This window comes from Vicia villosa, linkage group LG2, assembly GCF_029867415.1.
Source record: "Vicia villosa cultivar HV-30 ecotype Madison, WI linkage group LG2, Vvil1.0, whole genome shotgun sequence".
In the NCBI taxonomy this organism is placed as follows: domain Eukaryota; kingdom Viridiplantae; phylum Streptophyta; class Magnoliopsida; order Fabales; family Fabaceae; genus Vicia; species Vicia villosa.
In genome coordinates this window covers 174,332,465-174,404,553 of record NC_081181.1, presented here as the reverse complement: position 1 = coordinate 174,404,553, position 72,089 = coordinate 174,332,465, and the positions used below count along the sequence as shown (strand labels likewise).

The window sequence follows — 72,089 nt, the reverse complement described above, 5'->3', positions numbered from 1 at the left end:
AATTTTTTTTTTAACATTATGATACAGGAAAGAAAATCAATGGCTGTAAATATTGTGAGAAACAAAAGTGTTAAGAAATTGTTTAATTTTAGATTTTTCATGTATTTTAGTAAAAAATTAATACAATAAATAATAAACTAAAATCCAATGGATTTATAAAGTGAGATGGATGGATTCCATCCATGTAGTTTAATGGATGGATTGGATTAATCCTTTAAATTTACTTTTTGTTAAATAGATGGATTGGATGGATAAATTATTGGATGGATTGGATGGATATTCTCTTAATGGATTTTATTGCCACCCCTAATAGATAGATGTTGACATAAGAACGTATGAAGTTATAATATTATTGATTTTTCAATATATATGGAAAAACTTATTTTGAAATTGAAGAAGCGTAAATCATTAGACAATCATACAATATATCAACTGCAAAATCCAGTAGATATTAAAGTTTCTCCACCTAACATTTTAAATCTAATGATCCAACCGTAACTAAATTGATGTGAACATGATAAATGAATGAGGCCTAGACATGGATTTTTTTCTTTTTCTGTTCGTACAACCTGGTTGTTGGTTGTTTTCATTTAATTGGCATGTCTCACATTCTTTATAAATATAAAGATATATCTATTTATTTTATTTGAGTTTTCCTGCCATCACCAATAATTTACACAAGGGAAATAAAAACCAATTCTTTTTCTTCGAAAATAAAATTATAAAAACAATATTAATTATCAATAGATTTAATACCACTATCAAAACTTTTCAGTAAAAACTTGAATACTATATTAGTAGAAAGATTGAAAAGGAAATTTGAATGTATGCATTATTCCATTATTGGAAATTAAAAACCTGAATACCAAATCAGTATGCAAGTTGTTCATATATAGTACTTGTATAACAGAGCATGCGTCAAACAAATATTTTAATTATTTCTTTAAGAGATTAAACATATAAAAAAAGAAATATTTTAATTGATACAAAAGAGAGGGGACTAGTTAAATATTTTAATTGTTGAATAAACTTTCTAAAATGCTTAACAAACTAACCATCAATAATAAAGCTTAAATTCACTTTTTATCTCCTATTTTGATAGTTTTAACTTTTTATTCCCCATATTTTAAAACTTAACTTTTAGATGGTTTTAACATTTTATTTCTCATGTCAATTTAATATGCGGCAGTTACATTACATTTAAGCTCCAACTAATCAATATTTGACATATTATTTGATTAAAATTAAAAAATAATATTAAAAGTTAAAATAATAAATTTAAGAATAAAACATTCAATAACCTAAATTTGAGTTTTAATTGCATTAATACAAAATCTACTTAACAGAGCCTGGAAACAAGAAGAAACCAAATGGTGGACAAAAGAAGATTGCAAAGGGTGGACAAGAACAAACCAAATGGTGGACAAAAGAAGATTGCAAAGGGTGGACAAAAGAAGAAAACAAAGCCAAATGAAGTTGAGATTGAAAACTCATCCCAAGCACCAATGGCTACACAACCATCTCAGCAGTAGTGTTTAGAAGTTCTTTTTGTTTAGGTTTTCATTTTGGTATTAGCTAATGAACAATTATTAAGTTGGTTTTTGGTTAAGTTGTAATGAACAACCTTAAGTTGGTATTTGGTTAATTATGTTATGCGATCTCAGCAGTAGTGTTTAGAAGTTCTTTTTGTTTAGGTTTTCATTTTGGTATTAGCTAATGAACAATTATTAAGGTGGTTTTTGGTTAAATTGTAATGAACAACCTTAAGTTGGTATTTGGTTAATTATGTTATGCAAATTAAGTTGTAATGAACAACCTTAATGTTGTTATATAAGTGAATTATGTATATATTGATCTGTTTCCAATTCTGCAAATTATGTTGAATGTTGTGATCTATATAAGTGAATTTTGTATAAGTGAATTATGTAAATTGTGTTTATGTTGAATTTTGTATAAGTGAATTCTGTATAAGTGAATTCTGCAAATTGTGTTTATATTGATATGCATTTATATTGGTCAAATTCTGTTATGCGCAACTTAGAATCAATATTTGGCAAATTGGAATCACATCAAGTCATGACCTGTAAATTTACACTATAGTAAATTGTACACAATTTGGCTGCACTAAAAATGACCTATAAATTGACCTATATTTTACACAATTCCAATTATGTCATTACACAGATTTTCCAAAACTACTTAACATTGAATTTGCAAAAACATTACAAGTCTAGTACCCATAAATTGGCACAATTCTATCATTACAAAGCATGCATTATCCATTAATCCCAAATTATAAAACGCCTTATGGAAATATCACCCCTGCAAATTAGAACAGATACACTAAGACTAGTACTACCATCAACACAACAACAATAGCGATTGAAATCTTCAAATGTCTGATCTTCATATTCAAAATCTTAATCTTTATCTTCAATTCATCTTCTAGTTTCTTCCTTTTGTCAATTCTGACCTTTGCATTATTCAGTCTCTAACTCAATGTAGAAATCATGTCCTTTGCTCTTGGTCCCATCTCTTCGTCATACCAAACAAAATGGTTGCATCGTTTATACCCTTGGATCTACATATGATAGGATATGAATTCTCAATGTTTAGAAGAAAAGAAGGAAAAGTTGTTTTTCAATCATAGCTGATGGAGTTTTTATAAACTAACCTTATACATCCCACACCCGTAAAAACGGCGTCCTGGGTTAGCATCAATCCATGAAGTCAACAAGGGTGCATCCAGACCACATCTACATTCGCCATGGACGGAGAAAGATTTGGTACGACTACTTGCTTCTGAACAACGAGACATGGTCGTAGGAAGATTAGAGGTTCTATGAAGAAGAAGGGGATTGAAGGTTCACTGAAGAAGATGGGGACAAGGAATGTATCGTATGAAATTAAGGTTCTTAGAGGGAGAACAAAAAAGATGGGGCCAATCTAATTTAACAAATATCAGTAATTAATAAAATGAGATTATGTAATTAAAAATATTGGGTTGACTGAATTAATGACGTGGCAGTGTGTTGACTGGTCCATGTCACCATTAAAACATGCCACATATGCAATTTTAACGGGGACTAAAAAATTGCCAGAAATTAGTAAGTCTGGGAACTAAAAAGCTGAGTTTTATAAAAAGGAGTTCAAAAATTCAAAATAATGTAAATAGCTGTGTCATATAAGCCTCAAAATTATTAATCAAATTTTCATTTGTTTTTCATAAATAAGTTAACAAATTAACTAATAATTTCTCTATTTATTATGTTAATTATATAAATTAAAGTCTCAAAACAACTTATGATAAAAAAATTGTGATAATACTATTTTTTAATTTAACTGTCATTTTAATAAATAATTTTATTTCAAAATAAGTATTGTTTATTTTCTCTGAATTTGTTCATTCTAATTTTACTCTTAAATTGATATTGTATCACCATTTTCTGATAAGTATATTTTGATCTCATTATAGATTTGTGACAATTACTTTATTTTTTACAAAAATTTACAAGAATTATTAATAGCTGTGTCATATATAGGGAAACATTTCTGAACATGAATGGTTAGGGACACGTATGTGAATCATTAGACAGTTTACAATGTGTCAACTGCAAAACCAGCCTGGTGATCGGTCGGTATATTTATTTATTTTATCTTATTTTTCTTTTTCTGCAATCACCAATAAATTTAATACTACTATCAATTTATTTAAATCCTGTTAATTTGTCAAGTGGGGGAATAAAAATTAATTCTCTTAAAAGATAAACATGTAAAAACAATTTTAATCATGAACAAATTTAATACTAACATAGAATTTTATAATTTTGCAAGAGTACCCCACACACACACCCATATATATATATATATATATATATATATATATATATATATATATATATATATATATATATATATATATATATATAAAAAGAACAAATAAAGTAGTATAAGATCAAGTTTACTCTATATCAGAGAAAGTTTTCAATAAGAAATACATGATTTTTGTTTCTCTTTTTGATAGACTTTGAGTAGCAAAGAGAAGGTAAAGATGAATGACTTTTGGAGCATGATTTGTGGGCACTGTGGTGATGGTGATAATGGAGGGAAATCCTTCTGTTATGATTTAAAACTTTTGAAAGATCCTTCCTCATGCATCAACCATGTCTTGGTAACTTGCTTTGATGTGTTCCTGCTAATCATGTTGTCATTCATCATAATCTTGAAGTCTTACTCAAGATCCTTTCCGAGTACAACAAGATATTCAAACTCACAGCTAGTTTCTGCCATAGCCAATGGCTCTCTTGGTTTGTTGCATTTATCCTTGGGAATTTGGGTTTTAGAGGAAAAGATAAGAAAAACCCACAATGCCTTTCCAATTATCGGGTGGTTCCGAGAACTCTTTCATGGACTCACATGGTTATCAGTAAGTTTAACTGTAAGCCTACAGATAAAACAGCTCTCAACAGCATGGTTGTGGATGTTTTCTGTTCTCACATTCTTTGTATCTGGTATATTGTGTGCGCTATTTGTGTCTGATTCAATTGACAGCGGCAAACTGTCTCGTGAGGCAGCTTTATATGTTCTATCTTTTCCAGGAGCAGCATTACTGTTGTTATGCACATACACATACAATGCTGACAGGGAAATAGGTGAAAGTCTTTATGCTCCTCTTAATGACCAACTCAATGAAGATGAGCCTGTAAGCACTGTAACCCCATTTTCAGAAGCTGGACTCTTTAGCAATATATCATTTTGGTGGTTGAATCCTTTGATGAAAAGGGGTAGAGAGAAAACACTTCTAGACGAGGATATCCCAAAGTTAAGAGAGTTGGACCGTTCAGAAAGTTGTTATTCATCGTTTGTAGAAAGGTTAAACGAACAAAAACAACATGAACCGTCAACAAATTCGTCGGTTTTATGGACAATAATTTTGTGCCACAAGAGCGAGATTTGGATCACAGGATTCTTGGCTTTTCTCAAGGTACTCACTCTATCTTCTGGTCCTCTGCTTCTGAATGAATTTATATTGGTTGCAGAAGGTAATGAAAGTTTCAAATATGAAGGCTATGTATTAGTCATATCAATCTTCTTCATAAAGATCATAGAATCCTTATCACAAAGACAATGGTATTTCCGCAGTAGACTAGTTGGAGTGAAAGTTAGATCACTACTTACTGCAGCCGTTTATAAGAAAATTTTAAGGCTATCCAATTCTGCTAGACAGATCCATTCCGGAGGTGAGATAATGAATTATATGACAGTGGATGCTTATAGAATTGGAGAATTTCCATTCTGGTTTCACCAGAGTTGGACAACAATCCTCCAGTTAGGTATTGGTTTAGTAATTCTTTTCCGCACAATTGGACTAGCAACACTAGCATCACTGGCAGTCATATTTCTCACTGTGATTTGCAACGGTCCAATAGCGAAGTTACAACACAAGTTTCAAAACAAACTTATGGTAGTACAAGATAAGAGATTAAAGGCTAGTTCTGAGGCTATGGTGAATATGAAAGTCCTGAAGCTATATGCATGGGAAACACATTTTAAAAATGTTGTAGATTCCTTAAGAAATGCGGAACTCAAATTGTTATCTGCAGTTCAATTAAGAAGAGCATACAATATATTTTTCCTTTGGACCTCATTAATATTGGCATCTGCTGCTACTTTTTTCGCATGTTACTTCTTGAATGTTCCTTTGAATGCAAGTAAAGTTTTCACTTTTGTGGCAACTTTGCGTCTTGTTCAAGAACCAATTCAAACTATCTCGGATATTATTGCAGCGATCATTCAGGCAAAAGTTGCATTTACTCGGATCATTAATTTCCTTGATGCACCAGAACTGCAGAGTGAAAACTTCAAGAAAAGGTGCTTCAATGAGAACCTCAGAAACACAATTTCAATAAAATGTGCAGATTTTTCATGGGAAGATGATGCGTTCAAGCCAACACTAAGGGACATAAATTTGGAGGTTATACATGGCCAAAAGGTGGCTATTTGTGGAGAAGTTGGTTCAGGAAAATCAACCCTCTTAGCAACAATTCTTGGAGAAGTTTCTAAAACAAAAGGAACAGTAAGTTTTTATTCCCTTTTTACTCCTACAAATTATACACTCCTAAATCGTAGGATACTCTAATTGCTTATAACTTGGGTGTCTGATTCTGTATTCTACATTACAGATTGATGTTCATGGGAGGTTTGCATATGTTTCTCAAGCAGCATGGATACAAACAGGCACGGTACAGGAAAATATTTTATTTGGATCTGAGTTGGATGATCAAAGGTACCAAGAAACACTTCAAAAGTCTTCGTTGGCAAAAGACCTTGAGTTGTTGCCCTATGGGGACCTCACTGAAATAGGCGAGAGAGGAGTAAATTTAAGTGGAGGACAAAAGCAGCGAATTCAACTTGCTCGTGCTCTTTATCAAAATGCTGATATATATCTATTGGATGATCCGTTTAGCGCTGTTGATGCACATACTGCCAAAAATTTGTTTAATGTAATGAGATATTTTCTTCTCATACTAGTAAATGTTTACCATTATTTTTTCTATACTAAAGTTGGCTTTGAAACTTGGCAGGAATACATCATGGAAGGACTCAAAGGGAAAACAGTCTTACTCGTGACACATCAAGTCGATTTCCTCCCGGCATTTGATTCTATTTTGGTAAACTCATTCATCTTAAGGCATTGGTTATGTCATTGTTCATGTTGTTTTTGCTTACATGTAACCATTAATTATAAAATTTTAATTAATTTAAAATTACTTCCCACCCTATCATTCTTGTTTATCATAATTCTACCTATTTATAGTAAATGTATATATAGATATTTCCTCCCGAAATGATAAGGAATTAATATGATATAGACATTTTTGTACACTACTAGTATTTTGAAACAACTTTGAAATAATTGGCGCATGTGAATGATGACCCTGTAAAATATATTATCATAAAAATTTGAACCTGATAGTGATGGAAGCTTCGAGCCTTCATATATGCAATGGCATGATCCTTCCTACTTCATGTTCCCTCTCTCCTACACATCCCTGATCCACGTACATAACAAGAAAAAGTGTCAAACATTTGTATCAAACATATACTTCTTAAGCCACCTTTTCTGATAACAAAGTATGATAGATCATCAAAGAATTTATCCTGCTAATGACAGATCATCAGAGAATTTATCCTACTAATGATTTGGAGCACAGAAATTAAGAAGAAAATAAAAATAAAATACAAGCTTGTTCTTACTGGATAGAGCCAACTATATAGCATAAAGGATCTCATAATTTCATCACATGTATTAAGTCCAAAGACAAACTATTTACCTTTAAATATTTCTTAATGGCTTTTTGCTTTTATCTTCCTCTTTTACTAGTGAACTCTTCATATCCTGATAACATTTAAATTTCACTCATATAAAAGCATTCAACGCGTTCAGGTTATTTATTTGACCTATTGTTGGACATTTATTTTATGTTATTTACAGTTGATGTCTAATGGGGCAATCCAACAAGCTGGTCCATATCACCAATTGTTGATCTCAAGCAAAGAATTCAATGACCTTGTCAATGCTCACAAAGAGACTGCTGGTTCTGACCAGCACGAGAGTGTTACTTTTTCCCAAAGACATTCAACTTCCATAAAGAGTGTGCAAGCTTCCCTGTTAAAGCAGTATAAAGCACCAAATGGAAATCAATTAATTCAGCAAGAAGAGAGAGGGGAAGGAGACATGGGATTGAAGCCTTACTTACAATATCTAAATCGGATGAAAGGCTATATAGTATTCTCTATGGCTTCCCTTTGCTTCCTTATTTTTATGGTTTGTCAGATATTGCAAAACTCATGGATGGCTGCCAAAGTTGAAAATCCTCTTGTCAGCACATTGCAATTGGTTCTAGTTTATTTCCTAATTGGTGCTTTTTCATCAGTTTTCATGTTAATCAGATGTCAACTTGTGGTTACTTTGGGTCTTCAATCATCAAAAGATTTATTTTCACAATTGATGAACTCCCTCTTCCGCGCACCCATGTCATTTTATGACTCTACACCGTTGGGAAGGGTACTTAGCAGGGTAAGTTTAATAAACGATAATTTTTCTTCCTATGGAACATACTAGAAGAAATAATTTTCTAATTGTTATTTCTGTGTTCAGGTTACATCTGATATGAGTATTGTGGATCTTGACATTCCATTTAGCCTCAGTTTTGCTGTTATTGGCACTATATCTCTTTATTCTAATCTTATAGTTTTGGCGGTTGTCACATGGCAAGTCTTGATAGTGGCAATACCAATGGTTTATCTTGCTATTCACCTCCAGGTAATAAACAAATTCCTTTTTAAACTGTATTGCACAATAGTGAAATAATATTAAGAAAGCAATCAAATTTAAGTAACCAATGGACATTCTTTTTTAAGTATACGCACAAGTTTTAAATTAAAATTTGAACCATTTGTTAGCATATTGGGAAATATTTTAATAGTTTTTTATATAATTTAAACCATTCTCGGTTGGAGAGAAAGTATTGTAAGGTGTACTTTTGTGTTTCGAGCAGAGATACTACTTTGCCTCAGCAAAAGAAGTAATGCGGTTGAATGGCACAACAAAATCCTCTTTAGCAAATCATGTAGCCGAAACTGTTGCTGGAGCTGTAACAATAAGGGCTTTTGAAGAGGAAGATCGTTCGTTTGAGAAGAACCTTGATCTAATTGATAATAATGCTAGTGCTTTTTTTCATAGTTTTTCCTCAAACGAGTGGTTGATCCAACGGTTAGAAACAATCAGTGCGGTTGTTCTTGCCGCTACAACACTTTGCCTGGTTATGCTGCCCCCTGGAACTTTCCCCTCAGGTGAGAATTTGGTCTTTATCATCTCTGAAATGTAATTATTACTATTATTGTAATTATCCTAAAAGTAACTTAACATCTTATTGCAAGTTTCTAAATTTCATCATCCTTCATTATAGGAATTATTGGAATGGCTCTATCTTATGGCCTATCACTAAACAGTGCTTTAGTATTTGCAATTCAAAGTCAATGCATTCTTGCTAATCACATAATATCAGTAGAGAGGCTAAACCAATATATGCATATACAAAGTGAGGCCGAAGAAATAGTAAAAGGAAATCGCCCTCCTTTGAATTGGCCAGCTTCGGGCACAATAGAAATAAATGACTTGAAGGTAATTGGTTCTAATTCTAAAATTGGATTCAATAATTTTGGTTTTTGAATGTGTGAATCATTATCACATTAGTCCTTTAATGTATTAGAATTAAAAATATATATATCTTTTGATAGTCAGTTTGATCCTTGAATGTGTCTTTTGTTAGTTAGTTTGGTCTTCTAATGTTTCTTCTATTGATCAGTTAGATCTCCGGAATTACTAACAGAAAACACACTCAATGATGTTTTTGTGATTTTGATATACTCAGAAACAACAGTGACATCGCCTCCCACATTTGGGGGTCAAAATGTTTGTTTATACTTTTTAAAAATTTTAAGCATCTTGTCCATACCAGATACGATACAGACATGGCGGACCACTTGTTCTTCATGGGATCACATGCACATTTAAAGCCGGTCACAAGATTGGTGTTGTTGGCAGAACAGGCAGTGGGAAGTCCACTCTTATTGGGGCGTTATTTCGTCTTGTGGAACCAGCGGAAGGAAAAATTGTAGTTGATGGCATAGACATCTCATCTATAGGTCTTCATGATTTGAGGTCACGTCTTGGGATTATACCTCAGGATCCTACCCTTTTTAATGGGACAGTAAGATTTAACTTGGACCCTTTATCTCAACACACGGATCAAGAGATATGGGAGGTAAAACAAGCTTAATTTTATTTACCTTTGCTTTGAATAGAAAATGTTGACTAATTCTTGATCAATATGAAGGTTCTTGGGAAGTGTCAATTGCGAGAAGTCATCCAAGGGAAAAAAGAAGGCTTAAACTCTTCAGGTACATTTCCAAGATTCATTGTTATAGGCTTATAGCTTGGCTGGAAGTGTATTTTTTCCAACTTATTAATGACAAGTGAAAAATGGTTACCCAGTTGTTGAAGATGGATCAAATTGGAGTATGGGACAAAGGCAGTTATTCTGTTTGGGGCGTGCACTTTTGAGGAGAAGTAGGATATTAGTATTGGACGAAGCAACTGCATCAATTGATAATTCTACTGACCTGATTGTGCAGAAAACCATTAGGGCTGAGTTTGCAGATTGTACGGTGATCACAGTAGCACATAGGATACCAACTGTGATGGATTGCACTATGGTTCTTGCTATAAATGATGGTAAGTTTTTTTTAGCGTTACTATCCCTCACTATCTCTATCTCATTTAACAATTATATGCAAACTAACTGATAGCTCCTTAGCCATTTTTATGTTGATGTTACATAATCGGATGCTAACTCCTAAACAAGGTAAGGCTAAAAAACAACCGAGTTTATCTGACACATACCAAGCATGTTTGTTGTTGAGTAAGGGACTATGGTTACATTCACCTAGTTAGAGGGTAATGAGGTTTTTTAATTTAAGATTTCGACCTTCTATATCACTTAAAAGATAACACATAAAATATGTGGCGCTTGATTTTCACACTTGAAGTGATAAAGAAAAAGTGAAGAATATGATATATCATTTACTTGTTTTCTTCAAAGAAAAGCAAGTCACTGACTGTGTTTACAGGAAAACTGGCGGAGTATGATGAGCCAATGAGCTTGATGAAGAGAGAAGAATCGATGTTCAGGCAGCTTGTTAAGGAATACTGGTCTCATATTCAGTCTGCAGAATTGCGTTGATGCTACCAATATTGTTTCTCTCTCACTCTCATTTTTTTCTTTTGTACGAGCAATAAATTAAGAAAGTGGGCAGAATATGAATTGTGTTCTGTTAGGATGAAATGCAAGGCCTATGAGATTGTAGCAAAAATGCAATTAGACCCATGAATAAGAGTCTGTGAGTTTATGAAAGAGGAAATAAACAAGCTGACTGGAATTTTGTGGAAATAGAGGGCGCGATAGAGTGAAAGAGTTGGTCCTTCCTCAAGAGCAGTGCTCCAGTCATAACTTTATTCCTATATTTATATTTTTTCACTTGAATATTGTAAGTTTGTGACAAGGTTACTTCATCTAATATAGATTGGATTTCAGCGTCAATATTAGTTTTGCTTTCCCATTTAGATTTTGGTTAGTATCAGAAACTAGTATCCTAATGACCTAACAAAGCAGTAAAAGAGGATATCATTTTTCATGTTTTCGCTCTATTCGTTTTAGCATTTGTATACCTAAGAATTAGGATCTTAACGATTACGTAAAATTAACCATTATTCAACATTGAATCTTCAAAAATACAGTGCTTCTAAATCGATTTTTGACAGATAAACTGAACAATAGATGTGCGAATTCGTATTGCTATAAGCAAGAAAATGAAGAAAAAAAATTGAAAAACTCATACACAGATATATATATAATAGGGGGAAATAGAGAGTGACCTTGGCTTGACGCGTAAACGATGATGCCGTGATAATGTGACCGGTGAAAGGGATCGTCATCAACCGGCGGAGCTATATCGGCCGTCGTTGGACGTCAGCTGCAGTGACGGCGGCGATGTAGTCGTTGCAGTTGCAGTGCCGCGGAAACATGAGATAACGAAATTTGGAATCAAGGCAGTTATCCATATTATATAAGTTAATTTATAACTGATAAGTTGGTATATATTTAATTAATTTTAATTTTTTAAAACTAAGAGTGTGAGATAAAATTATTTGAATTATCATATCAAAATAAACTATAAACTAATCAAATAAAAGATAAATTCATGAAACAAAAATAAGGACTATCAAATTTATCTTTTTTAAACATGATAAATTCATGAAAAAAATAAGGACTATCAAATTTATCTTTTTAAAACATATGCATTTATAAGTTATAAATTGGAAAGTTGGTCTTGCCAAAAAAATGTAGAACTATTTTATTTAATTTTATTTAATTAAGATTAAGGATATGTTTGGGTATCATAATATGAACAAAGCAAAATAGAGTGGAGCGAGCAAAATGAATATTCTATTATATTGTTTGAAAATTTTAGGATGGAACAAGGCATGTTGCTCATTACGCATAAATCAGAGGGGAAAATGGTGATAAGTGATGGAATTGAATGACATTCATCCACTCTATTTCACTTTGTTCCATCTGTTTTTAAATGATTCGAACAATAGAGTATCATTCCAATTCATGCTTCGTTCCATCGGATTCCGTCAACCCAAACAAAACTTAAAAGGATAATATTGAGAGGAAATGATAATTTATAAGATTTAAGCTATACATGATTTTAATGCTCTTTAATGTATTGCTTATTTGAATAGCCAAGAATTTAGACGATTCTTCAAATGTGAAAGCTCTCTTCCCCTTTTTGTTGGGTGACTCCCTCGTGTAGGTGTTTTGTTCACTGCAATGGTGTGTTATCCGCCTTGTTTAGTTTGTTTTGGGGTTTCCTCACGGTTTCTTGGTGATTCAGACTAGTTTCTTTAATTCCTACACTAACTCCTGTAACGCCCCATACTGCATTCAAAATTATCGACTGACCCCACAAACCAATACGAGTCTTTTCAGCATGCTTTGTCTTCACTTACACGCTTTCTGAGAAACTTCCCAGAAGATCACCCATCAAAATATTACTTCAAGTCAATCACGCTTAACTATAGAGTTCTTATTTGTTAGGTTATAGAAAAGAAGATGCATCTTGTTGATACAAGTAGTACCAATAAATCCTTATAAGCCTTCCTTCAACCATGCATTTCTATCCATGCACACCCTCAGGATCCCTCTCATTCCGATGTGAATTCAGCGACCACTCTTCGCCATCTTCGGCCTCAGGAGTGTCTCATTGTCAAGTGATCTGAAATAGAAGTCCCTTCTTTATACTTCAAACTTATGAAGTTATTCAACAAGAACAATTTATTATTCCCTAATTTAAAGGCATACAAAGACTTTATCTTGGGAATGGATTGAACATGTGCTTGAACCCCAAAGTACAGGGTTCGATTCCCACAAAAAGCAAAAACTCTACTAGAGAGGGGGTAAAGAAGATCGTGAGGTGACAATGTCGGGATTCCCTTGCGAGGGGCCCGGGCTGTTACAAAAAAAGGAACATTTTTTTCTAACAGCCCAAGCCCCTCGCAAGGCAATCCCGACATTGCCACCTCACGATCTTCTCTAACCCCCTCTCTAGTAGAGTTTTTGCCTTTTGTGGGAATCAAACCCTGTACCCTGGGGTTCAAGCACATGTTCATTCCATTCCCACTACCAGGGTACAGGGTTCGATTCTCACAAAAGGTAAAAACTCTATTAGAGGGGGGGTAGAGAAGATCGTGAGGTGGCAGTGTCAAGATTATCTTTCGAGGGGCTCAAGTTGTTACAAAAAAATAGTGGGAATGGATTGAACATGTACTTGAACCCCAGGGTGCAGGGTTCGATTCTCATGTTGACAGTGGCGGAGTCAGAAAAATCATAAAGCCTGGACAAAATAATTCTTATACCATGATTTACTAAATACTCTACTGACACTTCCAAATTGTGTACGAGGATAGGTTAGCAAATCTGGTTTCATTGGACCTTTTAATATATATATATATATATATATATATATATATATATATATATATATATATATATATATGCCCTTCTCACTTGGTCTTGAATAATCCGAAGCTTACTCATTAATTTGTTTCCTACGACCTGGATCACGCACAATCTCATTTGGATTAAACTCATTAACCACGTTATTAGGCGGTGGTTCTAATACAGCTTCTGGTTGCACAACATTCACATTCTCAATATTTTCTCTATCAACCAAAAATCTATTCATCTTTGAACAAAAGATAAAGAAGTTACAAAAGTGTAGCAAAGCAAATTTTAGTGTTTTCAATTGATATATCTCTAAGTAGGAGTGTACATTGCTTATTAACTAAATCAAACTCAATCAAATTTATGTTTATTATTTGAAAAAGTTTAGTCATATTAGTCATTATATTTGTACTCTTACATCTTACTACTACTGAAAAATGGAGATACAAACATAAATCGATAAGATGCTTAAGAAAAACTAGGAGTACAAATTGAAATTGATAACTCGTACGTAGTAAGTAGTATGATGCCACAATTACACAACTCTAAAAGGCTCATTTTCAAAGAAAAGAAAATTGTTTATGACTTTTTCAAGACATTCATACTCTTTATTCTACTTCAAAATTCTTGCCCAAATTCCATTGATGTTGTAAACACGTTTTTATGGTTCAATCATATTTATAAGTTTATCTCATATCATTTCCATTATCACTCAATTCTTCAATCACTAATAAACCAAAAATCAAAACTTAACGTGGGTTAGACATTTTGTCAAACACCTGGAATGCAAGTTTGGAAATTTGAGTTATAAGCTTAGCAACTAACTTCAATAATCCAGATTTTTGCATATTAAGAGAAGAAGGTGGGTCAAATACATACTTAGACAAAGTAGAATAATTGAAATCTAGTAACTTACCTGCGGCTGCTTTGGGATTATGGAAGAGAAGACGGCGGCGGCGGCAGAGAGGAGGAAATAGAAGGAGTTTTTGACGGAAGGAAGATAAGACACAGAGGAGGAGGGAGGCGACAACGTCAGAGGAAGGTCGAAGGAACCACCACTGTTGGAGTCGGAGAGACATGAACTTTGCGTTACCTTTTCCTCTTTATTCCTTCCCCTCTTTTTTCTTTTTTTTTATGACTAACAAAAAAAATTGGAATGGGCCGAGCCCAAGCATATGCCCCTGCTGGCCGCATGGGAGAACCACCACTGCATGTTGATGTTCCAAATCCCATTATCCATCAGACACAGAATCCGGCTTTGAAGAACTAAAAAACAATAAATGAAATTTCTTCATAAATAGTAAGTATTTCATCTTACCCTTCCATAAATGGTAATTAGAATCATTCAACAATATCATCTTTGTATTTCACTCTATCATTCAAACAAGTAAAATAACCCTTAACCAAGAGATCTGATGCCACTCTGATGAGAAATTAAGACAGAATAAAAGAATAATACGCATCGGATATAGAATTCCTCAAACTTGTAGGAACCTTGAGGATCAACAACAAATATAAGACGACAAATCAAACAAATAAACAAACAAAAGAACACCGATATTTTTAACGTGTAAAATCCCTCAATATGAGAGAAAAATCACGAGTCGTCCAGACCAAAGAAATAGCTCCACTATAATCAATTGAGGGTACAAGAGAGTCTTAAAGTGATTCACAAACAAGTGCTAACAACCGCAAATCACAAAGAAAACACAAACTTTCAAATAAGAATCAAAAAGCTGAAAAATAACCCAAGTCAGCACCTCCAACGCAAGGCACATGTCTCTCAGCTCAGAACCTTTTTATTCAAATTTTGAATGGTCAAAAGTTAGATACATGAGTTGCAAAAATGCTCACAAAATTTCAGCTCGATCCGACGATGAACGAATCGGGGATCGTCGATTTAGTCAGAATGATGCAGAAAAAACGAAAAAATGAGTTTCTCCCCTCTTTTCTCTCTTTTGAATCCTTATTTTATCTCTATCTCTCTTGATCCTAAATTGACACTCTCCACTTAAATAAGTGAGACAAATGGACTATTCATATTTGGGTCTTTCTTCACATAGGAAGGGAACCCAAACCCAACAAATGGTTGGAAGATGCACAAGAAGGTTTTAAAATTTTCTCAAGTCCTAATAGAAATGTCGCGGTAAGCAAGAGTCGCCACCGACTTTTATTTTATCCAATTTAAAGAAAGGCTAAAAGAACAGAAAAAACCTTTTAAAAGAGATTTAGTTCGGGGGGGTAAATTATACAAAGGGAAGGTTTAAAGCACCCTGTGTATCCATGGTTATCCATGGGCTCTTAATTGCTTAGCTGACTTTGTTTTCAAAATGTTTGAATTGTTTGAAAAGTAGGGTGTGAATAGAAATTTGAATAAGAACTTTAGCTTGTAAATAAGCGTAGTCTTTTTTGAACTTGATTTTTGAAAAGAAGTGGGAAAATATTTTGATTTGAATTTGAATTTGAAAAAGAGCAAGCAATTAAAAAGCAATTACCCTTAAGTTATAAAAATAGTTCTTTTAGCTTTTCGGTTTGAAAAGGCTATCCATACCATAAGGAGGGTAGGTAGTCTTTTCATTGGATGAGAAGGGTCATCGAGTTATCGTTCGCCATAAGACTGTCCCTGCCATAAAGAGGGCAGGTAGTCTAAGGGGAGGATATAATAGTCATTTGATCTTTTAGGCAACAGGCGAGGATACCTTAGCAATTGGGACAATCATCATTTAAACCGAGGCAACATCGAGGGACAAGATCATTTTCGTTAAGGCAACTTCGAAGGGACATATGATCTTACGATGATTTATGAACTGAGGGCAACATTTGCTTTAGGTATCCTCGGAATCGAGGGACTTGACTATTTTTAGTATAATTAGAGGCAACAAGGAAACGGTAATAAGGCAACATGAGGGGTAACCATAAAGGTGTGTGGGTGCACAATCACGTGGTTAAGTTCAGTGATGTTATCTTGTAATTAGGTTATTCTAGATTAATTACAGGCTTGCACTCCCTAAATTACTAGCCATGGCAGAAAATAAAACAGTTAAAATCCTACGCTATTACAATAAACACCTGCGGGGAAGGGGAAATGAAGGCAGAAAATAAGAGGGAACAATAATTAATCAAAATCCTTGAAAGCCTTGATCTTCCTCGAACCCTCGATCAATTCTGAAAATTAAAAGGAAAATAATAAGGGGTGAGTGTATTACGGATTCATTGGCGATTGATGCAAACCCTATTTTAATCCAAAAGGCAAAAAATAAAATAAAATAAAATAGAATGATTTGAAAACTTATCTTTTTGATCTGTTGTGGCGCGTGGCCGAAGGATCTTGGCTAATCCTAAAAATTAGACACAAAGAAGAGAAATGTTTAGTGCATTAAAGACCTCAACAATTGTAACGTAACAGATCAAAAATTAAAATTGTAATAGTTTAGGCAAACAAATAAAAAGGTAAACCCCGAATGAAACAAAAGTTAATCATGGTTAATAGAACGAAGCAGGTTAAAAACTCAAACTAGGGTTAGCGCCTAAAATTATTTTGATCAAAAACCTTTAAAAAACTAATTTGATTAAATTATCTAAACCTGATTTATTTAGCCTAAAATATAATTAACTAATTAACCTAATATTTATTTAAATTGATTAATTATTAAACCTAATTATTTAAACTAATTTAAATTAATTATCTAGTTATTTAACCTAAAAACTATATTTAATTAATTAAAATAAAATTAATAATAACAAATTAAAAGAACTAATTACAAAGTTTTATATGAAAACCTAAAATACTAATTTATAAACCTAAATTGCTTTTAGTTGTAGTGAAAAAAACAATTTTACAGTAATTATATAAAAAAAAACAAATAAGAGAAATAAAGATTAAAAATAAAAATAAAAAGCAAGAACTTAGCTTTGTTTAGGTGTGGCGCCTCCAGGAGGGTGTACTGTGGAGAGCTATTCATCTGTTGGTGAAGCGCTGAGTGTCCATGGTGGGGGTGTGCGTCTCATACACACTGGATCTGCAAGGTTTACAAGTAAAAAAATAATGGTCTAACCTGGGGATCGAACCCAGGCCCCTGCGCTTGTCAATGATCCAAAACACACCTTGTCATCTGTACCAGCTTCGTTAGTTGATAATAATGTGCCGCTATATTAATATAATAGAAATACATTAAAAGAATTTGAATCAAAATAAATCCGCGCCCAGAATGCTTCTTCTTCGTGGAATTTTTTTTTAAAAACGCAGACACCTTTGGCAACGGTTTTTCTGTGTGGCCATAGATCTTCAATCTCAAAACCTGTAAACACGCATCAATAAACACAAAAAAATAACCCATATCAACTATATGTTAGCCCCTGAGCGCGAAATCGTCGTTCATTCGGACCAATTTGGCTTCTAATAACCAGTCCCCAATTTCAAGGTTCATGAACCCTAACCATGGTGGATTCGTCAATCTGCAACTAAACATGAATTAAGCTATCCAGAAAGCTTTAAAACATCATTATAAGCACAAACATACAATCGAAACGCATTCATAATGCATGAATCACCATAATCGAAACATGAAAAAATTGCAAACCGTGAAGCTTAATGGTACCGGTTCAGGGATGGTTTCAGCCTTCGTGAATGATAGGGATTCCTTCAATGATCTCCCAGGAACGTATTAGACTCCTTAAAATGACTTGAATCGATCTTAAAATCCAAGAACACTTTTGATTTTTTTTCGAGTTTTGATGAACTCGGTTATGGTCTCCTAAGGCTGCCAAAACCTTGTGAATCCTCCCTCTGCCATCTGAATAGGTTTGATACTTATAGCACTTGTATTTAGGTCAACAAAATAGGATTAAATCTCTTGGAATCCATGATTGCAATCTTGAAAAATATGAGTCATAAAACTTTCCAAATTTGGTCAATTTTGATCCAATCTTACCAATCTGCAATTAGCACGAAATTTGAAGTATTATAAGGTGTGATTGATGATTAAAATTTGATCAATATAATATCTCCAATCAAATCTTTGATTTTCCTTTGATTTTCATGAATTATATCACTTTTAAATGAATGAAAAATCCATATAAAATCAAATAAAACTCAATAATTTGTGGGAGTTGGATTGGATATCTTTGATAGCTTGTGGATCAAGATTGGGTCAAAAAAGATTGGGCTCATTTGCAAGACATATCTCTCTCATTTTTTAAGATATGGAAGAGTTCTAGGACTTTTTGGAAACCTCAAGATGTCCTCTATAAGCCACTTTGGAAGCTTTTTTCCATTTGAGGATTTTATCTTGATGATACGGGCTTTGACAAAAAACTGCTTTTGGTTGACATTCAAAAAGGATCTATAATGTTTTGATCCATATCTCTTAAATGAAGCATTTCTAGCCTTGGCACGTGAGAGACAAAGTTGTAGAGAATTCAATTTCCTTCAAAATAGGCTTTGGTTGGCAAATTTCTGACGCACCATGTGAAAATTATGATCAGTCAAAGTTGGGTTGACTTTCTCCTAGAAACCCTAATTTAGTAACCTGGACTTTTGTTGATTTCTGATCTTTTATTGATGAATCATGATCAAATCTTGATCAAATGATGATAAAAAAATCAGGAGCTTTGACTGTAGTTTGACCATAGTTTGACTTTTAGGTCAACTAGTCGATTATTGATCATTTGGGCCATTGACTGAGCAATCCTTTGAATCAGGGCTTGACATTTGGCATGAGTATGCTTTGAACCATATGAGAAGCCATGGAGCTCACTTGAGTCATCAGAAGTTGATTTTCCTTGATTAAATCAGAAACCCTAATTTTGGATCTTGTTGCTTAGGAGGGAGTAAGTGTGCTCAGTTCATATATTGTCTTGAGCAATTGAGAGTCAGTTGAGTCAAAATATCTTGGAATATGATGGGCAAATTTATAGATTTAGGTTAGCTTGCTCCCTAAGCAAAAACCCAAAACTATAAAAGCCCAAAATACCTATTTTAGAACTAAATCAAATCTAATCTATTTTAAATCTAAATCAAATCTATTTAATTTAAATCTAAATCAAATCTGTGTGCAACAAACTGTTCCAACACTTTTAAATCAAATCAAATCTTTTTGACACAAGAAATTATAATTTAACAGAAAAGATAAAATAATAAAATGAGAAAAAGAAAGAAATAAAAAAAATTAATGTGAAAAAGAAAAATGAGATGGTGATTGAAAGATGGAAAATGAAAGAAAGTGAAAGTTGAAAAAGTGTCAAATGAGAACTATAGAGTAATTAATTGAATGCTTAAACTTTTACTATTTTAATCTTTTATAAGTGTAAACAATTTTAAATTGAAGGACATTATGGATAGAGCATTGGGTTGTTGAACATTTCCATACACTGCTTTTCCATTTATTGAGAGACTCAATAACATGTACACGTCCTCTAGCGTGACGGTACATTCACCCGTTGGAAGGTGAAAAGTATGAGTCTCGGGCCTCCAACGCTCACACAATGCCAATATAAATTTAGTATCAATTATAGTATGTACTAAATTCATTACGTACCCAAATCCCGCACGTTTAATATAAGACACAATTCAAGGGTCGGGAGCATCTATCGAGTGTGCACGGGTCCGAAATCTAGTGAAATCCTTTAAAAAAATTATTGACCTATAAATATTTGATTACCTTAATAAATAAATAATTGAATTGAGTAAACATAAACTTATGTATTTGGAAATGTTTGCAATAGTTCCCCGGTGTTCTTGACCCATAGTTAGAAGAGACATGTTTGCAAGAGTTACCGACTATTTGCTCTGAAGAAAACTGTTTGGTGATGCCGAAAATGAACAAGAATCACCACCTATTTATAACCAAATTCACACAATAAATACATATAAATAAATTTGACAAGACAAGTGCATGCAATGTTGAAATTCGTACACGATGCAATTCGCTAGGCCCACTGGCGACTACTCTCAAATTTTCATTGCTATCGCCACCCCCTGGCGCCTACTCTCAATTTTTCAATGTTGTCTCCACCCACACTGGCGACTTGTTGCATGCTTAAAAGACATGCATGGGTCAGTCTGAATACATGCAAAAGGGGAAGGCTAGTGTGTAAGAGATTCCATAGGTGTTCAGCAAACATGCATAAGTCTTGTCCAAATTGATTCTTGCATGTATTATTTTCTCCACCTAATGTCTTGCATGCATGATATTTGTCATACCCCAAAATTTGCCCATACCATTTCTCATATGCAATCTCAAAATCAAGACATAAAGCTCCAAAACACACTCTCCTATACAAAGGCTCTGAATTAGGGTTTGGATCATTCAAAGAAAAATCACTGAATCAAGGGCTCAAAGTGGTTCCATAAGGTCAGCAACATCCCCATAATCCTAAAATCATTATGTGATCAAGGGTTGATCATAATGATGCAAGGAAACATCAGAAGAGTCAAAAGTCAAAAGTTACTATTTTGGGCATGAGCTGAAAAAAGTCAATCAAACTTTGAAAAATTCACCAAATATTCATACCTCATCAGAAAAATTCCCACTAAAGCTTATTTTGAAGGGAATTCATTCCTCTATCCAATGGTCCAAGAATCAGAGCTCATAGGTCAATGGTTTAAGAGATATGGCTTCATACATTATAGGTCCTTTTCAAAAGTCAACAAAAAGACATTTTTTTCAAAAGGACATAAAATGAAAATGGAGAATAATTTTGATATGAGACCAAAGACACTGGCTAGAAGACTCTTTAAGGTTTCCAAAAAGTCTACAATCTTGAAAAAATATTGAGATATGGAGAAATGGCGTGGTATACAAGTTCACTTATTTTTCAAATGGGTACAAAGAGGAAAAAGCCTAAAATTCCAAATGTTTCTAAATGGGCTTGCATTATTGTTGCTTCATCCTCATTATAAGCCCATCCACGTGACAAAAACAAAGACCTTTTATTTTTCATAATTTTTATCAATTATTTATGATTTTAATTCTTTTAAATCATGATTTAATTGCATAAAATATGAAAATAATCAAAAATTTGATTTTCCTTCAATTTCAATCATCATCAATCCAAATAATATCCAATAATCATACAAAATTCGTGCAAAGGCTAATTGGTAGAAAAAGATGGGATTTGAATCATATTTAGAAACATAATTTCAATCATATTTTACCAAATTGCAAATCAAAGATTCATTGGGATTTCCTCACAAATTATCAACCCTAATCAACCTTTATAAATACATGACAAGTGCAGACCCTAAGGGAGGATTTTTTTCGGCAGTCAAAGAGTTTCAAATCCGGAGCAAAAATTCAAGAAAAACTCAAAATCATCTTTGGAGTTTAAGGCCAATTCAAAGCAGGGCAAGCATTCCAAAACGTTCCTTGGTGTTCACTGAAGGGATTCCAATCCTCACACGCAAGGAACACGTTCAGAATCTTCTCAAATCCGTCACGGTTTGCACTCACTTTCCTTTGATCGATTCTCTTAATTCACGCATCTTTAACATGTTTCGATTGCATATTCGTGTTCGTGATAGTATATATGAGGTTTCTGGATAATTTAATTGGAGAATCTGTGCCTAGAACAAGTTTCACCATGGTAGGGTTCGAAGCTTTCGAATTAGGGTTTTCCAATATAGGTAAAATTGGGAAGAACTATGATGCCTATTATATCCGTAAAGGCTGGACGATCATGTTAGCATATTCGCGATAAATTTATGGTGCTTGCATGAGGTTTTCGTTGTTGCAGGTGAATTGGCTATGAACAAAGTCATAGCTAATTCGTAGCAAAGTTAAGAGGCCAGTTGCAGGTTTTCTGAGGAAGATGAAGACGTGGCGTGGAGTCATTCGCCCGTTTGAATTCGCGCGCTCTTTTTCTTTTTATTTTTCTTGTTCTTCTTTATCTTGTTCTGAAGGCGAATCATAAACAAAACAAAGAGCTTGGCTGGATGGTAAGAGGCGCCTTGTGGAACCTTGGGGGAGCCGGTTCGATCCCCAGGTCCTCGCGTTTATTTTTCAACACATATTTCATTCTGATCCCATGCGCCTCATTCACAAGATTTGCTGTGCACCCTCAAAATTCAACCCTTGGATTACTAGCGCCTTGGATCGGACGTACCAGGATCCAAAGATCATTATATGGACACCCAGCCAACCCACACACGATCAAAAGTTAAGTAATTTCTAATTTTTTTAATTTTTTATTGCACAACCTTTTTATCTTATTTATAATATATATATATATATGATTGTTTTTATTTTTAATTTTATTTTTATACATAAAAACTATATAAGATTTCATAAAAACCTTTTATATGTTTATTTATCTAATTTATTTATTTAATTGTTTCCCTTTTAATATTTGTTTAAATGACTTTATTTATTTTAATTTACCATTAAATCTTTAAAAATTTATGTGTATTTTCTTTTAATTCTAAAAATTCCAAAAAAATTACTTTTTACTCAATTTAGTTTTTCGCCTCGATTTAATTAATTAGGTCGCAAGACCAATAATTAATTAAATTGATTTATCCTTATATTCCATTTGAATCTTAACCAGGATTAATAATACACTGAAAAATAAAATCTTTTCTTTGTGCATTGCTTTTCAGGATTAGCAACAGGATTTTACCTCCGACTATGCGCCACGTCAAAAGAACGAAGCTAAGTTCTTAACCTCCCTTATTCAAATATTTATTTACCTATTACTTTATTTAATCAGGGTTTAGTGCCCTTGCTAACTGAACTTCTCCTACACTTACTTTTTTCTATTTTTTTCCAATTCTTTAAATGGTCAGGGTCAATGCTTAAGGCTCAAGGCAAACCTTTGCCCATCAACCTTCATCAATCGAAGCTAAGTTTCTTTTACTCTTTTTCTTTTATTGTTATTGTTATTGATTAGGGTTAACCCCAATTATCATTTGAATCGATAATGCACTCATCCATTTTTCTGTTTATTCTTCCTTTTCCAAATCTTCAGGGTTTGTCAATTGCCAAAGCTACGAGTATCGGTAACCCTAAAACCCTAAACTATTATATTTTCTGTTTTTAATTATATCCCGCTGGTTTCAATTCCCCTCTCCTCCGCTGGTTACAATTTCCCTTCCCCATTATTACTGTTTATATTATTGTGTGGTTAGTAATCTTAGGGAGTGCAAGCCTTAAATCAATTTAGATAGTTAATTATAAGATAATTTTCTGAATATAATCACATGATTGTTGCACCCACACACACTTTTGGGGTAACCTCTCTGCTGCCTTGTTGCCTTGTTGCCTTGTTGCCTTGTTGCCTTGTTGCCTGTTTGCCTTGTTGCCTTGTTGCCTGTTGCCTTTGTGTTTTTGCAGAATAAGCCACGTTCCTCGAATTCGAAGATACCTCAGCCATGTTGCCTCGAATACTAAAGGTCATACGACCCTAAATGATGCTGCCTTCGATACACAATATGACCTCGACCCTCGGAAGTTGCCCACGAAAAAAGGCTGAGGTATCTTCTGGCTGCCTACGAAATGGCTTATTCTGATCCTTGCCTTAGACTACCTGCCCTTCTATGGCATGGGACAGTCTTATGGCAAAGGATGCTTCGATGACCCTTCAACCTCCAAACGAAAGGCTTCCTGCCCTCTTATGGCAAGGATAGACCCTTTCATTCTGAAAGGCTAAAAAGAGACCTATCATCTGAGTTTCAGGTAATTGCCCCTAATTGCCTTGCAATGCTCAATTTTCTATATTCTTTCTCAAAATTCTTCAAAAAAAACTGGCTACGCTCATTTACGAGCTAAAGTCCATTTTTCCTCTTTCATCTACATTTTCTGAAAACGAGCAAGCAAAGCAATTAAGAGCCCATGGAAAACCATGGATTAAAGGGTGCCTTACACCTTCCCTTTGCATAAATTACCCCCCGAACTTAGATTTCTTTAAAAAAGGTTTTTTTTCTGTTTCTTTTTGCCTTTCCGAATATTGTTTGGATAAAATAAAAGTCGGTGGCGACTCTTGCTTACCGCGACATTTCGATCGATAAAAAGTCAGTTCACCGTATTACAATATTTATACACCACTTCTCAAAAATATTAACACATATTTAGAAACACTAATTCCACATGTTTTTCTCTAAATAAAAGAGCGGATTTCTCGTATCTAAAAAAGAAAATCGAGTCCAAAATTAGAGAACCAGACTCTCAATTTTTTTACCAACAACCATATGTCCAACCTAACAATTCGGCCAGGTTTTATCAATCACATATACAAACTGACATAGAGGTTCAAAACATGTTCCTTAACCATAAGTATTATGGTTATGATTATCTGGAGTTGTACATAGTGTTGGAGCAAATTGTTTTGTCGCAAAATATGCACAACTCCAGATAATTGTTGAATAGTATATTCAAGGCAAATATTTTTGTATCGTATCCATAGAGATTAGGTGATATTACCGTCGTTCTATAGTTACTATCGCTTTAAGTTCAAATTGTAACAAAGTTGGTTAGAGTTGAGTTTCTATTTTTTTAATAAAAAGATAAAATGAGCAATATAAAAAGACTTGTTTCAATAATAAAAGAATGACAAGATTGGTTTTGGTTTCACTATCCCTATCTTTTATGTGACTTTAGCAACCAATGTATAACTTCAATAGTAATGAAAATGTTCTAGTAACCTCTCAACAACATTTATGTCTAAATGAAGTTGTGATGGTTAGCATATCAATCTTTAGACGATCTCTCCATCTAACTATCAATATACTAATCTTGAATGTTTGATACAAGTAGAAAAGTAGTGAATAAACCTATCTCTACAATTTATTCACCACTTGAGAAAATATTTTAGACCAAGATTTGAAATATATTTCTCAACTATAATCCAAATCTAAATATAAAAGATAGAACAAAAACATCAATTTATTCCAATACCAATGAAGTTCATACAAAAGTGCTAAAGAAGATACATAGTCAACAAGGATAACTACTACCTCCAATCCTGTCAAAGAGGGATTTAGCTACTCATCACCATGGCTGCTAGCAAAAGGTATGGAGAAGAAACTATGAACACCAATCTCTCACAAAGGTGCAAGCTTTCTCTCTAGAACCCTAAGCCTTTCAATGTTTGGTCTAATGATAAGATAACTTTTGGTTATGTTTTTCTATTCTCAAAAAATAATCCCAATTCGTACCGACTTTTCATATTCAAAAGATAAGCCTTCACTCATGACAAGTGGCAAACAAATTAAAAGAACAAGTTCTGAATCGCCGTGTTTGCGGCGCCAAGATGGTTTGCGGCGCAAACTGAGTTTATTTTGCCACATCAGATTCAATTCAAAGCTGAACTTGGTCTGGATTCTTCAGGTCGTGTCGCCAAGGTAGTTTGCGGCGCGAACTGGCTTTGTCAGCACTCCTTTTGCTATTCCAAGTCTTCATGCAATTCATCTTCATTTCCTATGATCTTCAAACCTTTTCAAAACACTACAAAACTAACAAACATGTGACATAACAATTCAAATAAACCTAAAACCAACAAAATTGCAAATTTACTAAATTGTATGAGTAAAAGTGTGATTATTGAGTGAAAAGTGATTAAAGGGACCAAAAACAATATATGAAAATCAGTACTATTTGGTCCCTAACAACTCTCCCCAACTTACCATTTTGTTTGTCCCTAAACAAAAATTCACAAGAAGCAACCAGAGCAACACAACAAGAGAATGATGACAAGATGACCGAACACTCAAATGGCTCAAAAGTATAAGTCCATTCAAAGTACACCTACCACAATGCTAAAACAAAGAATGAGAAAGAATGATGGTAAAGTGTAAATTATTCTCAAGAAATTCTAACAAGACATGTCAAAATTAAATCAAACCTACACACACATCATAGTGATGATGAATACAAGAGGTTTTACATTCACTCATCTGGACATTTAGATCAATAACAACTCAAATCATGCGTTCACCACAACAAGTTCAAAAATTATGTGCAAAGTGAGAATCAAAAGGGCTTTCATAGGTTGTAATGTGGGTTGAGTTACAAAGAAAGGGTGTTACTAGAGGGAAATTATACAAAAATGTCTATCCTAAGGGAGCATTCCTATCAATTCACTTAACAAATAACACTTGCTTGAATCCCATTTTCTTTTCTTTTTCTTTTTCATTATTTTTCAACGACACATATCGGGAGCGATTTTAATTCTTTTTCTTGCTTCATAATTCCAAAATGTGTTGTTCTTTTCTTATTACCACAAAACTCATAAGTACCACTTTTTCATAATTTCTCAATTAACTCTCCCCAACTTTAGGATTCAAACCATAGTAGATACAACAATGCTCCCTACATAGACATAGGCAAAAGGCACAATTACAACCATTGTGGTTGAAGGTTTTAATGAACAAAAGAAATTAGGATTCATCTATCAAACATATTTAATAATCACATGAATCCTAATATAAGCTCAAAGGGGTTAACTAAGGATCACTCCTCACAAGGTTAATTGATTCAACTTTTTGGCCAAGTGGTTTTTCTCAAATTCAAACAATGCCTCTATCACTTTCACACTTTTTCGCAAACAAGAATAATGCATGGTTTAGCATGATAAAAATGAGTTGAAATAAATTCCGGTATCCCGCATTTAGTGCACAGTGAAAAGCTTCCTCACAATTGGTTAAGTTCTAAATTTTGATTCAAAAATGACATGTGACTCAAGGAATTTATGCTAAGCAATTTGCACACACAATCAACTAACCATGTTAAGTCTAGAAAGTGATAAAAGTGTACCTTAATTTGCTTTGATACCGATTCTCATCATTGCCACTCGAAGTGTTCACACATCAACTCTAGTTCGCCCCATTGGTTCTTCAAGCTTCTCTTTGCAACAAGAACAATTAATCAAATTTTTTGAAAAGTTGGGTTATTCAATTTCCAACCAAACACACAATTAAACTACAATAAATAAAATGCAATTGTAAAGATGTTCACATGGTGAGACGAGAGCCACCATAAAGTACACCATTAAAAATCGAAAAACACCAACAAGTGATGTTTTCAAAAGTACAACCATAATTAACAAAACAAAACAAAAAATAAAACTAAAATAAACTACAAAAGTGCTACAGCACAACTTCAATCTTCCTCTTCATCACCGCCACCAACGGTCCCGATCACATCTTCCATTGTATCGTCCTCATTTCCCATACCGCTGCCTCCTGCACCCCCCATGAAAGGTGGCCTGCCCACAGGCCAATTAGCGTATGCGTCATACTCCGCTTCCAAAGAAGTGTGTTGAAACTGTTGAGACAATGTCTGCACCAAGAACCGGTTTGATCTTTGAGTCGCCGCAAAGTTGTCCGCACAAAAGTTGGCAAAGGCCATGTGGTCAAAAGCCGGTGCTCGACCACCTCTTGAACTTGAAGAGGATGCTCCGCCTTTTTTGCTTTTCTTTGCTGGCCCTTCACAAAACCTGCTCACAAAAGTTTCATTAATAACACTAGTGATTTTTAAATGTACCTCACTTGGTACACCCACCCTTGCATTGAAACAAAGTCCCATGACTAGACCGGGGTAGATAAGGACACCGGATTTGCCTCCGTGTCTTGTTCCCATAACCGTTACCCTCCTCATCTCTTCAGAGATGATACTGGCCAAATTAATTTGTACTCAATACAGAATGCAAAACAGCATGTATCCTACTTCTAGTGAGACATGTGTCATGTGAGTTTTTGGCTTAATGTTGTGCAGCACCACCACTAGCAAAGCCTTAACCTCTACTTTAAGATCCTTTCTTTTCCAGCATTTTGGAAATCCCGCCTCATTCAACTCATAAGTCTTTCCTTCAAGACATAAGGCCTCACTAACGACTTGAACGTTCCAATCATTAGTGAGACACCTTCTGTGGTACTCACTTCTCACTCCTTCGGCTAACTCCAATGGGGAACCTAAATATTCATTGATAGAATTCCTCCTAAAGGAGATGGTCTGTCCCCTCACCACTGTTTTGTACAAAAACTCTACACCTTCTTCTACCAGAATGGCGTTCGCATAGAATTTGCGAACGATGTCGTAATTGATCTCAGCTACCGGCTCACATATCTTTCCCCATTTTAGCGTTTCTAATGTCCGAACCAAATCTCTCATGGGGCCATCCGGCTTGAATCTGACAAACTGTCTGCGGAGCAACAGAAGCAAGGCCAAATTTAAGCCGCAAACGGTTTGTCAGATTCAAGCCGGATGGTCCCATGAGAGATTTGGTTCGGACATTGGAAACGCTAAAATGGGGAAAGATATGTGAGCCGGTAGCTGAGATCAATTACGACATCATTCGCGAATTCTATGCGAACGCCATTGCGGAAGAAGAAGGTGTAGAGTTTTTGTACAAAACAGTGGTGGGGGGAAGGACCATCTCCATTAGGAGGAATGCTATCAATGAATATTTAGGTTCCCCATTGGAGTTAGCCGAAGGAGTGAGAAGTGAGTACCACAGAAGGTATCTCACTAATGATTGGAACGTTCAAGTCGTTAGTGAGGCCTTATGTCTTGAAGGAAAGACTTATGAGTTGAATGAGGCGGGGTTGCCAAAAAGCTGGAAAAGAGAGGATCTTAAAGTAGAGGTTAAGGCTTTGCTAGTGGTGGTGTTGCACAACATTAGGCCAAGAACTCACACGACACATGTCTCACTCGAAGTAGGATACATGTTGTTTTGCATTTTGTATGGAGTACAAATTGATTTGGCCAGTATCATCTCTGAAGAGATGAGGAGGGTAACAGTTATGGGAACAAGACACGGAGGCAAAGCCGGTGTCCTTATCTACCCCGGTCTAATCATGGGACTTTGTTTCAATGCAAGGGTGGGTGTACCAAGTGAGGCACATTTAAAAATCACTAGTGTTATTAATGAAACTCTTGTGAGCAGGTTTTGTGAAGGGTTAGCAAAGAAAAGCAAAAAAGGCGGAGCATCCTCTTCAAGTTCAAGAGGTGGTCGAGCACCGGCTTTTGACCACATGGCATTTGCCAACTTTTGTGCGGACAACTTTGCGGCGACTCAAAGATCAAACCGGTTCTTGGTGCAGACATTGTCTAAACAGTTTCAACGCACCTCTTTGGAAGCGGAGTATGACGCATACGCTAATTGGCCTGTGGGCAGGCCACCTTTCATGGGGGGTGCAGGAGGCAGCAGTACCGGAAATGAGGACGATACAATGGAAGATGTGATCGGGACCGTTGATGGCGGTGAGGAAGAGGAAGATTGAAGTTGTGTTGTAGCACTTTTGTAGTTTATTTTAGTTTTATTTTTTGTTTTGTTTTGTTAATTATGGTTGTACTTTTGAAAACATCACTTTGGTGTTTTTTTATTTTTAATTGTGTACTTTATGGTGGCTCTCGTTTCACCATGTGAACATCTTTACAATTGCATTTTATTTATTGTAGTTTAATTGTGTGTTTGGTTGGAAATTGATTAACCCAACTTTTCAAAAAATTTGTTTAATTGTTCTTGTTGCAAAGAGAAGCTTGAGGAACCAATGGGGCGAACAAGAGTTGATGTGTGAACACTTCGAGTGGCAATGATGAAAATCGGTATCAAAGCAAATTAAGGTACACTTTTATCACTTTCTAGACTTAACATGGTTAGTTGACTGTGTGTGTAAATTACTTAGCATAAATTCCTTGAGTCACATGTCATTTTTGAATCAAAATTTAGAACTTAACCAATTGTGAAGAAGCTTTCCATTGTGCACTAAATGTGGGATACCGAAATTTATTTCAACTCATTTTTATCATGCTAAACCATGCATTATTCTTGTTTGTGAAAAAGTGTGAAAGTGATAGAGGCATTGTTTGAATTTGAGAAAAACCACTTGGCCAAAAAGTTGAATCAATTAACCTTGTGAGGAGTGATCCTTAGTTAACCCCTTTGAGCTTATATTAGGATTCATGTGATTATTAAATATGTTTGGTAGATGAATCCTAATTTCTTTTGTTCATTAAAACCTTCATCCACAATGGTTGCAATTGTGTCTTTTGCTTATGTCCATGTAGGGAGCATTGTTGTATCTATTATGGTTTGAATCCTAAAGTTGGGGAGAGTTAATTGAAAAATTATGAAAAAGTGGTACTTATGAGTTTTGTGGTAATAAGAAAAGAACAACACATTTTGGAATAATGAAGCAAGAAAAAGAAATAAAATCGCTCCCGATATGTGTTGTTGAAAAATAATGAAAAAAAAAAAAAAGAAAAGAAAGGGGGATTCAATCAAGTGTTATTGTTAAGTGAATTGATTGAAATGCTCTCTTAGGATAGGCATTTTTGTATAATTTCCCTCTAATAACACCCTTTCTTTGTAACCCAAGCCACATTACAACCTATGAAAGCCCTCTTGATTTTCACTTTGCACATAATTTTTGAACTTGTTGTGGTGAACGCATGATTTGAGTTGTTGTTGATCTAAATGTCCGGATGAGTGAAAGTAAAATCTCTTGTATTCATCATCACAATGATGTGTGTGTAGGTTTGATTCAATTTTGACATGTCTTGTTGGAATTTCTTGATAATAATTTGCACTTTACCATCATTTTTTCTCATGCTTTGTTTTAACATTGTGGTAGGTGTACTTTGAATGGACTTATACTTTTGAGCCATTTTAGTGTTCGGTCATCTTGTCATCATTCTCTTGTTGTGTTGCTCTGGTTGCTTCTTGTGAATTTTTGTTTATGGACAAACAAAATGGTAAGTTGGGGAGAGTTGTTAGGGACCAAATACTATTGATTTTCATATATTGTTTTTGGTCCCTTTAATCACTTTTCACTCAATAATCACACTTTTATTCATACAATTTAGTAAATTTGCAATTTTGTTGATTTTAGGTTTATTTGAATTGTTATGTCACATGTTTGTTAGTTTTGTAGTGTTTTTGAAAAGGTTTGAAGATCATAGGAAATGAAGATGAATTGCATGAAGACTTGAAATAGCAAAAGGAGTGCTGACAAAGCCAGTTCGCGCCGTAAACTACCTTGGCGACGCGACCTGAAGAATCCAAACCAAGTTCAGTTTTGAATTGAATTTGATGTGGCAAAATAAACTCAGTTTGCGCCGCAAACCATCTTGGCGCCGCGAACACGGCGATTCAGAACTTGTTCTTTTTATTTGTTTGCCACTTGTCATGAGTGAAGGCTTATCTTTTGAATATGAAAAGTCGGTACGAATTGGGGTTATTTTTTTAGAATAGAAAAACATAACCAAAAGTTATCATATCATTAGACCAAACATTCAAAGGCTTAGGGTTCTAGAGAGAAAGCTTGCACCTTTGTGAGAGATTGATGTTCATAGTTTCTTCTCCATACCTTTTGCTAGCAGCCATGGTGATGAGTAGCTAAATCCCTCTTTGACAGGATTGGAGGTAGTAGCTATCCTTGTTGACTATGTATCTTCTTTAGAATTTTTGTATGAACTTCATTGATATTGAAATAGATTGATGTTTTTGTTCTATCTTTTATATTTAGATTTGGATTATAGTTGAGAAATGTATTTCAAATCTTGGTCTAAAACATTTTCTCATGTGGTGAATAAATTGTAGAGATAGGTTTATTCACTACTTTTCTATTTGTATCAAACATTCAAGATTAGTTTATTGATAGTTAGATGGAGAGACCGTCTAAAGATTGATATGCTAACCATCACAACTTCATTTAGACATAAATGTTGTTGAGAGGATACTTGAACATTTTCATTACTATTGAAGTTATACATTGGTTGCTAAAGTCACATAGAAGATAGGGATAGTGAAACCAAAACCAATCTTGTCATTCTTTTATTATTGAAACAAGTCTTTTTATATTGCTCATTTTATCTTTTGATTAGAAAAATAGAAACTCAACTCAAACCAACTTTGTTACAATTTGAACTTAAAGCGATAGTAACTATAGAACGGCGGTAATATCACCCAATCTCTGTGGATACGATACAAAAATATTTGCCTTGAATATACTATTCAACAATAATCATAACCATAATACTCATGGTTAAGGAACATGTTTTGAACCTCTATGTCAGTTTGTATCTGTGATTGATAAAACCTGACCGAGTTGTTAGGTTGAACATATTGTTGTTGATAAAAATTTGAGAGACTGGTTCTCTAATTTTGGACTCGATTTTCTTTTTTAGATACGAGAAATCTGCTCTTCTATTTAGAGAAAAATGTGTGGAATTAGTGTTTCTAAAGTGGTAGGTCTCACCATTCACGTGAGCCGGAACTTTGTATTGTGGGGTGGATGCCATACTTTTTTATGAAAAAATATTTGGTTACTAAAATGAAGTAGTTTAAAAATATGTGTTAATATTTGTGAGAAGTGGTGTATAAATATCATGCATGCAAGACATTAGGTGGAGAAAATAATACATGCAAGAATCAATTTGGACAAGACTTATGCATGCTTGCTGAACACCTATGGAATCTCTTACACACTAGCCTTCCCATTTTGCATGCATTCAGACTGACCCATGCATGTCTTTTACGCATGCAGCAAGTCGCCAGTGTGGGTGGCGACAACATTAAAAAATTGAGAGTAGGCGCCAGGGGGTGGCGATAGCAATGAAAATTTGAGAGTAGTTGCTAGTGGGCCTGGCGACTTGCATCGTGTAAGTATTTCAACATTACATGCACTTGTCTTGTCAAATTTATTTATATGTATTTATTGTGTGAATTTGGTTATAAATAGGTGGTGATTCTTGTTCATTTTCGGCATCACCAAACAGTTTTCTTCAGAGCAAATAGTCGGTAACTCCTGAAAACATGTCTCTTCTAACTATGGTCAAGAACACCGGGGAACTATTGCAAACATTTCCAAATACGTAAGTTTATGTTTACTCAATTCAATTATTTATTTATTAAGGTAATCAAATATTTATAGGTCAATAATTTTTTTAAAGGATTTCACTAGATTTCGGACCCGTGCACACTCGATAGATGCTCCCGACCCTTGAATTGTGTCTTATATTAAACGTGCGGGATTTGGGTACGTAATAAATTTAGTACATACTATAATCGATACTAAATTTATATTGGCATTGTGTGAGCGTTGGAGGCCCGAGACTCATACTTTTCTCCTTCCAACGGGTGAATGTACCGTCACGCTAGAGGACGTGTACATGTTATTGGGTCTCTAAATAAATGGAAAAGCAATGTATGGAAATGTCCAACAACCCAATACTCTATCCGAGCAAATGCTGGGTATAGATTTAATTGAGGGTGAGGGCCGAGAAAGAGGGATGGGCCAAGGTATTAAGCTATCAGTCCTTCAAGAACGTTATGACGCAGTTACGTTGGATCAGTTTTCGACCGAAGAAGAAAAAATAATTAAAGCTAGAATGTATATTATGTTATAATTTGGTAAGTTACTATTTCCCGAAGGCACGGGGAATAGTGTAAATTTTATGTACTTGTCTTTGCTTGAGGACATTGATGAAATCAAGACGTATAGTTGGGGTTCTGCAGTGTTGGCTTACCTCTACAGCTCCTTGTGCAAAAATGCAAAAAAAAAAAAAATAGTTGTACATTTTATGGATGTGCATTCTTGCTACAAGCATGGAGATGGTGGAGAATGCCACTATTAGCCCCTGAAAACCCGCACATATACATCTTCCCTTACGCGTCAAGGTAAGTTAATGATGTTATTTCGTTTAGTGTATTTATTCTATTATTAATTGTAACTATATTGATCTTTATTTTTTGATGACTTTAAGTTTAATGCAACTGGGTTGGATTACAGCAAAACGCATGTAAACAAAATAATTTTTTACCGCCAACTCTTGGATTGACTTCGACCCCAAGATGTAATACCACTAAAACTTTCCATTATCTAACTATAATTGTAAAATAAACCATCTTCTCTAATTTGTAATTAATTTTTTTTCACGTTGTAGTTTATTCAGAGACCATACTTGGAATTGGGCCATGAACCCGAGCGAGCAGAGGCGGCTATTTGGACGACAAAAATCGTCTATCATACGGTTCACCATTGTGGAGATGCACCAAAGTGACCGTGTCAATCTCTAATTCGGCATGCATCAAAATATCCCCGACCCCCCCCCCCCCCTGAGTGTTTGGAACCTTGGCCACTGCAAAAGGTCAGCCAGCAATGGTACATAGCAAATTGGAAGTCATTCGCTAAAGACTTCCGTAAAATATGGACCTGTCGTTCCACTACTGTCCTACATTTACCTGTGGCGTCGACTGAAATGAAACCAACACCTAAATATGTCAACTGGTACAGAACGGTTACAAATCCTAAAATGTTTGTGTCTGACCCTTTCTATTTGGTAGACCCACGAGCACAACAACCGTATTTCCAATAACAACCACAAAATTTCCAACAAGAACAACCACCAAATTTCCAACAACATCACCAACAACAATATTACCAACAACAACAACCAAATTTCAAACAACAACCAGATTACCAACAACCAATATACCAACAGCAACAAGTCCAACAATACCACCAACAACAACAACTCCAAACTCAACCCCACCACCGACGCTTCCAAGATCTCAATGTGGCGGGCTCCTCCAAATCACCACCACTTACCCCCGACATAGGCATACATGAAGAATTCTCGCCATACAACTCATTCGACCAACAAACATCATAGTACCCCAACCAACCATTGGACTTCAACACACCACCACAACCATTGTATTTTAACCAACCCGATTCAACCACCAACTACCAAAGACCAAACTTTGAGCCGCACCCACCAGGAGAAATTTCGTCCCAACAAGACAAAGCTTTGAAGGCGCCGCGGGCACCCGCCTTTCCTATAGTGGGAATTCTAGAGGTCAAGGTCGGCTGATAGATTTTGTAGACCTGGGGTGCATTGAAGGGTCATCGACCCAAACACAAGAGAAACCAAATAGAGGGGGCGTCATAGGAATAGGGGAGTACTACCAACTCGTAAGCCGTCTACACGAGTTATTAGACCTCCTCCGTGCAAATCATACCAGGGTCACCCGCGCTAGGTCATCCAAAATTTAATTCTTATGATTAATGTAATTGTACTTTTTTATTTATATTATTTTTCTACATAACAAATTCAAGTCACTAAATATAATGCACAAAATAGTAAAAAATAATAGGTTAAAAAATTAATTAAAAAAATTGAAAAAAAAAAAGGAAAGGGGGTGTTGTCGCCAGGGGGTGACAACTTGGCCCAAAAATGAACATTGTCGCCAGGCCCGCTGGCGAATACAGTTAGCAAGTGCTGTTGTCGCCACCCTCTAGTGACAACGTGTTAAAATCAATAAAAATTGGTCATTTGCGTAATTAATTCGAAAACTTGGTTATTTTTGAAAAAAAATTTAAAAAAATGATTATTGAAAAAAATGCTTAATTAATTGATTTCTAACATTATTAAAGACTTTAGTCTGCACGTTACTCAAGTTAAATTCACTCCTGCATTAGGGGTCAATATTTACTGTTCTGGACATAAATATTTCCTTTTTATTCAAAAATAGTTACTTAAATTTCAGGGAGAAGAAACCGATTTCTAACATTAATTAATTGATTTCTAACATTATTAAAGAGTTTAGTCTGCCACCTTACTCAAGTTAAATTCACTCATGCATTAGGGGTCAATATTTACTGTTCTGGATATAAATATTTCCTATTTGTTCAAAAATAGTGACTTAAATTTTAGGGAGAAGAAACCGATTAGAGAATAGACACATTTTAGATGCAAAAAGTATTAGATCAAAGCTACTCCTAACAATCTATAAGGTGGAGGAACTCACATACCTCGTGACATATGTTCTCCAAACATTTTAAATTTTAAACCCTGATTATAAAGTCAAAAGAATGATTGAAACACACATATATTCTAAATTCTTAACCATACACTACTAATTTGATCGATGAAGTGTTTGTAAATAGTAAATAGTAAATACACACCCAACCATCCGATTAACCGGACAATAACCGTGGTCAAAAGAATTAATTATCACCATCATTACAACCACTTCAAGAAAAAGAAAATTCCATATCATTCATTTTATAGTGCATTCTATTATCAATTCACACGTTTATTTCATTCGTCCGGTGCATTACCAACTTCTCAATTTTTTAATTTTTGTATTTTTTAAGGGATAACGGGCTTGGATTCTCTCCTTCTATCTTTTTTCTTCAATTTTCTACTTCACTAGTCTATCTCTATCTCTCTTATATTTCATCTCTCTTATTCATCTTCATCTCTCATAAATTTTTTCTTTGAATAATAAATGTTTCTTATTCATTTTCACGATGACGGCCTACAAGTGTTATTCATCTTCATCTCTCATAAATTCTTTCTTTGAATAACAAATGTTTCTTATTCATTTTCACGATGACGGCCTCGAGTGTTCCATGCGTCTAGGAGAGTGATCATCGGGATAACTTTGAAGTAGTTACATTGCAAGACCTTTCTCATGTGTTACAATCTCAATTAGAATCTTTTTTTAGTTCTCTTTGATGCAAAGGAGCTGTCATTTTGTTACAGCATAAGATTGAAAATGTTCACCAAAAACTCGTTCGCTTTTGATGCACCGAAAGATGCTTGAAGGTGTTGAAAAATATATGCTGGTGGGAGAGGCGAAATATGAGGATTATGGAGCGAAACGTAAAGTGGAAGTAGTTGTGTTGCAGTGGAGGAACTGGAGGTTGAAGTGGGAGAGGGCGAGCTTCTTAGAATGACGGTAGAAGAATTATCATTGAAGCATGGAGTGGCTAACAATAGAAAGATATGTCCATTTCAAAATACTTTTTTCCATCAGAAAAATAGTTATTGCAAATGTTATCCGCAGCCAAAAGCCACCCGCAAATGCCATATTGGGCCCGTTTGTTTTGGCTTTTTTAAAATGATTTTTATAGTGTTACCAAATTTTGTGAATAAAAATTTTACAAAGAAACTTTTTATAAAAGCTTCAAATGAAAATTTTGTTTGAATAGTTATTCTTAAAAAGTGATTTTAGGTATTTCATCTATTTATGAGAAAAAAATTTAGATATCAATATTTTAAAAAATCACTTAATTTTGAAGCTATTTCAAATAGATTTTCATAAAAATCATTTTTGAAATACAACTTTTGAAAAAATTATGATTTTGACTAAGTTTTAGTTTTCAATTATGTATGTTTATATTATAGGATGTCAAATTAAGTGTTCCATTTTAGAAAAAACGAATATAAAAAAACTTATAATATTTTGAAAAACGGTTTTAGAAAATCTATTTTCAAAAATACAAAAAAAAAATTATTTTTTTAAAGCTGAAACAAACATGCTCATTAATGCACCTGACCCATTATCCATAAGTAGAAAAATAAGAGCCTGACACAAGCATTAATATATAAATAAGCATGCAGACAGAAATCAAAGAAATGCATAAGAAATATTAAATGCAGATAAGATCTAGATCTAATTTATCATTATTAAATACTAACATTAAGGAAATAATGTGAAGCTTTCTTTGATTATTTTTCTATCATCACTTGCCGTTTTCATTTCATTTCTATACTTTATTTCATTGTTTTTTTTTTCTTTATTACTATACTGTATATTCTTCTTTTTCTTTTCGGACACGTTCTAGTTCCTTAAATTATATCAACGGTCCTATGTATCCTCCAACTGTTTTATTTTAATCTCTATCTGCAACTTTCATTCTTAATTAACCAAATGCTATTTATAAAGTTGTGTGAAAAAGACCTTAGTTGAATGCACTAAAGATGTAAACAGAAGTTCGGTTTCAATAGCAAAACAAGAGTTTACATTGATTTTAAGGTTTCGCATGAAACTAGATTGCAATATTGTCAGTTCTTTATTATAAAAAAGTCAATGAATTGATTTGTTCATCTTCTTTATTATAATATAATATAATGAAGTCAATACAATAATTTTCCTACATGTTTTCTGTTACTGCTCTCTTTTATTGTCTGGATCTTCCTATTTCTTTCTATACTAACATCTGAAAGATCTGTCAATAGTTACTTTCTGAAGTACCTTGTGTTTTGAACACTGGTAGTAGTTTTCTAATTGATGTTTGCAACAACCATTTAGTACTTCTCCTTGTAGTGACACACACAGAAAACTATTCACACTCTAATAAGGTATACTTTCTATGTTTTATAATTCTTTTCTTCTTACATGCAACTTAATGGTGTTTTCTATACTGTTATGATAATTGATTCTTCTACTTAGTGTATGTTTGAATTCTCGGTGACAATGGTAGAATCACAGCGAGACACTGCAATTTTGACATAAACGACACTAACTTTACCAAACTCAACACTCATCCTAACCTACACCTACACACTAACTTAAGATTTGAGAAGAAGAATTGGCCCTTATCATGGTTATCAAAACTTTTTTACCTAAGAGATTTCATTCCTTTGAGTCAGTAAAATTTTAGCACGTATCTTATTTCAAACAATTTTTGTTTATAAAGCAAAAAATAATAAATTTTGGTCAACCAAGTCACAGCCTCCAAAAGAACTAAAATTTTCAAAGTAGTTGGCCATTATAGGCCAATGGGGTGGGTCTTTATATTTAACAGTAGTTCAATATCTTGTTTGAGGAGAAAGTTTTCTCAAATGAGACTTTATTCTGTTTCCCTGTTTGTTGCAGAGTTTAGCTGAAAAGAGAAGTTAAAAAGAAGATGGGGGATCTTTGGAGCTTGATTTGTGAGGACTGTGGTTTTACTGAGAATGGAGGAAAACCTTTCTGTTATGATTTAAAACTTTTGAAAGATCCTTCCTCATGCATCAGCCATGTGTTGGTAGTTTGCTTAGATGTGTTCCTGCTAATCACGTTATCATTCATCATGATCCTGAAGTCTTCATCGAGACCCTTTAGGAGTCTAGTAAGACATTCAAACTTGCAGTTAGTTTCTGCCATAACCAATGGCTTTCTTGGGTTTTTGCATTTATCCTTAGGAGTTTGGGTTTTAGAAGAGAAGTTAAGGAAAACACACAAAGTCTTTCCTCTTGACGCATGGTTTCTAGACCTCTTTCATGGATTCGTATGGTTGTCAGTAAGTTTAACTGTAAGTCTTCAGGTAAAACAACTCTCAAGAGCATGGTTGTGGATGTTTTCTGTTCTCATATTCTTTGTTTCTGGTATATTATGTGCTTTATCCATGTCTTATGCAATTGGCAGCAGAAAATTGTCCCTCGAGGCAGCTATAGATGTTCTATCTTTTCCAGGAGCAACTTTACTGATGTTATGCACATACAAAGCATGTACATGGGAAGATGTTGACAGAGAAATTGGTGAAAGACTTTATGCTCCTTTAAATAGTCAGTTCAATGAATTTGATACTGTTGGCAATGTAACCCCGTTTTCCAAAGCTGGATTCTTTAGTAAGAGTTTGTTTTGGTGGTTGAATCCATTTATGAAAAGGGGTCAAGAGAAGACACTTCTTGATGGGGATATCCCAGAGTTAAGAGAGACTGACAGAGCAGAAAGTTGTTATCTGTCATTTGTAGAACAGTTAAACAAACAAAGTCAACATGAACCATCATCACATTCTTCCGTTTTATGGACAATAATTATGTGCCACCGAAGAGAGATTTTGATAACAGGATTCTTTGCTTTGCTCAAGGTACTCACTCTATCTTCTGGTCCCCTACTTCTGAATGAATTTATATTGGTTGCTGAAGGTAAGAAAAGTTTCAAATATGAAGGTTGTGTATTGGCTATATCACTCTTCTTTATAAAGATTATAGAATCCCTATCACAAAGACAATGGTATTTCCGCAGTAGACTTGTTGGAATGAAAGTTAGGTCACTACTTACTGCAGTCATTTACAAAAAAATCCTAAGGCTATCCAATTCTGCTAGATTGGTTCACTCTAGTGGTGAGATAATGAATTATATGACAGTAGACGTTTATAGAATTGGAGAATTTCCATTTTGGTTTCACAAGACTTGGACAACAATTCTTCAACTAAGTATTGCATTAGTAATTCTTTTCCAAGCAATTGGACTAGCAACAATAGCCTCATTGGCGGTAATAGTTCTCACTGTGATTTGCAACACTCCACTGGCGAAGTTACAACACAAGTTTCAAAGCAAACTCATGGTAGCACAAGATGAGAGGTTAAAGGCTAGTTCAGAGGCTCTTGTGAATATGAAAGTGCTTAAGCTATATGCATGGGAAACACATTTTAAAAATATTGTAGATTACTTAAGAAATGTGGAACTCAAATTGTTATCTGATGTGCAAATTAGAAGAACATACCATATGTTTTTCTTTTGGACCTCGCCGATATTGGTGTCTGCTGCTTCTTTTATGGCATGTTACTTCTTGAATGTTCCTTTGAATGCTAGTAACGTTTTCACTTTTGTGGCAACTTTGCGCCTTGTTCAAGATCCGATTTCAAACATCTCGGATGTTATTGCAGTGATCATTCAGGCAAAAGTTGCCTTTGCTCGGATCGTTAATTTCCTTGATGCTCCAGAACTGCAGAGTGAAAAGTGCAGGAAAATGTGCTTTAATGACAACCTCAAAGACCCAATTTCAATCAAATGTGCAGATTTTTCATGGGAAGATAATAAATCAAAGCCAACACTAACAAACATAAACTTGGACGTTAGACATGGACAAAAGGTGGCAATTTGTGGAGAAGTTGGCTCGGGCAAATCAACCCTCTTGGCAACAGTTCTTGGAGAAGTTTCTAAAACAAAGGGAACTGTGAGTTTCTCTTTTTACTCCTACAATACACTCCTAAACCATGTGACACTCTAATTGGTTATAACATGGATGATATTCCTCTTTTTATTAAAATAACAACTAGTGTACCTACTGTGTGGTATCAGTTAAAGGATTATCATATAAATTCAACTTATTAGAGTGAAGTTTATTTGCCCTACATTTTAGTTGCAATACAAATCAGTGTCTGATTCTAATGTTCTATATTACAGATTGATGTTCATGGGAAGTTTGCATATGTTTCTCAAACAGCATGGATACAAACAGGCACGGTACGGAAAAATATTTTATTTGGATCTGAGTTGGATGATCAAAGATATCAAGAAACACTTCAGAGATCTTCACTGGTAAAGGACATCGAGTTGTTTCCCTATGGGGACCTAACTGAAATAGGTGAGAGAGGAGTTAATTTAAGTGGAGGACAAAAGCAACGAATTCAACTTGCACGTGCTCTTTATCAGAATGCTGATATATATCTACTGGATGATCCATTTAGTGCTGTTGATGCACATACTGCAAAAAATATGTTTAATGTAATGACATATTTACTTCTCATACCATCTGTACATGTCTACCATCATTTTTTTTACTAAAGTGACTTAAAACTTGGCAGGACTACATCATGGAAGGACTCAAAGGGAAAACAGTCTTACTCGTGACTCATCAAGTCGACTTCCTCCCAGCATTTGATTCTATTTTGGTAAATTCAAACACCTTAAGTAAATCTCCATGTAACCATTAATAATAAAATATTCATTAATTTTAAATTACTGATTTCATTTTAAACATTACTTCCCTCCATATCATTCCTGTTTATCCCAATTCTACCTATCTAGAGTAACATAATACAATGAGAAATGACATTCTTAGATTTTGTTGCAATGTCGCTTTTATAGTTTAATTAAACGACAGTTTTAACTTATAAGCAATTTGGTGTTTGATATTCATTTTTCTGTGGGTTTTTTTACTTTATTGTATAACTTCACATACATTGGTTTCGCTGGACTTTTTGCATAAGATAATAATGTATATATATATATATAGATGTTTTCCTCAGGAAATGGACCAATGATATGTAAGTATTAAAATAGTTTAAACATCTTTGTATACTACTAGTTATTTGATTCCTGGGTAAAAATACTTAAATGCCTGAGTTTGTTTGATGACATTCCATATTTCATCATGTATTATAATGAAACAACTAAGAAATACTTGGTACACGTGAGTATCGATCCTGCCAAATAAACTAGCATAAAAAATCAAACCTGAAAGTGATGGAAGCTGCAAGCCTTCATATATGCAATGACCCGATCCTTCCTCATGTACGTATTCATGCTCCCTCTCACCTTATTTCTACACACCATTGGCCCACCTTCCAAAACAAGAAACCGTGTCAAACATTTGCAGTGATCATATATACTTTTTAAGCCACCTTTTCTAATAACAAAGTATGTCATATCATCAGAGCATTTGCCCTGTTAATGATTTGAGCCCAGATATTAATCACACCGTTCATCTAACTTTAAGAAGAACAATAAAAATAAAATCCAATGCATTTAACTGATCATCTACTTTTATTTTATTTACAGTTGATGTCCTATGGGGACATCCTACACGCTGGTCCATATCACCAGCTATTGACCTCAAGCAAGGAATTTAATGACCTTGTCAATGCACACAAAGAGACCGCTGTTTCTGACCAATTTGTGAGTGCTAGTTTTTCCCAGAAACATTCATCTTCCATAAATAGTATGCAAGCTTCCGCATTAAAGCAGTACAAAGAACCAAATGAAAATCAATTAATTCAGCAAGAAGTGAGAGAGAAAGGAGACACGGGATTGAAACCTTACTTCCAATATTTGAATCGAATGAAAGGCTATATATTATTCATTGTGGCTTCTCTTTGTCACCTAATATTTGTGGTTTGTCAGATATTGCAAAATTCATGGATGGCTGCTAGTGTTGACAATCCTCTTGTCAGCACATTGCAACTGATTTTAGTTTATTTCTTAATTGGTGCTTTTTCATCAGTTTTCCTGTTCATCAGATGTCTACTTGTAGTTACTTTGGGTCTTCAATCATCAAAAGATTTATTTTCACAATTGATGAACTCCCTCATCCGTGCACCCATGTCATTTTATGACTCTACACCATTGGGAAGGGTACTTAGTAGGGTAAGCTTAATAAACAATAATTTTTCTTCCTATGAAACAGACTGGAAAAAATAATATTCTAATTGTTATTTCTGTGTTTAGGTTACATCTGATATGAGTATAGTGGATCTTGACATTCCATTTAGCCTCACTTTTGCTGTGGCGGGCACTATAGCTCTTTATTTTGATCTTATAGTTTTGGCAGTTGTCACATGGCAAGTCTTGATAGTGGCTATACCAATGGTTTATGTTGCTATTCGTATGCAGGTAATAAACAAACCCATTTTTAAATTGTATTGCAATAGTGACATAATATTAAGAAAGCAATCAATTTTAAGTAAACAATGGCCTTTTTTTTTAAGTGCATATGCACAAATTTTAAATTAAACTTTGTACTATTCGTTAGCTTTTTCGGGTAACATTTTTAATAATTTTGTATTCATTTAAACCATCCCTGGTTGGAAAGAAAGTACTGTAAGATATATTTTTGTGTTTTATGCAGAGATACTACTTTGCCACAGCAAAAGAAGTAATGCGGTTGAATGGCACAACAAAATCCTCTTTAGCAAATCATGTAGCCGAAACTGTGGCTGGAGCTGTAACAATTAGGGCTTTTGAGGAGGAAGATCGTTCTTTTGAGAAGAGTCTTAATCTAGTTGACGATAATGCTAGTGCTTTTTTTCATAGTTTTGCCTCAAACGAATGGTTGATCCAACGGTTAGAAACAATCAGTGCAGTTGTTCTCGCCGCTGCAACAATTTGCCTAGTTATGCTGCCCCCTGGAACTTTCCCCTCAGGTGAAAATTTGGTCTTCATTATCTGTAAAATGTCATTTTTAATTATCCTAATAGTGTTTGTTTTTCTCATTCAAAGTAACTCATCTTATTCCAGGAATTATTGGCATGGCTCTATCTTATGGCCTATCACTAAACGGTGCTTTAGTATTTTCAATTCAAAATCAATGCACTCTTGCTAATCGCATAATATCAGTAGAGAGGCTAAATCAATATATGCATATACAAAGTGAGGCCGAAGAAATAGTAGAAGGAAATCGTCCTCCTTTAAATTGGCCAATTGCAGGAAAAGTAGAAATAAATGAATTGAAGGTATTTGGTACTAAATTTTTAAGTTGGAGTAAATAATTTTGGTTTTTGAATGTATGAATCATTACGTTATGAACATAACATGGAGGCTAGGAGAAATAGAGAGAAACTACACTAAAAGAAGCTAACAAATCTAAAACTAACTTTTCCATTCATTTTCATTGATGATAATTACATTCACCAATCACTTATTTATAACATTGGCATACACCAATTACTCACTATCTAGAACCTTCTAAAGGATAGTGACTCACCACTATTAATTCTAACGGGCTTATATAACTTGGGTTTGATTCATTACACATTATCCCTATAGTCCTTGGATGTATTAGAATTAAAAAAACATTCTTGAATAAGTCTTGTGGTAGTCAGTTTCATCCTTGAATGTGCCTCTCGTTCGTTCTTAGTTAGTAAGTTGGGTCATCTAATGTTTATTCTATAAGTCAGTTTGATCTCTGAAATAACTAACAGAAGACACACTCAATGATGTTTTGTGATTTTGATAAACTGATAAACAAGATAAACAATGGTGACATCGCCTCACACATTTGGGGACCAAAATGTTTGTTTATACTTAACAAAATATTTAACCATATTGTTCATACCAGATACGATACAGACATGGTGGACCACTTGTTCTTCATGGGATCACATGCACATTTAAAGCCGGTCACAAGATTGGTATTGTTGGCAGAACAGGCAGTGGGAAGTCCACTCTTATTGGTGCTTTATTTCGTCTTGTGGAACCAGCCGGAGGAAAAGTTGTAGTTGATGGCATAGACATCTCATCTATTGGCCTACATGATTTGAGGTCACGTTTTGGGATTATACCTCAAGATCCTACCCTTTTTAATGGGACAGTAAGATTTAACTTGGACCCTTTAACTCAACACACTGATCAAGAGATATGGGAGGTAAAACAAGCTTAATTTTGTTTATTTTTGCTTTGCATAGAAAGTATGGACTAATTCTAGACCAATATGAAGGTTCTTGGGAAGTGTCAATTGCGAGAAGTAGTCCAAGGAAAAGAAGAGGGCTTAAACTGTTCAGGTACATTTTCAAGCTTCGCCGTTATATCTATGCTCGAAGAAGATTTTTTTTTCAAGTTAGTAATGGCAAGTGAAAAATTATTACCTAGTTGTTGAAGATGGATCAAACTGGAGCATGGGACAAAGACAATTATTTTGTTTGGGACGTGCTCTACTGAGGAGAAGTAGGATATTAGTATTGGACGAAGCAACTGCATCAATTGATAATTCTACTGACCTGATTGTGCAGAAAACCATTAGGGCTGAGTTTTCAGATTGTACGGTGATCACAGTAGCACATAGGATACCAACTGTGATGGATTGCACTATGGTTCTTGCTATAAGTGATGGTACGTTTCTTTTTGAGTTTTACTATCCCTAACTCCCTCTATCTCATTTAACAAATAATTACAAACTAACCAATAGCTCCATACCCATTTTCTTATGTTGATGATACATAATCTGTGGCTAATTCTTGAAAAAGGTAAGACTACAAACAGTAGAGATTATCAGACACACGCCAAACATAGGTTTGTTGTTGAGTAGAGGATATGGTTGCATTCACCTAGTTAGTAGACAATGAGGTCTTTTATTTAAGATTTTGACCTTGTATAGCACATAAACAATAACGCCTAAAATATTTTTGATCATTTACTTCTTTTTTTCAAATAAACTGAAGCTACTGACTGTGTTTTCAGGAAAATTGGCGGAGTATGATGAGCCAATGAGCTTGATGAAGAGAGAAGAATCGATGTTCAGGCAACTTGTCAAGGAATACTGGTCCCATTTTCAGTCTGCAGAATCACATTGATGCTACCAATATTTTTTAAGCCTACAATATTGTTTCTCTCACGTTCGTTTATTTCTCTTGTACAAGCAATAAATTAAGAAAGTGAGCAGGATATGAAATGTGTTCTGCTAGGATAAATTGTGAGGCCAAATAGAATGTACCGAAAAAATTAGGCCGACGAATAAGGGTCTGTGAGTTTATGGAAGAGGAAATAAACAAGTTGGCTGGAGTGAGTGTGGGGATGATTCTACGGTTAAAGAAGGAGATCGATAATGATGAATAAAAGAGGGAGGTTTAACAGAATTAGCATCTGGAATTTTGTGGAAAGAAAGGGTGCGGTAAAGTGAAGGAGTCGGCCCTTCCTCAAGGGTTTCTGTTATCTTTCTTTTTGTTTTTTTCTTCCTTTTACATGTTGTGAGGAGTAGCGATCCAGTCATAATTTTATTCCTATAGTTTTTCAGTTGAACATTGTAAGTTTTCAACAGGGTCACTCACTACATCTAAAATAGATTGGAGTGTCAATATTAATTTCAATTTACCGCTCAGATTTTGGTTCCTATCTGAAACTATCACACTAACAGTAACAACCTAACATAACAGTAAAAGGCAATATCATGTTCCATTGATCCTTTTTCTCATGGAATTAGAAACCAAATTTAGGCAACAATACACATAACACTAGATATCAAACACACAAACAAATTACTTTAAAAGCAAAACTACAATCTCTGGAACAATTGAAGTGCTGACCTAATGTCAGCTTCCTTGTTCTCATAGAGTGTCGTTATCACTGGTGCAATTCGCAACAGATCAACACTCTTTTATACTAAGGTTTTAAAAACGGCCGCAACAAAACGGTATCGGCTGGTACCGTTATTCATCATTTTCATGTTAAAGAACAAATTGTGGTTAATTCAACCGCAACGACTACAATCAGAGTCACGACACTTGTACCGACCAAAATCGCAAAAGTCTTTACACGGCCGTTTTTTCAAACCTAGCATCAGGTATCTGATATGGCTCTAATCTATTTCAAACTCTTCAAGTTTTTTATCTATTCCTTTTTGTGTTTATATACCAAAGAATTACGACCTTCACGATTATGTAAAGTTAACCAATATTCAACATTGAATCTTTAAAAACACAATGCTTCTCATAATTCAACAATATAAATTATTTGGAATTTGTATTTCTATAAGCAAGCATGTATACAAATAATTGAAAAATTCAGACACGGATATGGAGAAATTGAGAGTGACCTTGGATTGAAGCGGTGATGCTGTGAATTTGTGATCAGTGAAAAGGACCGTCTCAGCCGATGGAGCTTGATTGACCGTCGCTGGAAGCGTGTTGCGGTGACCGGCGACGTCAGGTTTATCAAGCAAAAGCATTCTGAAAGGAGTTTTTGTTTGTCCAATGAAAGTGTAATAAAATTCATTCTTCCGGAAAAACTTTAAGAGCCCGTTGCGCAGGATAAAAGACAAGGATAGGATATCTGGATCATATTCTATCTCAATCAGTGTTTATTGATACAGAAAGTAGAATAAGTTAATCCTGAAACTTATCCCTCACTAGTTTAAATTGTTATCTTGAATATGAGCTGCCTTAGAATTCAGCAGGATAGAATAAGAAAATGATTTACTAATTTAGTCCTATAATATATAATTTAAAATAAAAAATTAAATATCACAAAATATAAATAAAAATTAATTTAATATTAAATTAAAAATATTAATAATTAATTTAATAAAATAAAAAAATTAGAATATTAAAAAATAAAATAATTATTAAAATTTTAAAAATATGAATTCATGATCTTTTTCAAAAAAAATTAAAATTATTTACTCAATAGTGTCAATAAATTTTTTTTAATTATAACTTTTTTACCAATTAAAAATTTAAAAATATTTTACAAAATAATTTTTAAAAAATATAGTTGTTTTACAAGTATATATATATATATATATATATATATATATATATATATATATATATATATATATATATATATATATATATATATATATATATATATTATGTGTTATCATGTGTCAACCAAATTGTATCATATCTTATCCTTATCTTGCTTGATATCCTATCATGTTTCTATCATATCATACGCACCAAACGGACTCTAATGCTCTTATTGCTTCTTGTAAGTTCTAAACTTTTGATTAACTCATAAATTGACTTTTTGGTTTTGGTCTTGGTAACCACGTCTTTTTTCCAACTTCACACTCTTCCTTTCAAATTTCTTGGTTACAATTTTTTTTTTTTGGAAAATAAAGTTAGATTTTCTTTTTTATTGTAAATATATATAAAACATAGATTTCATCTTTTCTTTTGATTTTGGAACATAAAGTTATATTTTTATTATCTTGCTTATTGATTCTAAAATTATATTATATTTATATTAATTAATTAATCTATGTATTAATTATATAATATCTTTTTATGATAGTGATAGATATTATGAGTTGGATTAGTCATTAATATAAAATATTATTTTTCCTATAATATTAAATATTTAAATATTGTTTTTTATTCATAATATTTTTTTATTTTTTTTTAATTACAACATTTTAGGATAAGAAAGTATTTTATTATGTTTTTTAATGGTGAAATTTGATAATAAGATGGATCAGGAAGTATGGGGCGGCGTGTTAGAAAATATGTAGCGGATTTGTGTGGTATTTTTTTATCACAATGGAAGACAAAACATGTATGATACATTATTTCTAATGTAGTAAAAAACAAAATAATATTTATACACGGACAGAAATACATTATTGTTTAAAATATTTTTATATACGACAACAACTTTATTATTAATTCAAATATTTTTATAAACAATGTCAAAACAAAAATAATATTTATAAACGGGGAAAAACATATTGTTTATTAAAATATTTTTATATACAAAAATATATTATTGTTATAAGCGATAACAACTTTACTATTGATTCAAATATTGATTAATTTTTCACACTTAAAAACATTTATCTTTGCATATTAACGGAAACCTGAAGTTACTGATCACAATATTGCATATTAACGAAAACCTGAAGTTATTGATTATTTGTATTGAATATTAACGGAAACATGAAGTTACTGATCACAATATTGAATATTAATGGGAACCTGAAGTTACTGATTAAAATATTGAATATTAACGGGAACATGAAGTTGAATATTAACGGAAACATGAAGCTACTGATCACAATATTGCATAATAACGGGAACCTGAAATTACTGATCACAATATTGCATATTAACGGGAACCTAAAGTTACTGATTATTTGTATTGAGTATTAACGGGAACATGAAGTTACTAATCACAATATTGAATTTTAACGGGAACCTGAAGTTACTGATTAAAATATTGAATATTAACGGGAACATAAAGTTACTAATCAAAATAATGAATATTAACGGGAACATGAAGTTACTGATCACAATATTGCATATTAACGAGAACATGAAGTTACTGATTATTTGTATTGAATATTAACGGGAACATGAAGTTACTTATCAAAATATTGAATATTAATGGGAACCTGAAGTTACTGATTAAAATATTGAATATTAAAGGGAACATGAGGTTACTGATTAAAATAGTGAATATTAACAATAACATGAAGTTATTGATCATAATATTGAATATTAACAAGAACCTGAAGTTACTTATTAAATATTGAATATTAACGAGAACATGAAGTTACTGAACACACAATATTGAATATTAACGGGAACCTGAAGTTACTGATTCAAATATTGAATATTAACAGGAACATGAAGTGACTCATCAAAATATTGAATATTAAAGGAAATCTGAAATTACTTATTAAAATATTAAATATTAAATGTTAAAAGGTAATGCATGGTGTAAAATATTTTACACTCTCATCCAATAGAAAGTTATCACACTGCCATGTCATTAATATTTTTTTTAAATAAAAGAATGGTTTAATTGAATAAATGATGGTGATTATTGACAATGTAAAAAATATTTTACAGTGTGTCAGTGGATCACCTCTTTTCTCAATATTTTATATATGGATCACGACTATTCACAAATACTTACGAGTTAAATAGATATGTACTGTCTGTATGTCAAGTCATTAAAAAAGTTACATTAAATGAGTGATTTAATTGGATAAATGATTGTGATTGGTCGACAGTGTAAAAGTACATCACTCATTTTCTCATATTTTATATGTTATTTAAATTTTGAAAAATATTGAAAAAATTATTAAATTATGAAATAAATAAATATATAAATATATTTTTTAAAATTGATAGACATACATTATTGTAAAAGAAAATAAATTAAAGGCAAAATATCTCTTTTGGTCCCTTAACTATACCCTCTAGTTCACTTTGGTCCCTTAATTTTTTTTGTGTCACTTTAGTCCTTTAAATTTTTAATAGATACATATAAGTTATTTCTTCTATTTTCCTCAAACGTCAGTAAACAATGTCTACGTGGCAGCTGAGTAGTTACTGTAACTGATCATTTGAACCAAGACCAATTAAAAGCTAACAGGTGGCATCAATTTAACTTAAATAAAAAATAAAAAAAATGAAAATAAGGATTAGAAAGAAAAGGACGATAGTTTGCATTGTGAAATAGAGATTGGAAATTTTTCAGCTTGAGAGAAGAATCACTTTTCAAAACGCAAATTTTCAGCTTCTTTGACAAAAGCGTTCAATTATTCATCTCTAATCACTTTTCAAAATCACATTTCAACTCAGTTTTGCAAAATCACGTTTCAACTCAGAAAATAATCTAGTATATTTACTTCAAAAAACAGATGGTGAAAAGATTAAAATTGAACAACTAAAACAGATGGTGAATCGAGATTCAATATGGTGGAATAAACGAATCGAAGAAACAAGATCCGTTACTGCTTCAATCATACGTGAAAAAGTTGATAGTGAAGGATAGGAAAACAGCTCCTCTGAGTAAAACATTTGTGTGCCTCGCACTGGATCTGCACATTAACGATGAAGGCCAAAGCCACAGGTTGATTGAACACCAAGAGTGGAAGAGTTTCTGGGTGTTATGACGTTGAATAAGAATAATTTCATCGATGGAGTTTGAAGGGAAGACTCCAACTTTCTTCTTCTGTTTTGTTCTTCTTCTCCGTCGTCATCATCTTCATCCTCTTGAAGATTGGATTTCGATAAAGGAATGATTAGGGGTTTGGATTGAACGAGTCTTTTGGGTTTTTCATGGATTTGGGATTTAGGTTTTGGGAGAGAAGAGATTCCGGTGAAATTGGAGGGAGTAGTTGAAAGTGTATCTGAGGAGGGTTGTTTGGGAGGAGGAAGAAAGTTGAAGAGAGAAGAGGAGGAATATGATTTGGGCGGAGGAAGATAGTGGAAAAGGGACGATGTCGTTTTGGATGAGATTGATTGATGTTGAGGTGGTTATTGGTGGTCTTCTTTTTCGTCTGAAGAGGCGTAGCTTGCTAACAGGGAGTACATCCATAACAACGACCGCAACGCGATTGGAATTGGAAGCAGCAACTTTTTCTTATCGATCAACCCACTCAAACCCTTTACTATTTACCTTAGTTTAACATAAGTTTAAATTATAAAGATAACCCTTACATTAGGTTGTACACATATGCATTTCACTGCCATCTGGAATTCACTTGCCCACGTCATTAAACAAAATGCCAGTTGGACGCTTTTTTTGAACTTTGACTAACGGTTCACTAACTGAAGGACAAACGTGGATATGTTAAGAAACTTAAAGGACCAAAATGGCACGAAAATTAATTGAGGGACCAAAGTGAACCAGTGGGCAGTGTTTTAAAAACCGGACCGGTCGGACCGGTCGAACCGGGAACCGGCCAGGTAACCGGTCTGGTTCAATAGTCGGATCGGGTATGTCATCAAACCGGTGAAAACCGGGAAAACCTGAAAACCGGCGGTTTAATTGCTTTTTTTTTTAACTTTTTTTTAAAAAAATTTTTTTACTTTTTTTTAATATATTTAGTAGTGTATTACTTAAATAGCATTCTCACATAGTTTTTTTCGTTAGTGACAAATTAAAAACTTTATTGTCCATTTGTTATCTTTGCTAATAAATTTTCTTAAATAGCATAAACATATTGAATTTTATTTGATTTTCTTTTTAGGAGGATCCTATTTTGAATTAAATTTGGTACACATTGGAGTTATTTTGTTATAAACTATTCAATTAGATTATGTTGTAGTTAGACTTTGTTTAGATTATGTTGTAATTAGACTTTGTAATTTTTTACTATTTTGTTATGTGTGATACCTTTGTTTAAAATTTGAATTTAAGTTATGAAATTGTGAATTTATGATATGATATTTTTAAAAAATTTAAAAGCTAGTTATATTTTTTTAGAGACTGAATCATTCGGTTCGACCGGTTTTATACCTATATAATGACAGGTCTATTCAACCGAGTTATCCGGTTTAAGCCGATTTGGTCGTGCGGTTCGACCAGTGATCCAGTGGTTCGACCGATAAACCAGTGACTCAGTACCCTCACCAGTTTGATGACCGGTCCGGTTTTTAAAACACTGCCAGTGGGTATAGTTAAGGGACCAAAAGGGGCATTTCGCCTAAATTAAAATATATAGTACACGAATATAGGGCAGATTGGGTACTAAAGTGCTCATATCCGCATCGGTGTTTGCTTATTTTAGTGGATAATTTCTCGAGTCCATATCAGTATATATTTTTGCAGATTTTTACCCTATTTATTGTGAATATTTTTGCAAATGTCCATCAAGAAAATGGGTCAAATTATCATCTCTAATCATATATAAACAAAATTTAATATTAGATTAGAAACTATTTTCGTTTAAATCACGTCTACAATATTATGCACTAATCAGAAACTATCTAATATACTCATGAGACACATCAAAATCAACTAATTCGACAAATTTTTATAAGATATTAATTGTTATATATTTTATTAACCTATCAAATGATTCCTAGTTAATGTTACATTTTATAACAAAAATAAATTTTGTATTGTAATACATGTATCTAATTAAAAATATAAAAGATGGAGATAATGCTGTAACAATTGTGCACTATATCATTTTTAAAAGACGGAGTATAATTAAAAATTGTGCACTATATCATTTTTAAAAGACGGAGTATAATTAAATAGTTAAATAACTAAAAAATTCAACTTTTCATAAAAATTGTTGTACAATAAAGGTTTGATGCTTAATTTAGCCACTTAATTTTATAAGAAATTTCTCTTTGATCCTCTAATAAAAAATGTTATTCATGCATCCCTTAACATCACTTTCGTTAACCTTTAAGTCCTCTTTGTTAATTTTTTGTTGAAAATCGTATAAAAATTTCATGCTGGAATTTCTATATCTCATGTGGAAAAACATTATTTTAAAATTGCTGCAAAAATATGTGAAATTAAAAATTTCTGTGATGGGTTAGGAAAAACGATAGAAGTGGAAAAACCATTCCACCCTCCAGCTTCCTTCTTCCACCTACCATCTTCCATCAATAAATGGTTAGGTTAGGGCAGAAGTATGAGATGTTTATGGGTTGGGTAAACCCACTCAAACCGACTCAAAAAAGTGGGGCGAGTCGGGTTATTGGGTGAATACGGTTTTTAAAAAATGAAAACTCATTCAAAATAATTTGGTTATGGGTAAACCCACACCCAACCCATAAAACCCATGGATTATTGAGTGATTACATTTTTTTCTCTTTTTTGTAATTTAACAAGTGATGACTTTGATGTTTTTAATTTTGCTTGCTTCGATTTCAACCTTTTGAACATCTTTTATTTAGTAAATAATGATTTTAACTTATTTAGGATGATACACTTTAATTATTTTGATGCTAATTCTAGTAAGTTACATGTATTTTATGCTATTCTAGGTTTTATTGTAATGTGACTTTGGTTTTTACAAATATATGTTTATGATAAATTTCGTTGTACATTTGGATATTTGATGTTTAAAAAAATAGCAGTGATATGTTAAACTATTTATTAAGAAAAAAATGTGACATATCATTAATAATAATTATATAAGAAAAAAAATATTGGGTAACCCACTATCCAACCCAAAAATTTGTGGTTTTACCCAAACCAACCCATTGATATTGTCGGTGGTTATTTTGCCTTACCCAAACCAGTGTACCATGTACGGGTTGGGTTATGGTTTTGGCTGAATTCAACTTAAATCGACTCATGTGCACCCCTAGGCAGAAGATTTATGTGAAGAAAATAACGCAACTACAAATCCATTGAAGACGATTGCAAGATTTCACCGGGGGTACGAAGTCGTTGTTCACGATTAACGAAGAAACCAAGGTATGATTTCTCATATGTAACCTACTAAAAACTAGAACTTTTTTATTTAGCCATCTTCCTTAGTTCTTCTGTTATCTTGTGTAGGTTGAATCGTTAATGGTGAATAGGTTTAAATGTGTTGTTCATCACTCTAGTGAGTTTTCTAGGGAGTTTGCTAACTTTACAAAGTCAGGGTATGAAGGGTTAGAGACTATTTGGTATGTTCATCCGGATTACTTGAGTTACTTTGAAATTTTAGGCAACTTAAAAGAGTTAGGAGGTTATCCAATTATAGATAGACTTTGGTATTATGATGATATTGTTTATGATTTTGTGTTGTTGGAAGATGACAAGGGAACTGATAGGATGAGAACATTTGCAATGATTATTAAGGAGTGTCATTTATATGTTACACATCCTCTTTCACAACCTAACACTATTGTTAAACCAATACTTTCGTTATCATTAAATGATGAAGTTATTGTGGATGTGGGTGCTGAATTAGGAGGTAATGAAAATGTTGTGAATGATGACAAGATTGAAGTAGAAGTTAATGTAGATATTGTACATGAAGAAGTTAATGAAGATATTGTGCATGAAGAAGGAGTTTACTTAAACAATAGAGAAGGTGTTGTGGAAGAGGGAGTTGACTTAGGAGTTAATGAAGATATTGTGGATGTGGTGCAAGAGGGTAAAATTGTGGGGACCAATGAGTTTGGAAATGTGGAGCTGGCTCTTAGAATTATTGACAACTAATTTGAGAGGAATTAGATTGTGCAAAACTCATACTTTCATAAGTCATCAACAAAAGGTTAACTCTCACCTTGAATTTTACTTAGTCCACATGTTTCACCAAATGTTTTAAGCATCCTAACATTTTTACTAACTGTAGGGTTTGTTGCCAGCTATTGAGGAGTTACTTGGTAATGTTGATCAGAGATTTTGTGTTAGGTAATGTTTGATAGTCTGTGTTAGTCTCTGAATTCTAATACAGTTTTCACATCAGTCCCTGTATTCTAATACAATTTTCACATCAATCCCTGAATTCTTATACATTTCTAACATCAGTCCTTTCATTGTAGCAGAATTTTGTATAGTAACTTTAGGAAGAAGTTCCCTAGCCTAAAATTGAAGGAATTAACGTGGAGGGCTGCAACTTCCAGTTATGTGAATGCATGGGAGAAAACAATGCTTTAAATAAAGGGATTTAATGAAGAAGCATTCAAACATCTCATAAAAATTTCTCCCAGATTTTGGAGCAAATCAAGGTTCCTGCCAAGCACACAATGTGACACTCTGGTCAATAATATCTCTGAGGCTTTGAACTCTGTGTTTGTAGCTTCTAGATCCAAGCCAATTATGATAATGCTTGAAGAAATTATAGTGTATCTAATGATGAGATGGGAGTCTAATATGTAAAAGATTGGCAAGTATGAAGGTAGCATTATACTAAACATCAAAAGAAGGATGGTAAGGGAGTCACAGAAAACCAATCATTGGATTGTTAGGTAATATTCATTATGTTTTATGTTCAATATTCATGTCATTAAATTGGCTTATTCATTGTTTTATAGGCATGCAGGTGAACATGACTACGAGGTTAGGCATATTTCACTCAATGGAGAAAAACATGTTGTCAATCTTCAAAAGAGAGAGTGTGGATGTTGAATGGGTTGCCATGTTTTCATGCAATGTCTTGCATGAAGGATCAACATTTACAAATTGATGATTTTGTACCTGAATGTTATAAGATGGAACGATATGAAGGATGCTATGAACTAGTTATTTATCCAGTTAATGATGTCTCTTTATGGACGAAATTTGATGTTGTTGATATCCAGCCACCACCAATAAAGAGACACCTTAGAAGGCCCAAAAAATAGAAATAGAGAAGCTGGAGAGATGAGGCCCATTTGAAAAGAGCAAGACATGGAATTAAGTGCAGTTGTTGCCACCAGGATGGTCACGACAAGTCCACCTGCAAACTTACACAAGCAACAAGACATGCACCACCATCTGTGTCAAGTCAGCCTCTATCACCACCTATTTCAACACAGCCTCCACCATCATTTGTTTCAAGTCAGCCTCCACCACCACTTGTTTCAAGTCAGCCTCCGCCACAAAAAAAACTGCAGAAGGCTGGGAAGCCTGTATCAAGTCAACCTTGATGCTTGTTATGATGTTTTTTTATCATTTTGAAATGCCTTATAATGGCGTATTTGTTGGAATAATATAGCAAGTGTGAGTAAGTGGGGAAATAGTCCCACATTGGATAGGAATGTGGAGACTTAAGCATATATAAGTGGGAGAATCCACTCACCTATCACCTTAAGGTTTTAGGTTGATAAGTGGTGTATCTCCTACAAAGGTGCTTGTTCGTCAACTTTGTATCAATGCTCCCTACTAAAAATAACTCCCCCCCAACAGTATTGACTATTGTTGAGTTTAGGCTTATAATGCCCCTTTTGTAATGTTATTGACATGCCTTATAATGACTTATTGACAATGGCTTTTAAATGTCTTTTTTTAATGTTTTCTATATGCCTTATAATGGCTTGCTGACAATGGCAATTAATGCCTTTTTGTATCACTTTTTGGAATGTTATATATGTATATGCCTTATAATGACATTTTGTTATTGATAATTGTTGAGGCTTATAATGTCAATTCATATGTTCTTTATGGCCTTCTGTTACTGATTTACAAATGTTATGCAGAGAAAATGAACAAAAATTATGCACAGAATTATGAACAAACTGACTATAACATTAAATCTTAAACCAACAAACATTGTTACAAACAAAGTACATTCATAAACCAACATTCATAATGTAAAAATATAGTACATTCATAATCGGTAAATAGTACACTTCATTACCCTAAGCTCAACATCCCAATTGAAAACATTACACATCATCCTAATTGAAATACATTGTTACAAACACAATGTTTAATCCGAAGCTCAACATCCAAACACAATGGACATTTTCAACCATCCTCTAATGTGTATAACCTTATTCTTCAATTTGTTAATTTTCTTCTTTTGTTTATCAGGCTTCAAATCCCTTTCATCAACAAATTCATCACCTAATCACTTGAAAAAATTACAGCTCTTATCCAAGTGATTTATGTAATTTCTACAACCCCAAAATTTTCTCCCATAGTTGACAATGTTCACAGCACTCACAAAATGCAACACACTTTCATGTTGGCAAAAACACTCCATTCTCCCGTTTCTTCGAAGCACTGATCCAAAGCTTTTGTTGTTGTTGTTGTTTGACATTGAAGCACTGCTTGCATTTGATAATGAAGCACTAATGGTAGATGGTAATTTTAGTGTAAGTCGTAGAAGAAAATGGAGAAGACATGCAAGAGCAAAAGGTGGAATATGAATAGTGGATAATTACTAAGAAGGATAATGAAGAATGTACCCTAGAATCGTTTAAAATTGAGTTAATAGTGTACACCTTACTTACCTGTCATGCCACCTAAGCCTCAGTTAACCTTTTTTTTCACCCTACTAACATAAAGGACCTAAAAATTTAACAAAAATAGAGTTAAGAGACTCGTAAGTAATATTTTTTAGTTAGGGGACCAAAGCGAAACTCCGTTGCTTAAAGTTGATGAACCTAATGACTAATTTGGCCTAAAATAAAAGTAGAGTTTTTATGATCAAAATGATTGGATATGACAAAATTACCCTTCAAACACCCATTTGCAGGATAACACTCCTCAACCATCTCCTACAATCCAGCTTTTTTCAAACTCCCTGTCCAAATTTCCATTTTCTTTCTCATTCTTCATTCTTCCAATTCCAAATTCATCACACAAATAACAAACCAAACATAAAAAAAAACCCACACATTATCACACATTAACAAAAACAAAAAAAACATGTTCACCATTTCATCCTCAACATTCACAAACACTCTCTCATCCTCATTCCCTTCGTCTTCAATCTCTCCACCCATTTTCTCTCAAAATCCAATCTTTCACACAACCCTTTTCGCAAAACCCTTTCTTTTTCACAACCCACTTTCCATTTCCCTCAGAAAACCCATCACCACCACTGTTTTCTGCAAGTCATCTGAAGCTTCAGCAGAATCAGAAGAACCGTTAGTTCCTGAAGATGAGTGGCTTCAGAAACTACCTGAGAAGGCAAAACCTCTCTACTCACATAGCTTGCCTTGTATTGAGGCGTGGTTGAAGAGTTTGGGGTTTAATCAGAGTAAGGATGATAGGGCTTTGTGGTTTGTGAATAAGCCTGATTGGCATGCTCACCTTTCGCTTGATGCCACTGATATCTACATTAGGTTAGTTTCTTTCTTTCTTTCTCTTTTAAGGTTTTTCTTTTGTGTTCTTGCTTCTGTGTTTGGGGTTCTTGAGGTTTTAAATGTTTATCATGTTGGTGTATGTATGAATGTGTACACAAGGTGATTTGTTATCTACCCTTGTGTGGTTCAAAATTGCTCAATTGGTTTTTGAGGTTTGAATATTTGAGTTGGAATTTGGTGGAGAGTTCAACTACATGGATTGAAGCATGGTTCTGGATAGAGCATAAGTCGACTCCACTTAGTGGAATGAAAAGAAGTTTAGCATAAAGTGTTGTTGATAGCTGCGCTATGATAGTTCTATAACCTAGTAGAATTTGAAGTCTACTAGACCTATGGCATTGTGGCTTGAAGTCTTCCCCCTTCTTTGCTCATGAGATTATGTTCTCCACAATCCTGTATTATAGAGCCCTTTATCCAAGTGCTCCACTTCAAGTCGCGGGGGTTTCTCGTTATGGTAATGTACAATGTGACTTATAACCGAGCTAAACGAAGAGGCAGGTTCCTGATTAGGGATCTTGAGTCGGGCCTTAAAGGTTTGGTCCAAACAGGGTTATACCGAACATTCACATTGATGTTGTGGTTGCTGTTCCGGTGCACTAACATTTACTAGGTCAAATATAATATCGCCGAAGTAAACCTGAGTAAGATATTGATTTTATACACGTGTTCTTAATTGGATGTAAAGTTGACAGCAATATAACACTCTATAATCCTTAATATGAACCATGGCATTGGAACTTGAAATCACTAGTTGTTACATTAAATCACGTCCGTTTTATCAAATTATTATTGGCGTTGACGACTTGATGTGTCAGAGTCAGTGTTGTGGCCGTGCTTTATATAATAGAACTGAATCTTGTATTCTGCACTGATTGAAGATGTTTCTAAACTAATACAAGGACATTATATTAATGGTGCTAATATAATGCCATACTGTTTCATATAAGCTGTCATTGAGAGCTTATAAAAATAAGTTGAAAATAGCTTATGTATATAAGTTGTTTGCAAAGGCTCATCCAAACAGTTTCACACGTGCTTATTTCAGTCGATAAATTCACATAAGTTATGATTTGATGCAGGTATTTGAAGAGTGGACCTGGGAATCTTGAAAAAGATGTAGAAAGGAGATTCAGTTATGCTTTAAGCAGAGAAGACATTGAGAATGCTGTGCTTGGAGGACCATAAATAGCCATTTTGCTATCTACTTTCAAACATACAATGGCATAGTTTCTTGTTGGAAATAGTTTGTTAAATCATTCATTTTCATGTCAAATTTGATTCTAATGAAAGGACTACAGAAAATGTTTTATGAGATGATTTTCATGGTTTTGTAGATATTTTGTTCGGTGCTGAATTTTAAGATAATATAAATAATAATTTCTTAAAAATTAAAAGGCAAATACAAAGATCCAAAAATGTTTCAACAACTTAACAATAATTGTCCCATTTTATATAAAATTGTCTTTGAAGAAATTTTTCCATAGAAATTGTTATTAATTTCAAATATATTCAACATATTGATTCAAACTCTTCAATATAAAATGTTTGAATCATTGACCATTTATATATTGAATAAAATTTTCCCATTTTATATAAAGAGAAAAAGAGAAATGCATTGACAGTGTAAAATATTTTTACACTCTCATTCAATGAGAGACATGTATCAAAATAAATTTTATTAATTTTAAAAAATTGAAATTACATGACAAATTAAAGCATTTTAATTGGTTGTATGTGTACAACTATTTTAGTGCACTATCTTTAAACTCTTATATAAACTTGTCATATTTTATATATTGTCTTACAATATTCAAAAAAAGTATTTTTTATTTTTCTTATTACATATATTTCAGTATTTTTTTATCTTTTTTTATTTTTCTTATTACATATATTTCAGTTTTTTTTTTTAATAAAAAGAAAGTGCTAATTTTTATTTTTTAGATGCTTGTAATTTTTCTGTTTCATATAATATTTATAAAAAATAAATGTTATAATGGACTATAAATATAATATTTATAATTACCTTTATATCGTAGTATAGTATGTGGCCTAGCTCATTAGGTCTATGATTCATTCTTCTTAACGATACAATTAATTGTTTTCAATAATAAAATAAACTTCATTTACAAAAGCATAACTAAATAAATTATTAACACAATAAATAAAAACATTTTACTAAAAAAAAAGGTTAATAAATGTTGTCCTGATATACTCATACAACAAATAATCTAAGACAAATATTGTAAAAGGAATCTTTATAATTAGACTGACAAGGCAAAAACATAAGGCCAAATTAAAATAGATTGCTGCAATTATTGTTATAATTTCACTCCAAGATTACTGAAATCACTACTCATTTCAATTTCTCCCAAAATTTCATAAAATGTAATAATGGAAGAGAATAAGAAACCTATGAAGGAAACAAACCAACAGGGGCACTAATAATAATAATAATAATAAGATGATGTTATTATTCTAAATAAGTGTCTTGAAACATTATTAGTGGCTTTTCTCCATCCATTCTTTCTTCTTGTTTATTCAACTTTCCTGACTTGAATGTTGTGAGTGGATTGGAATCTCCATATGGGTTGTCTACCACTTTGTACAAGTGCAACTTCTTCTCCTAACTTAACCATTCCTTGCTTCTGCATATTCATATCATACAAATATCTTAGTTTAAGCACTCTAAAATCAGTGTCCGTGTCCGACAACGCCACTGACACTAGTGATTACATTTAATTTACTTTTTTTTCAAATTATTATCGGCGCTGACGTGTCAGTGTTAGGCCGTGTCTGTGTTTCATAAGTTTTAACGCTACAGTTTCCAGTGAAAAGGACTCTAGTACTTCGGAGTCTGGCAAGAAGGTAAGTAATGCTTGGTTGGCCATATTAACTCTGATTTTTTTATAAGTCTTTCAAAGTTACCTGTAGAAAATCCAAGGCTCTTGTGAAAGTTTCTTCGGAATCGTCACTGAACTCCATGTATACAGGGCAAACTCCTTGATACAAAGCCAGTCTTTGTTGTACCCTCTTCCTGCATGTCCACCAAAAGTACGTAAGTAAATGCAAATTAATTTCAATTTTACAGATACACGTGTCAAAAAACAACAGAAGTCAATTCAGATAAAACAACAGAAAAACACAACTTCATGCGTGTAAATTTGTTTTCATCAATAAGAGAAAAGGGAAGAAAATAACTCACTCGTCTGTGAAAGCAAATATCGTGCCAGAAGGACGATAGTGACTGAGTAGGATAGCCATGAAACCTGTTCGAGTGAAGACGACGGTAGAGGTTCCTAGTGTGTTAGACATAATGGTTGCATGGTATGCAAACATCTCACTCATGTGATTCTGCATAGAACAAAAAAAATAATAAAATACAACTTTTAGTTTTGACATTCAAATGAGAAGAGTGACATGGATTAAGAATCAAGAAATGTGGTACAAAATAGATCGACTTTCGACCTTGAACACTTGACCAATGTTAGGTGGCATTTGACCGCCTTGTATTGTGGCTTCTGTCCGTAACGCTACAGTGTGCATCACTTTCACAGCTTTTAGCGGGAACCTGCATTCAAATAAATTGAATAATTATTTTTCGGTTGATAATAGTTAAATAAAACTCAATTGAATAACTACATACTTTCCATGAGCGGTTTCTCCGGACAGCATTATTCCATCAGAGCCTTCTCGAACAGCGATAGCTATATCTGATACCTCAGCTCTAGTTGGAGTTGGATGAACAATCATACTTTCAAGCATATTCGTTGCAACAATCACAGCCTTTCCCATGCTACGACACAAGTTGATTATCTCTTCCTACATAAGATCGTAAAGACTTACAATGAGCTTAACTTCAACCTAAGTTACACAATAACACCTATATAGCACCGGCACTTCAAATTGAAAACATGTCTGATGTATAACATTTGTTCTTGTTCAACATGGACACAACGCTGATACATGTAATAACATTCAATTGCTTGTTGACGTGTCAACATAAGGGTCGTGTCCAATGTTTGTGCCGGTGCTTCATAGAATGATAACAGTTGATAACCATCTTTACCTGTAAAAGCGGAACCTCTTCAATAGGGAGCTCGGCGCCAAGATCTCCTCTGGCAACCATAGCCTAAACAAGATGGCAAAAGTAGACAGGTCCACATCAACAACTAGTATCAAAGCACTCTACAATCTCTATCAACAATCAAAAGCTCTCAAAGATAAAACAACTTATAACTTGTATGAAAACAGTTTCATTTTGTTTTATATTTTGTCATATAAATAACTTATACATAAGCACTTATATGATAAGTGTTAATCCAACTAGAAAAGTTTTTTTATTTACAACATATTCCAACGAATCCACATGATCAAGCATGAAGCATAAAGAAATAATATGAGGAATAGCTAGTACCCCATCGGATGCAGTGATAATTGAATGCAAATTCGGTATAGAATCCGCACTTTCAATTTTTACAATGACATGTATATCAGCATCACAACCTACAGTATTAAATCGAATGAGAAATTCATCATATTCATAATATAAATAAGCAACAAAATAATCGGTAAAATTGAAAAATCAATAATTTTTGTTAGATATTTACTCTTCAAATAATTCTTCAATTCATGAACAACTTCGGCATCCTTAACAAAGGAAACAGCATAAAAATCAACTTTGTTATCCACTCCGAATTTGATATCATCCCAATCCTTCTCTGCAACAAATCAAAGTGAAGAAGATTATATCCATATTACGAAACCACCGTAAAACCAACAAGAATTGATTAAGAAATACGAATTCGAACCTGTTATTGAAGGCAATGTTGCACTTTTCCCTCGAACATTCAAATGTCTCCTTGACTTAAGCTCTCCTCCATCAACAACTTCACATTTCACTAAAGTCTCTGTCTTCGACTTAACCATCAACGACATCATACCACCTATATCATATAAAGTGTCATACGTTCATCGACGTATCATTTGTGTATAGCACGCATCCAGCAGTTTGTAAAGTTCTTAATAAGCTTAAAGTTGATTACTTTTTACTTATAATCGAGACCGGAAGAAGTATATAATATGAATATTTTGACTTATCAGTAGATAACCATACCATCAACAAGAATCATGTCCCCCTCTGCTACATCATTGACGAAATCATCGTAGTTCACACTGACACAATCGGCAGTTCCAACACCTCTCTGAATAGTAAAAGTGAATTCCTGCCCGGTTGTCAAATTGATTGGTTGTGGCAAATCCCCACTCCTAACCTCTGGACCCTGAAATTGAAGAAATTTTTTATCAGATAACACGCAAATAAATACTCTTGATTTGAATCGAAAGAAAAAAATGTTTTAGAGATACTCCCTCTGGTGCTATTTATAAGAAAAGTTAACTTTTTAGATTCATTGAATAAATAACGTTTCTGAACTATATATAGATCAGATACACTGGTTATTCAATAAACAAAGTTAACTTTTTCTTATAAATAGAACCAGAGGAAACTACACACTACACAGTTAAAACCCCTTAAGAAAAGGGGGGAAATGAACAAACCTTGGTGTCAAGCATAATTGCAATAACATTGTCCTTGGATTGTGCATTATATTCTTTAACCAAGTCAATAACTTTTTGATGAGAAGCATGATCACCGTGAGACATATTTAGACGAGCAACATTCATACCAGCCTCAGCCAACTTCCAAATCATTTCCTTAGTATCGGTAGAAGGTCCAATGGTACATACTATTTTTGTCTTACGCTTAACTGTCGGTTTAGACCATATTCCATTAGAAGTATCGCCAAATGGCTGTACCCCACGCAAACGCTGCAAATGCTCCTCAATCTATTCATCATAACACAACAAAGGGTCACAAAACAGTTTTCAAAAAAAAAAAACTCAAAGAGTAACCCTCAAATTTAGTTCATGAAGCAAGCATTGTCTCCTTTTTAATCCTAAAATATATGAAAATAATAAGTAATCCCTAAAATTTTATAGTTAGTTATAAAAATTTGTCTTCTACAAAGCATTGACACTTCTTACTGAAGGTGTGTCGGGCACAAGACACATACACATGTGATTCTATTTAACTATCATGATCTCAAAATTTGACCAGTATGGATGAGTTAGTGTCAGTGTCATGTCCAAATCAATACAAAGCACGACACTTATTAATGAAGGTCTATCGGGAACTCAACACATACACATGTGATTCTATTTAACAATCATAATCTCAAAATTTGATGAGTATGAATGTGTCGGTGTCAGTGTCTATGTCCAAGTCAGAACAAAGCATCAACACTCCTTACTGAAGGTGAGTCGGGCACACAACACATACACTCGTGACTAAATTTAACTCTCCATGACCTTAAAGTATGACGGATATGGATGTGTCAGTGTCCAAGTCAGTAGTAATTCATGAGTCTTGTTAGTCCATAACATATTGTTGGTAACTAATACCATTTTCATCATATGCATTTATAGTAACTGTGGTTACCCTAACAATTTATTAAAAATATTGCTCATTTTGAAATGGTTAAAGAGTATTACTATTATCAAAACCCACCACCCTATACATTTTCCATCAATATAATCTTCTGGGCCATCCCCAAAATCTCAAATTTGGACACATTAACAAGAAGAAATTCAAAAAGCACAAACCTTTGGATCATCTTCAGGTGACACAGGTACAACTTCAACAGAAGCTGATTTCCTTGCACTGATATGAGAGCTTCTGAAGACCAATTTAGAACACTTGTTCCCTTTTGGTTGGAACACTTTGGAAGCAAAAGATGGAGGCTTTAAGAGCTTCTGAGCTCTGTCATGTGTAGATCCAGAACTGGGGAGGGTGGTTTGGATGGATCGCGTGGCGACAACTTGAGACATTGTTAGAGAGAGAAAGTAGATTTGAGGAAAAAGAGAGAGAGGTATAAATGGTTGATTTGGAAAAATCGGCGCTAATGTGACGGAGGTTCTAAGACAAAGGTAACATAGGTTGCATCGAAATGTGATGATTTAAAACTTGGATAGTGCTTCAAAGTTCACAGACAATTTTTTTTAGGTTTTGATTTTTTTTTTTTGAAAATAAAATAAAGAAAATAAATTTATAACTAAAGTAATCATAACCGGATAAGTAGTTGAACGACAATGCTTATAGATTCAAAGTTCTAAAATTGAGTGACTGTTTTGTTTAATTTTAAAATCAAATTTTAGATACAATGATAGAAAGGATTATGATTAATAAGAGGTAGAATTTATATTATTGTTATTTAAGTTGTAATGCTTTTTAGAATACCCTTAGGACCTTAAAATATTATTGAGGTGGGCTTTAAGTAGTATGGGCCTTTAGTTTATTTATTATCCATTAGTATTATATATATATATATATATATATATATATATATATATATATATATATATATATATATATATATATATATATATATATATATATATATATATATATATATATATATATATATATATGAGGAGGGATCAAATTACACCCGAAGAGTTACACCACGAGTCACACTCGTTCAATAACTACATCTCGAATTAATATTTTATAAATTCAACCGTTGGATTGAAACATAATATCATATAGATCATACCTATAAAGTTTGAGCTTAATCTATAATGATTTACTATGTCATTGAATTACATTAAAATTAACGTTATATGAAAGCTCATTTTGACGTTAATCTTTGGATATCTTGATGATATAGTAAATCATTATAGATTAAGCTCAAACTTTATAGGTATGATCTATATGATATTATGTTTCAATCCAACGGTTGAATTTAAAAAATATTAATTCGAGATGTAGTTATCGAACGAGTGTAACTCGTGGTGTAACTCTTCGGGTGTAATTTGATCCCTCCTCTCTCTCTCTCTCTCTCTCTCTCTCTCTCTCTCTATATATATATATATATATATATATATATATATATATATATATATATATATATATATATATATATATATATATATGTAGTGTCTTTGACACTTAAAAATCAATCAAAGAAATCAAGTTATTTTTATCTCTAATTTTCTTAGCTTATTTTTATTGTTCTTTCCTCTTTTCTATTACAAACCCTAGATTATAGTCTTGGTAGGAATTGCTTCCTATCAATTGGTGCTCTCATTTTGATCTCATTCCTGCTAAATGGGATTCGTGTGGAATTTTTATGGTGTAGAAGAAGCATATTGGTGGATCCTTTCCACTGAGAAATATTTCAGAGCCAAAAATATTGTAGAAGATGAGGAGAAGATGAAGGTGGTTGAAATCTCAATGAGGGGTCGTGCTCTAAAATGGTGGAAATGGCGCTCCCAATCTCATCCATCGATGTCCTGGAATACATTTGCAGATGTATTCATTTGGCATTTTAAATCTGAATGGAGACACCTTTTTCAAGATTTAGATGAAGAAATTGAATCAGGATATGAAGCAATGGAGTCTTTAAACACTACTTCCTTTCTTGTGGATGTCGTTGATGACAAAGTTAGCCATCTACTCCTTACAAATGTTGTGGTGGACCCAGAAGAAGAATCACCAGTTTTGTATGAAACACAACCTAAGCAAACCAATATGTATGAGAACCAACCACCATTGTTCTCAGAGGAGTCTGTATTTCCTGCAACTATTGAGGTAGAACCAGTAATTGCAAAACCTAATCTCACAGATTTTCTTCAAAAATCCTCATTAACGGAGAAACCAACAAGTTTCGATCACACTACTCAACTCACGTCAGTCTTTGATTCTTCATCAAAGTTCATGACCAAAGCTCCCTTCAAGGTTAATGCGTTTCCGGATGATGCAGATTTTTTAATTCCACCGAAACCTCCAGATTCAAGCTTCTCAAAAATGACATTGAAATCCCACGATGCAACAAAAATAACCCATTCCCGATCACAATCCGAGTCGACTAACTCATGTGAAGAAAATTCCTTCCATAGAGGTTCTGTTGTTGATGCGGTCCCTGAAGTTGTTACTAACGAAAGGATTCAGGATTTTGTGAACTCTCACCCAATACCCAGAAAAATGGACTTGGAATCGCCAACAGTGATGCAAAGGTTTTCCATGGTGACCATCAATTGCCCCTATATCTCGTGGCCATCGTTCTCTTCAGGTACCAATGCTTTCTCATCACTTCCCTATTTTGTTCCTATATATCGTTTACCATCGATGTGTCTTTTACCACCGACCCAATTTCACCAGCACTATTCTAAGCATTGGTGTTGTAACGACAATGAAAACCTTGAGCGTGGCAAGAAATCATCAATCCCTCTCGGTGAAGATTCTGACAACATCCTCGGTGATCAATTGCTTATTGACACCAGCCCATTTGACCCAGGTCCCTTTGCATCACGATCTACAACCACAGTTATTAAGAAATCCAAAGATTGGAATGAATGGGAGTTAAAGGGTACCATAGCTGAATTGAAAGGAAGTTTAACTCATTTGATTGGGATTTGCCTTATCTTTACCATTTTCCCAGGTTAGCTGAGAGATTAATCATTGAATCCTATTTTCAAAAGTTTGATTTGAGGAAAACTATATTGAACCTGTTAGCTACACGTCCATTACATTCTTGGTTGTCTTTACATCACATTTATGCAATTGTCTCTCATAAGACAAATTCAAAATCCTTTCAATATTTAGTGAAAAGGTACTGTAAAAAAGAAACAAAAAGATTCAAATTGTTGTTGCTGAAAGAGTGGAAGTGGTATTTGAAGGACATGAAGAATTGGATTTGTTCCACCCCTGGTGAAATAACCCAAACCGCAAATCCTCCGCCAAAGACGTCACAACTTGTATCGTGTTTGTCAGAACCACTCATTCATTATCACACAAGGAAGAGAAATATGAAGGTAATCGTTTTCCAAATCGATACCGGAATTTCTACTTTGTTGCATAATTTTGAATTTTGCAAAAATTATTTCCTGTTCAATAAAATTTGGCCTAAACTTGTGTTTCTAGCCACTGCTAGTCTGTATGTGTTTCCATATGAGAATGATATTGGTAGTTCTTGCGGGGTTTATCTATATCTACATGTGTATTATTATTCTTTTGGAGGTATATGCTACACATATCATGTTTCAAATTATGGGAAAAAGCTCAAAGTTGCCACTGCCGAATTTTGTAGTGCTCAAGCATTACAAGAAAATGCTATGTGCGCTTTAGCAAATATCTCTAGTGGTTTGTCTTATGTCATATCTAGCCTCGGTCAAAGCCTTAAGTCATGCTCTTCTGCGAAAATTGGAGTTGTTGTAGCTGATGATACTCGGTGTTCGACTGTTGGTGTTTCAATGCCTAGACTTGGAGGACTTGTTGTTGATGCTGCAGTGGTTATGTTCTGTACTGGTGTTGTTTTTCAGGATTCAAGTGGCATAGGAGACCAAAAGAAAATTCTATTTGAGAGTTTGAGAGATAATATTCCATGGTACTCAGTGTATGATCCTTCTTCGGTAAGCAAGGCGGCTGTTTGGTTCAGTCAGAGTGAATGGAAATATAAAAATAAGCCAATTCTTGTGGTTTTTGATGCTCAAGGTAGAGTTGCAAGTAACATCAAGTATGAGACACATCCTAGAGTTCAGGATATGGCCTGTAACATTTTTTTTTAAAAGAGTTCAGAAGTGCAAGTGGAAGTTTGAAAATAATTCAGAGGTTTTGTCCTTTTTTTTCCACAGTAGTAAACAAATATAAGGCTACCATGATTGAGGCCATACTAGAGATGATTGAAACTTTCGAGGATTACCGAGAGCATTGGCTTAAGTACATCTCTTTACTATGTGTGTTAGCTACTCATTGTTTTCCTACAATAATCTACTTCTCAAGTTAGCAATTGAAGCTTGTTATGGATTCAATCATGTGGGCATTTAGGCATACAAAAAGGAATATTGTTGAAACTGTCTAAACAGTGGGATCTAGGAGTGGAAACAGAAAACTGGATTTAGCAATTTGGTTTTACAACCTTGAGGACAAGGTTGTTTTTGAAGGGGTTGGCAATGATAGAGTAAGGATTATGATTAATAAGAGGTAGAATTTATATTATTGTTATTTAAGTTGTAATGCTTTTTAGAATACCCTTAGGACCTTAAAATATTATTGAGGTGGGCTTTAAGTAGTATGGGCCTTTAGTTTATTTATTATCCATTAGTATTATTATATATATATGTAGTGTCTTTGACACTTAAAAATCAATCAAAGAAATCAAGTTATTTTTATCTCTAATTTTCTTAGCTTATTTTTATTGTTCTTTCCTCTTTTCTATTACAAACCCTAGATTATAGTCTTGGTAGGAATTGCTTCCTATCATACAATATATAGTTTTAATTTCAAGGGTTTAAGAAAGACAATTTAGATATTAATAATCGTTAAAGATATCATAAGTAGGTGTAGGGGTATGAGTTCGATCATGTAACATTATATTTATTTATCTTTAAAAAATGAAATACAGGTGGAAGAATACAACCGTTAGAAAAAAAAAATAAGAGATACGGATTTCGTCTCTCAAAGAGAGATAGAAAGTGGAATTTTTTCAATTTGAAAAATTTATAATTTTTTTTAAAATCTAAGACCCCAACTTATAAACTCGTCTAGACCATCGGTTTTACAATTTCATGTCCGATTTTGATGCTAAGCAGTTTTCATTGTGGATTCAATTGGATATGCTAACTGGCCAATCCGGTTCAACTTTCAACACCATGATTAAAACACTTTTTTTTTTGTCAATTTAAATAAAATGAAGGGTTGATGCACATATAGTATCTATGAAAAATGGTGTTCTAGACATGATGTGAGTTAATATTCATTCTTCTCATTTCTTTTTTTTATTGTTGGATCTGATGAATTATGTTAATTGAAATGATTTTGTTTTTGTTGAACAATGGTAATGATGAATCTATGGTAAATGATTTGTTGATTATAATCAAAACGAAAGGTTTTAACGAGATTGAGCTTGAAAAGAAGACAATGATAAATAAATGAAGATTAACCCTCCTAGATTGCAGATGATATTACTTATTTACGTGTTTAACGTTATTCTCATTAGTTGGACAAATGGCTCAAGACACAAGACACGGAGAGGAGGGAGGGTAAATTGTGTCAGTTTCAAAAATAGTGTCCAATTAAATTTTTTTGACAAAGTAAATTGTTTAAAACAATTTTGTAAATTAAGGAAAGAAGGGACAACAAAATAAGTAATAAAACAAAATCAGAGTAAAGAAAATATTCAAGCACAACGAAAATAAATAAGTAGCAGAAATAAAAAGAGATAGGTGATAAGAGAATTGCACTAGAGATTTATAGAGGTTCAACATAACTATTTAACCTACTCCTTGTTAGACATGTGACTCCATACACAGGAGTGAGTGTGAATTATGGAAGTTTGAAAAACTTTGGTTTAAAATAAAATTATTTGAAAAATCAGAGTTTGAAAATATTTTATAAATTTAATTAATAAATAGGTAGAAAAAAACCAAAGAAAAAAAAATTACAAGAAAGTAAAAGAGATAAGGGAGGGAGAAGAACACTAGAGAATTATACAGATCCGACCTAATATGACCTATTCCTATTCTCAAGAATTATTCTTAAGAGTATTGAATAAACTTGAGAGTTTTAGAAGAATTTGGCAAAGAACCTCGTTATACACGAAAATGAAGTTTTCAGGCTTAGTTCTAACCAAACAACGAACATGGCTTTAGAGTTGTTAATCTCCAAACCAAACTGAGATTTACCACGGGTTGATCTCGAACCAAGATGGAGTTTTGAATAAACTTGAGAGCTTTTGAACAGATTGACCACAAAATGAGTTGAGATTTTTACCAGCCTGATCTCGAACCTATTAAGCTTTAATACCAGGCTAAACTCCTAAACTAGTTGAGGTTTAACTAGGTTGATCTCAAATCAATAAAGCTTTTAATCGGGATGAACTCAAGAACTATTATGGAGACTTTACTAGCTGATCTTCACGAACCAAAATAAAGCTTTTTCTTCAAGGTGAAACTCACGAACCAAATGGAGACTTCCTAAGGC

General features: G+C 33.7%; 4 protein-coding genes, 1 long non-coding RNA gene and 1 pseudogene across 10 annotated transcripts; 3 read left to right on the top strand and 3 right to left on the bottom strand.

The window, feature by feature from the left end:
• Positions 1-3,949: 3,949 nt before the first annotated feature.
• On the top strand, positions 3,950-11,234 carry LOC131653019 (ABC transporter C family member 10-like). 2 transcript variants are annotated; one of them, XM_058923048.1, is made up of 11 exons: positions 3,950-6,076; positions 6,183-6,503; positions 6,585-6,671; positions 7,496-8,080; positions 8,162-8,326; positions 8,562-8,856; positions 8,973-9,187; positions 9,525-9,830; positions 9,903-9,966; positions 10,061-10,300; positions 10,696-11,233. In XM_058923048.1, the coding sequence occupies exons 1-11, from the start codon at positions 4,052-4,054 to the stop codon at positions 10,806-10,808; spliced, it is 4,416 nt and encodes a 1,471-aa protein (XP_058779031.1). In that variant the 5' UTR covers positions 3,950-4,051; the 3' UTR covers positions 10,809-11,233. The 2 variants fall into 2 exon arrangements, with proteins under 2 accessions (XP_058779031.1, XP_058779030.1); XM_058923047.1 differs by having other exon boundaries at positions 6,183-6,671; positions 10,696-11,234.
• Positions 11,235-15,209: 3,975 nt separating this feature from the next.
• Positions 15,210-47,866, bottom strand: LOC131653021 (uncharacterized). Of its 5 annotated transcripts, none has more exons than XR_009298929.1 (4): positions 47,659-47,866; positions 42,591-42,697; positions 40,855-41,076; positions 15,210-20,468 (listed from the first exon to the last, which is right to left on the bottom strand). It is a non-coding gene; the product is annotated as an uncharacterized LOC131653021 (long non-coding RNA). The 5 variants fall into 5 exon arrangements; XR_009298931.1 differs by lacking the exon at positions 15,210-20,468 and adding an exon at positions 20,484-27,464; XR_009298928.1 differs by lacking the exon at positions 15,210-20,468 and adding an exon at positions 35,955-37,946.
• LOC131653020 (ABC transporter C family member 10-like) lies at positions 38,160-47,235 on the top strand. Its single transcript, XM_058923049.1, has 11 exons — positions 38,160-41,307; positions 41,538-41,858; positions 41,939-42,025; positions 42,915-43,499; positions 43,581-43,745; positions 43,981-44,275; positions 44,370-44,584; positions 45,190-45,495; positions 45,568-45,631; positions 45,720-45,959; positions 46,308-47,235. The coding sequence occupies exons 1-11, from the start codon at positions 39,271-39,273 to the stop codon at positions 46,418-46,420; spliced, it is 4,428 nt and encodes a 1,475-aa protein (XP_058779032.1). The 5' UTR covers positions 38,160-39,270; the 3' UTR covers positions 46,421-47,235.
• Positions 47,867-51,400: 3,534 nt separating the features above from the next.
• Positions 51,401-51,889, bottom strand: LOC131650693 (uncharacterized; annotated as a pseudogene).
• A 6,529-nt stretch (positions 51,890-58,418) lies between these two features.
• Positions 58,419-60,388, top strand: LOC131647479 (uncharacterized). The gene is made up of 2 exons (XM_058917367.1): positions 58,419-59,032; positions 60,133-60,388. Exons 1-2 carry the CDS (start codon positions 58,614-58,616, stop codon positions 60,236-60,238), a joined length of 525 nt encoding a protein of 174 aa, XP_058773350.1. The 5' UTR covers positions 58,419-58,613; the 3' UTR covers positions 60,239-60,388.
• Positions 60,389-61,346: 958 nt separating this feature from the next.
• Positions 61,347-66,106, bottom strand: LOC131653016 (plastidial pyruvate kinase 2-like). The gene is made up of 12 exons (XM_058923046.1): positions 65,714-66,106; positions 64,610-64,897; positions 64,167-64,332; positions 63,862-63,996; positions 63,661-63,771; positions 63,468-63,556; positions 63,120-63,182; positions 62,697-62,872; positions 62,519-62,621; positions 62,256-62,404; positions 61,979-62,087; positions 61,347-61,698 (listed from the first exon to the last, which is right to left on the bottom strand). The coding sequence occupies exons 1-12, from the start codon at positions 65,936-65,938 to the stop codon at positions 61,588-61,590; spliced, it is 1,725 nt and encodes a 574-aa protein (XP_058779029.1). The 5' UTR covers positions 65,939-66,106; the 3' UTR covers positions 61,347-61,587.
• Positions 66,107-72,089: the final 5,983 nt, after the last annotated feature.

Coding starts and splice junctions, on each gene's coding strand:
- LOC131653020 (XM_058923049.1), top strand. CDS start 39,271: ATGGGGGATCTTTGGAGCTTGATTTGTGAGGACTGTGGTTTTACTGAG. Junction 41,308..41,537: donor TTTCTAAAACAAAGGGAACT/GTGAGTTTCTCT, acceptor TCTATATTACAG/ATTGATGTTCATGGGAAGTT. Junction 43,746..43,980: donor ATGTTGCTATTCGTATGCAG/GTAATAAACAAA, acceptor TGTTTTATGCAG/AGATACTACTTTGCCACAGC.
- LOC131653016 (XM_058923046.1), bottom strand. CDS start 65,938: ATGTCTCAAGTTGTCGCCACGCGATCCATCCAAACCACCCTCCCCAGT. Junction 64,333..64,609: donor CAATTATGCTTGACACCAAG/GTTTGTTCATTT, acceptor CTTCAATTTCAG/GGTCCAGAGGTTAGGAGTGG. Junction 63,557..63,660: donor ATTGAAGAATTATTTGAAGA/GTAAATATCTAA, acceptor TTAATACTGTAG/GTTGTGATGCTGATATACAT.
- LOC131647479 (XM_058917367.1), top strand. CDS start 58,614: ATGTTCACCATTTCATCCTCAACATTCACAAACACTCTCTCATCCTCA. Junction 59,033..60,132: donor GCCACTGATATCTACATTAG/GTTAGTTTCTTT, acceptor GATTTGATGCAG/GTATTTGAAGAGTGGACCTG.
- LOC131653019 (XM_058923047.1), top strand. CDS start 4,052: ATGAATGACTTTTGGAGCATGATTTGTGGGCACTGTGGTGATGGTGAT. Junction 8,857..8,972: donor CCCTGGAACTTTCCCCTCAG/GTGAGAATTTGG, acceptor CCTTCATTATAG/GAATTATTGGAATGGCTCTA. Junction 9,967..10,060: donor AGAAGGCTTAAACTCTTCAG/GTACATTTCCAA, acceptor ATGGTTACCCAG/TTGTTGAAGATGGATCAAAT.